Source organism: Poromitra crassiceps, assembly GCF_964638095.1.
Source record: "Poromitra crassiceps genome assembly, chromosome: 5".
Taxonomy (NCBI): Eukaryota; Metazoa; Chordata; class Actinopteri; order Beryciformes; family Melamphaidae; genus Poromitra; species Poromitra crassiceps.
In genome coordinates, this window is record NC_139642.1 from 65974557 (window position 1) to 66046645 (window position 72089).

The 72089-nt window shown below is 44.5% G+C and overlaps 2 protein-coding genes across 2 annotated transcripts in view; both read left to right on the forward strand.

The window, feature by feature from the left end:
- Window positions 1–3832: 3832 nt before the first annotated feature.
- On the forward strand, window positions 3833–52641 carry LOC310776708 (flavin-containing monooxygenase 5-like; the record flags this gene model as incomplete). Its single annotated transcript, XM_083636864.1, has 12 exons — window positions 3833–3863; window positions 4262–4303; window positions 15484–15618; window positions 16905–17093; window positions 17458–17623; window positions 18345–18487; window positions 18626–18822; window positions 18937–19072; window positions 23828–24047; window positions 33817–33889; window positions 35243–35553; window positions 52550–52641. The coding sequence occupies exons 3-12, from the start codon at window positions 15487–15489 to the stop codon at window positions 52639–52641; spliced, it is 1659 nt and encodes a 552-aa protein (XP_083492990.1). The 5' UTR covers window positions 3833–3863; window positions 4262–4303; window positions 15484–15486.
- Window positions 52642–67318: 14677 nt separating this feature from the next.
- Window positions 67319–72089, forward strand: part of usp2a (ubiquitin specific peptidase 2a) — a gene marked incomplete at its 5' end in the record, with an annotated part of 73362 nt that continues 68591 nt past the window's right edge. Inside the window, one exon of the mRNA XM_083637338.1 lies at window positions 67319–68095. Within this exon, the coding sequence (XP_083493464.1) occupies window positions 67319–68095 (777 nt within the window). The remainder of the gene's footprint in view (window positions 68096–72089) is intronic.

Here is a 72089-nt window from a genome sequence, read left to right on the forward strand (position 1 = left end):
TAAATGGTCAATCTATCATTTATCTATCATCTATCATGGGGCGGCTTTAGCTCAGGAGGTAGAGCGGGTCGGCCAATGACGCAAGGGTTGGCGGTTCGATCCCCGCTCCCTCCCAGCTGCTGTCGTTGTGTCCTTGGGCAAGACACTTAACCCTCCTTGCTCCTGATGGTGTGTAGGCACCCTGCGTGGCAGCCTGCCGCCATCGGTGTATGAATGGGTGAATGTAGACTATCTACTGATTGTAAAGCGCTTTGGATAAAAGTGCTATATAAATGCAGACCATTTACCATTTATCATTTACAAAGTATGAGAAGTTTCGTTGTCAGTGACGATCATCTCTATAATTAGTTAATCCAACTTTATAGATCTGTCATCATTCATCAAGGCCCAGTTGTTCAAAAGTAATCCGATCAGATTTCGGATAATGGATTGGATCAAATCTTGAAAATGGGCTGTTCAAAAGAAAAAAAGGATTCTGAAATCGGATTGGATTACGTAATCCAATCTTGGTTTTGATCCGGATCAAACCTTCAGTATGCGTTGTTCAAAACCTTTTAGTAGGATTGGGATAACTTTGATCCAAAAAATCTGGATTAAATTGATCCCAGCAAAAGGGTGGATTCAGGGTGGATTTCAGTCACAAAATGTTTAAATTTGGTTAAATAATTCAATATTTGGATCATGCAGTATACAGTATAGAGGGTATGCATGTGATGTCACAGAGGCAGAAGTCACTGTGGGGTCACGCCCACTGAGTCACAGCAAGACTGACCTTGAATGCAGTAATCAGCCTAGATAACTGACACCTGCTGCTCAGGGAGGAACTTGACACTCATTTTGACACTCATTCCCGATTGAGGGGGCGTGTTCCAGTGGGTGTGCATACCCTCTATATACATTTATTTATAAGATTTTTACTTAATTTGTTCATCCATTAGGCTACAGTGATTAAGTATATAAAGTAGACATAGGCTACGTATTCAGCCTTTCAGTACAGCTAAATAAAATGATTTTGGCCTCATAAAATAATCCCCCAAACAGCTGTCAATATTGAACACAAATAATATATTTAATTCTAACTGTCACTTATCACTGTATATTAATCACACTGACACGATCATCAGTCATTAACCAATCAAAAATAGTGTCTTAATTATTCCATGTCCAGTCAGTCCCCCATTCTGACCAAACGCCGGAGGTTGGTCAGGGTCTCCAACGGGCTCAGGTGCATCATGAATGTTATCACAGAGAGGGACATTGCACCTGGTCGTGATGTTGTGCAGGACAATACAGGCAAGTATTATGTTGCATAAATAAAACTAGAAAAGTGCACTCGGTGGAGTGCAGATCTCTGCCAGGACCGCGTTTCCCCCCAAGCTGACCCATAGACCATGTGTGTGACGAGACATCGCCTGAATGCAATGTGTTAGAGAGTGTTGTCATGCTGAGATGCCATTGTAAATCATATATTGTTATTGTCTGCTTTTATTTGAGTGTTGTGTATTCATAATGTAATCATAATGTGTTTATTGTATGTGTTGTAACTCACGTATTTATGTGTTGTCAAGTTTTTTATTGTGCGTTTGTGTTAGAATAATTGTTTAGTTTTTTTTATTAGGGGATGTGGTTATGCATAGAAGGGTAGGATTGGGGTTTCTCAAGGGCAGTCTGACTGAGTGTATGCATGTGTATATGTTTAAACCAGTCTGTGCGTATTACTAGTGCAGTGCCCGTTCCCCCCAAAGCACAACCCTGTAAGCACTCCACCCCCCACCCCCACCCCCGCACACACACTGCACTCCGTGAGGTCCCTCCTAAGCACACTCCCCAAGTTTGAAGTCGATCCAACAAATGGTTCTCGAGATACACGATTCACGAAGGACTGCACGCCCCCTACCGTCGAGAAGGACATCTTCTCCGCCTCCTACTTCCGCGCCGTTGAGACGCTGCTATGGGGCAGCTTGTCCTTTTGCCCCGACGTGCAGCGGAAGGTTCAGCGATCCTGGACCAAGCCCTACTCCTCTGAGGCCCCCATCTGACGCTTTAAGTGCTGGTCTAGCATCGTGGAAGGGCCGCAATCGGGCTACAAGCATCCTCCCCCACTGGAGAAGGCTGTGGCGGACCATCTGCTTCCAGGCCAGAAGAAGGAAGGGAAGCCCTTGCTCCCCTCCCCAGCCTGCAGGCAGACTGCTTCACTCCTGGAGAAGTCCTATCTGGCGGCAGGCCAGGCGGCCTCCATGGCCAACACCATGGCCATCCTGCTGAAGTATCAGGGCTTCCTGAGGGGGGGAGAGGCAGACTCCATGCTGCTGGGACGCGGCGTCCCGCAGACTTCCTGTTGCTATGTCACGTGACCCCCGCCCCCGCCTCCCGACAGCATTTCATAGCCAAGTTTCCTGTTCCTGCCAAATATACTGGTATGTCCAATTGATATTGGCAGCATAGACTTTTGGTTTGTGTGTTTTCAGTGTTCTAACTTAAGTCCAACAAGGCTTCATTTATATCATTCCCATGGCCAAAGCAAAACATACACTCATAACATGATCTATACAACTCTCATATTTAAAATGAAACAATTGAGAACAGAGGTGCCCAAATTCTTTACTATTAAGTGCCAACAGTAATCTGGATGGATGGCCCGTGGGCCAAAAATAAATATTGACGTTATCTGAAATTACATTAACTTTTTATTTGATAGACAATCAATTTAAAAAAAAATTGGTTTTTTTCTATTTTTTACTTTGGAGCAACGTGTTCTTATTTCTATACCTGCCTCTTGCTGCTCTGGATAGAGCCCTCATACTGTATTGCTTGCTGCTGTGGATAGAGCCCTCATACTGTATTGCTTGCTACACTGACTGATTGCCTTGCCTTGCATACTACCTTTATTTTTCTGTAATTGTCTTGTTTACATGTTTTACATGACTGTAAAATTCTGCAGTTTTTCAGTGGGCCTTTTGGTACCAGTGAGCATGAATTAATAAAATAAAATAAAAATCTACATTCTAAATCTAAAATAGGTCTTCTAGTTATGGTGAAAGTATCATCAAGCTAGCTTTAAAAATGAGCCCACCACACTCTCTGCAAGTCACTAAGTAATATTGGCCATGTTTTTTCCACTTTCAAAACCATGGAGGGCCAAAACAAACTGAGCGTGGTCCAAGTTTGGCCCCCCGGCCCCAAATTGGTCAGCCATGATCTAGAATGCTTTAAATGGAACTAATAACACGACACCTCTGTCTGTCCGTCTGTCTGTCTGTCTGTCTGTCTGTCTGTGTTCCTTTTTCATAAGAGAGCTGCGTGGTGTTGACTACCTGCTGAGTCAGCCTGGAGCCCCTGAACGTGAACCCTGACTCAGAGGGATGTGGATGACGGTGAGGAAGAAGATGACGAGGGCTTGGAGGAAGATACTGTGTCCAGCCGAGCTTCTCTGTCTCCTCCCAGGCTGGGCATGGGGAGGTTCAGGTAAAGACAAAGGAGTTCACTCCAGGGGTGGAGAGTGTGAAGAGGCACTCACAACTACTGCCCCGCTTCCCCAGTGGCCAGATTGCTGCTGTGTGATTGAGACCATCTTCATCCGGCTCTGTGACCTCCACCACAATCCCAAGATGAGAGGGACAGGCATGAAAGTTGTGTGTATGCGGCTTCCTCTCTCTCCTCTTCTGACTCCAGTGCAGCATTATATCAGTACCCATTTTAAATAGGGAAACATTTACTTCATATAGCACAAATTAAATGTAATTTGAATTAATGGTGTTCTCCTCTTCTCTGCCGTGTTCTACCTGGCAGTGATGGGCGAAGCCCCTGCTTCTTGGTCATCAGTGCTGGCCTCGCTCTTCCCTGCAGCAGTTCCCACCTGGACGGTATGAAGTCAAGTCAAGTGAACTTTATTTATAGAGCACATTTACAATGACAAAAGCTGACCAAAGTGCTTCACAGATAAAACACTAAAATATAGAAGAAAACGACAAGTTGCCCCCTCAGTTACAATGGGCATGACGCCTCTGGGTATGTGTCAGACATGTCACTCTCACACACACAGACACAGACACACACACACACACACACACAGACACACACACACACACACACACAGTTGGTAATTAGACAAACCACAGTGGCAGTTGCCCTCATGGATAAGTACTGGTACTGATTCTGTACTCCAACACAACAGACTCCTCCCGGGACTCTTCTCTCCAGCTGTCACTCACGTTTCCACCGTTCTCTTCAAAGATTCAACTTTTCTCCTCTTCTCTTCCAGACTTCTCTGAGTGAGACAACCAACAACAAGACCAAGAGAAAGGTACAGAAAACCATTTGCTCTTGTCAGTCACTTAGAATAACAATCTGAGCCTGTCAGGCAAAAGCAAGATGTTTTAGTTGAGTTAGTTTTAATGTACATTGACACTTTGACACAATTGTCTCAATTAGTTACTTGACACAAAAAGTTTGGAAAATGGGTCCAGGTTGGAAAATACCAAAGTTCCCCTTTCAGTTGACCGTCAGATCCAAGTACAGTATGGCAATGTTTTGTTGTTATTATTGCCTATATCCTCTTTGTTGTAGTGTGTTTTTCATTTCACTCATATTCCTGTCAAAATATCTATTTTTTCTGGTATATGTTTTCTGAGTAGATCTGTATAAGTACTTGTTCTCTCTAATGATCGCTAATCCATAGTGACAGAAATTCAGAACATGAGTTGAGCTATGTAAAAATGACTTATGCTGTGTTTTGGACCCTTTAAACAACAAAACACACTATCTAAGTACCTCTTCCATAAAATATATAGGTTCTCGGCTAAAGGTCTGATAAAGTCATCCACAAAGTGGTCTGATAAAGTAATCCACAAAGGTGGACAGACTAGAGGTAAGAGAGCCAAGAACGAGCAAGACCCGGGGCTCGTGTAAGAACATCCCCGTGCAAAACACAAAGGAATAATTTCATTTCATTTATTTATACAGGAGATCACAAAAAGTGTGTACCAAAGTAGCTCAACAGGCAATAGTATACAAAGTGAAAAAAGGGGAGCTACTTGGAATTTTTAGGCAATATTTAATAAGAAGTAATATATCTGTGTACAAGCAGTTACAAAACAGAATATATCTTCAATCTACTACGGGCAAACAAAACGCAACGCGTTTTAACCACGAAGGTCTTCCTCAGGCAGTGTTAGCTGGGCGTCGGCCGCCGCACCTGTGTATATAAGGCATACGTGGCACAAGTCAGTTGGGATGACGTAGGGTGGGCAGTTTTGACCCATCTCCCACGCGTACAAACGTGCCCTACATTCACACAGGGACATCCTGTTACAGCCCAAGACTGTAGAGGACCCTACCCCACCCAGAGTCACAGCCACCCTCCAGTACTCTCCCCTATAGCCAATAGAATTAAACACTGCCTGTTAAAACATTGGAGAGTGCTACAAGTACATGAAACATTCACCACACCCCCCAGGATAGCCTTCACCAGGAACCAAAACATCAGGGACAGTCTGTTGCCTATAGCCTATATCTTGTTTCTGCATCTATCTGCAGCCATTACTGTCTATTTATTATTGCTTGTATATGATGTTGCTATTTCCGTTGCTTTAATAAGGCCCATCCTATATTGTGATGTCATAGTACTGCCCACCCTACGTCATTTTATCTTTTATCTTTAAGAAAGAACATGAGGTATTTACACGACATACATGGACTATCATATCCCATATCCCCCACAAAGAACATCAAAACACAACAAAACAAAACAAGAAAACTGCATAAGATACACAATAATCCAAGAACAAACAAGACTATTGGACAAACAACCAAACAAAAACAATGCATTCAGCTCCTATCCTGATAAGCCTAATGACACTGGGGTAAAAAGTTCTTAAAGTCAAACTCTGTATGTGATTGCCATATTTTGGGGATGTCTAAGAATCTGCCTTTGCTCTTGTAGTAAATGTTATCCAACGTATGGTAGCTTGAGAGTTCATTCCACCAGTGAACTACAGCTGGGGGATTGGATGCTTTCCAATTTAAAGCTATGCATTTCCTAGCTGCCAACAGGGCAAGATCTATGTATTTACTTTGAATGCATTGTTTTTGTTTGGTTGTTTGTCCAATAGTCTTGTTTGTTCTTGGATTATTGTGTATCTTATGCAGTTTTCTTGTTTTGTTTTGTTGTGTTTTGATGTTCTTTGTGGGGGATATGGGATATGCGATATGATAGTCCATGTATGTCGTGTAAATACCTCATGTTCTTTCTTAAAATATTTTTTTTTTTTTTTTGCTAAAACGACTAGTCGACTACTAAGCACAGTGTCGACTAGTGGTTTTACTAGTCGACTAGTCTGTGAATGCCCTAGTGTGTGTGTGTGTGTGTGTGTGTGTATATCTGTGTGTGTGGGTGTGTGGGTATATATATATATATACATATATATATGTATATATATGTGTGTGTGTATATGTGTGTGTATATGTGTATGTATATGTGTATATACAGTGTGTGTGTGTGTGTGTGTGTGTATATATATATATACATATAATATACACACATACATATATATATATATGTGTGTGTGTGTGTGTGTGTGTGTGTGTGTGTGTGTGTGTGTGTGTGTGTGTGTGTGTGTGTGTGTGTGTGTTGTCCTGAGGTAATCAGGGGAGGCCAAATTGGTTCAATTGGAAATTGGAAGCTCACCTGCTGGGTTGGCAGGCTAGGCCATTTGTCCCTCTCATACAGGCCATGGCGAGGACGCCTCTGCAGGCGAATGATAGTGGACCCAGACTGAGCATTGCTCTTGTTATTTTAACTGAATTAGAAAGGAACTCTCTCAGCGTTCTGTAACTGAGTTATAGGAAGATCATCAGGAGAGACTTATTCATTTGGCACAATTGTGGCATTCAGCAATCCAGACGGGCAGACGAATAGCAGAGTGCAGGGCGATCAGCCACGGTCTCCTATAGGGCTTCCTTTTGTTGGACTTAACTCATTGAGTGCCAGCCACTTTTGGAGAACGGACGCTCCCAGTGCCAGAGTTTCAGAGCGTTTTCAGTGATTTCTCGAGGCCCACAGAATATTGTGTGATATTACTATGTAAACACCGAACACGCACAAAGAACGATGAGACTCTATTGTATCAGCAGCAAAAAAAAGTTTATTGATATCATTTTCCGTTCTTTAGTTATCAGCCGGAGAAGATAGGTCAAAAACAGCAAATACAGCCGTTTCCATCTAGAAGCTGAGATATTGAGCCTTTTGTGAAATAGCATTTCAAGCAAATCACTGACTCTGAAGGTAATATTTTCTGACCTGAAACATCTGAACAGTAATTTCCTTCAATATAACAGCACCCCCACCCCCCTCTACTGCAAACTCCTCCTCCGTGGGTGTGTCTCTGGTGGCTCTGCTCGCTCTGAGTGCTGCTTGTGTCAGGCGAGTCTCTGCTGCCTGGATGGCGGCCGCTCGTCGGGGCAGTCTGGATCGGGCTCGCTCGTTTCTGGGGTTTCGGTTGTGAGCTGGGATGAAGCTGCGTCCGATTCTGGGCTTTCTGGGCTTTCTGCTGCGCGTTTCAAAGTGTGCTGCACCCAGAGTCTATTTTCGGAGCCCCCCACCGTTGTGCGCCGGCTCCCAGCGCGACAGCGAAAATCCTAACCATTCTCATGAGAATGGTTTCATCACGGCTTTTTCTGCTGTTTTTACTCAACTTTCTCTAATCTGGAGAGCACTGTCGCCACCTAATGGGTCGGTAAAATAGGTTATACACATTCAACATGCCCCAAAATTTTACAGGAGATATATTAGGCTTTGATCCACGTCCCACCGTCAAAAAACGCAATTGACGACAATTGTCGTCATTGGCACTCTACGTTACTAAAGCAATTGACGACGATTGTCGTCATTGGCACTCAATGAGTTAATCTAGCGTTGATCCTGGTGGTTGTGCGTATTGTAATCTTATCAGTGTTGTACTTCGCTAAATCGTGTCACACAAGACTATCATACAGGAGGGTTGGTGTTGTGTGTTGGAGTGTCACTAATGTTTCGTCAATGTGTGTTCCTCTTTAATCCATCACCGACTCGCAGTTGGTCCGGGCTAGTGTCCTCTAGAGAGAGAGTGGCATCAGCGGAGGACCAAAATGCGAGACTCATTTGCCAATGAACAGCCAGGAATGGGTCTCGCGCTACTTTTGCATGCTAAAATAAAGCTGATAATGTACAATTTGATTCAAGGGATGAAAAACCCTTTCAAAGTACAACACAAACTGTCTATTTTGCTGCAACTCGACAGTGCTGCTTAATCCAGGACCTTACTTCCTGGAACTCTTGAGAGTAAAAAAAATGGTCCATTGGATTGAATGGAGATGTCGGGACTCTTCTATCTATATGGCTCTGGTCCAGTGTCATGCCGAGTTTTGCACCCCCGCCGAGAATTGCATCCCCACCTTCCGGGAGCATATTGTAATGATTCATATGGAAACTTAACTGTTTAAAAATGATATAATTGTCTGGGTAGACGTGATCTCCAAGCCAGGGGGTCTGTCCTGACTCATGGAGACCGACTTTGATGCATTAGATCTGCGTGGAGGTGACTTAATAATAATAATAATAATAAATCAAATTTATATAGCGCCTTTCTAGAAACCCAAGGTCACTTTACAAGTCAGGAATGGGGGGTAGGGGAAAGGGGCAGTAGGGAGGGGGGGGAGGACCCGTAGGTAGAGGGAAAATAAATAAATAAACCTATCTAACTAATGGGGAGAAGCCTGGCTGAAAAGATGCGTCTTGAGAGCTGTTTTGAAAATGGCCAGTGTTGGAGCATTGCGGATCTCGGGGGGAAGAGAGTTCCAGAGGGTTGGAGACGCCACACTAAAGGCTCTGTCGCCGAAGGTCCGCAACCTGGTGCGGGGGATGGAGAGGAGACCCACATCAGCAGATCTTAGGGCCCGGGATGGAGTGTACTGGTGGAGGAGGTCAGACAAATATTGGGGGGCGAGGGCATGGAGGGACTTGTATGTGAGGAGGAGGAGTTTGAAGGAGATGCGGAACTTGACTGGGAGCCAGTGGAGGCGGACGAGGGTGGGGGTGATGTGCTGCCAGGGCTTGGTGTGGGTGAGAACCCTAGCAGCCGAGTTCTGCACATACTGAAGCCTGTCCAGGGCTTTGCTGGGTGCCCCGAACAGGACTCCATTGCAATAGTCTAACCGGGAGGTGATGAATGAATGGATGAGGGTCTCAGCCACAGAGTCTGAGAGTGACGGCCGAAGACGGGAAATGTTTTTGAGGTGGAAGAAGGCAGCCTTGGTAACAGATTTGATGTGTGACTGGAATGAGAGAGTGGATCAAAAATGACACCCAGGTTACGGACTTCGGGAGACGGAGAGATGGAGCAGCCGTCCACGTGGAGGAGGAGATCTCCAATCTTCCGGAGCAGTGCCTTGGGGGCCACAACCATGAGCTCAGTCTTGTTAGTGTTCAGTTTGAGTAGTTTTGTTGACATCCAGGTTTTAATGGTGTGGAGGCAGTTGACTAGAGACTGTGGGGGGAGCTGGGGGGATGGTGAGGTGCTGAGATAGATTTGGGTGTCGTCAGCGTAGCAGTGGAAATTGAGACCATAGTGACGTATGATCTGACCGAGGGGGAGCATGTAGATGATGAAAAGTAGGGGACCAAGTACAGAGCCTTGAGGGACACCATGGTTGACTGGGGCCGGGGCGGAGGATGAGCCGCTGATGCTGACAAACTGAGACCTGGTTGTGAGATATGACTGGAACCATGACAGAGCTGTACCGGTGATGCCAAGGTTGTCAGAGAGGCATTTTAGGAGTTCTGCATGTGGGACTGTATCAAAGGCCGCGGAGAGGTCGAGGAGGATGAGAATACTGATGTGTCCGGAGTCTGCAGCGAGGAGGAGGTCATTAGTGATTTTAATGAGGGCGGTCTCTGTGCTGTGGTGTGCTCGGTAGGCTGACTGGAAAGGTTCATAGAGCTCATGGTTGGACAGATGGTGATGTAGCTGGGCGGCAACTGCTCTTTCCAAGGTTTTACTCAGGAAAGGAAGGTTGGAGATCGGCCGGTAGTTGCTCAGCTCCTCAGAGTCCAGACCAGGCTTTTTGAGGATGGGAGTGATGGAGGCTGTTTTAAAGCAGGAGGGAACTGTTCCAGATGACAGAGAGGAGTTGATGATGTCTGTTATGATGGGGCAGAGGGTGGGAAGGCAGGCCTTGACCAGCACCGTAGGCATAGGGTCAAGAGAGCAGGTGGAAGCTTTGGCTCCAGTGACCAACTTCGCAACCAGTGAGACATCCACTGGGGAGAAGACTTCCATGCTTGGGGCTCTCTTCTGGCTCATGGAAGCCGACTTTGGTGCTTAAAATCCGGGTACAGAGGACCTCGAGACCTGGGGATCTCTCCTGGCTTCATGGAGGGGGGTGCAAATCTCGGCAGTTTGTACCTGCCGAGATTTGCATCCCTGTTTTTAAGTTAAAACAGTCCCAAAATATGGTGGGGGTGCAATTCTCGGCGGGGGTGCAAAGCTCAGCATGACACCGGGCCAGCGCGTGCTGCCCCTGGGTGGGTTGTCGGGTGTCCGTTTCCACCTCTGTCGCAGCTCCTGGTGTGGGCTGCTGGTGGATGGGAGCTCTAATTCTTCCACGTCAGGTTGTATTATAGTGATAAAACATATGTGTGCACAGGGGCGGACTGGGATCATAATTCAGGCCGGGCATTAGATACCAAGCAGGCCAGGCCAATACGGGCCGACGCGCGTGCCGGCGTCCGAAGGGCGGCGGCGAAAAATTTGGGGCGTTTGAAGCTCAATTTGGGCCGTTTGAAGCCCAATTTGGGCCGTTTGAAGCCAGATTTGGGTCGTTTAAAGCCAGATTTGGGCTGTTTGCCAATTTTACAATGAGATGCACCCACTTTAAACCTGAATAAAGTAATAAAACCACTAGTAAACCAGTAGGCGGCGCCTGGCCTGCTGTTCAGTGAGTGGCCTGGCCTGGCCTGCAAAAAAAAAAAAAAAAAAAAAAAATTTTTGCCAGGCCACCGGGCATTTGCCCGACGTGCCCGATTATGCAGTCCGCCACTGCGTGTGCACTATAACTAGAGTGTATAAGTGTGCACATGGTTTGGCTTGTTCATAGTGGTTTGTACCACTATGAACTACGGGTCATTTTTACAGTGATCTTGCATGCTGGCTTGCTCTCTCTCATCAGGTGCCCTCTGCTGGTGTGCTGCGGCAGGGCGTGGGAGCGCACTCAGGCACTCTGAGGCCATTTACACCTGGCGTTAACATGCGTTTTCTGTGATCAGATTGCAATCAGATTGTGTTTTATCACTTGAAAGTACAGGTGTAAACACCCCCAAAACACATTGAAGAAGGATTGCAATCTGATCGGCCAAACCACCTCCGGAGGTGCTCAGGGATGCATTGTGTACACATTGAACACAAGTGTAAATGCAATGTGTCCTCTCAATCTGGATACAGCAACTTTATGCGGATTGAGAGGACACCCATTTCTGCAATCTGATTGCAATCAGATTGCAGAAAATGCATGTTAACGCCAGGTGTAAATGGAATCGGGCTGAAGTGATAAAATACAATCTGATGGCAGAAAACGCATGTTAACGCCAGGTGTAAATGGCCTCTCTGAGGGTTGCAGGGCGGAGACGGTACGAGGTGGTCGGCCAAACACGATGGCCGTGTGCTATGGTGCTTTTAATTAATTAAAGGTCCCAATTCGTGCAGCTGTAACCTCTTAAAAACGTGTGTCTCTGGTCCATAAAACATGATTCTGGATTAATTTGTCGAAAATATAGCAATTGTCCAAATAGTCAGTGACTAGAAGTCACGACTGGTGAGCACTCTCCAAAGTTTCAAAAAGTTACGGTGCACGGCGCAAAAAATAATAAGAGAGGGGCAAAAAACCAGCACTCAAAATAAATCCTTTTGGGTTGTTTTATTTACCTTCAAGCAAGTTGACAATGACAATGAACGTTTCGGCGTGGAGCCTTCCTCAGCATCGAAAATATAGCAACCCCGTTCGTTCTGACGGAGTTCTCACTTCCTCATCTCGTCGCTTCCCAGGAATGGTCTGTTTCTATAATATATTCAGAACTAACAGTTCCCAATCAGATTAGCGTCCGTGGACCAGCACGCTAGGTTGTGTCCACAACTAACGTTAGCAACGAGCTATCGCTAACTTAACGGTTGCTACGCTAAACAGGACATCTCAAAATGCCTAGACTTACCGAATGCACCTCCGCAGTTGCTGGATCACGTACAGTTGGCGTCGCTCCAGCTAGAAGTGTTAATTTTGTGGCTAAACCTTGATTGTACTGCCCCAGATTGTTGAAACATTCTGGGCTGAAATGGTTAGCACAGACCAACAGGTCATGATGAATCTCGCGCTGAAACAGCTTGCTATGGCAAAGAATAGACAAAATGGCGCAGGTAGGTTGTGTGAGAGAGACCGCGCGCAGTATGCTTAAGGAGCCGCGTGATGTAACGTGAAACCGTCTGGGAGAACAGAGTGTAAGGGGGCGTGGCTTGAAGGAGACAGCAGGAGAGAGCTGGATAGGGACAAATCCAACTCTGGCAGTTCTGAGGTTCTGAACACTCATTACAGGGAGGGATGACAACAGCATAAATGCATTTAGAAGTAAATGGAAATTAAACGGAATGGAACCTTTAACCTTTTCTAAAAAACACAGATTATTTTGTACATGAGTCGTGATGCCTCTTCTGCTGATTACTTGGACCAAGTTGATTCATTCATTTTTGTCATTGGGTTTAGCTCCTTCCGCTCATTAAACAGAAGCTGGCGTTGTCACAGAACATCTTGAGTGTATTCAAAGTGTGGTTACTGGTGACAAGGTGGCGTACCAGTAGAAAACCTTAAAGTCGAACTGAACCCGTTCGTCACGTGCGTCGCAGTCCGTTTCAGACTGAAAACATAATTTGTCTGAGATGACAAGTTGAGAGGCGGGTCATAGTATCATGTCGATGATTTGATTTGACAATTCTGTCGACTGGCTTTGGCATTGGTGGGATTCAGCGTGTTGTCGTGCTACGTGAGTGGGATTCGCGGAGTACCAGGCAGCCAGCTGCTTCGTGCGGACCGAGCGGACAATCTGATGCATGGGTGCTGCCCACCCGCCTGAAATCTCCGAGGGCAGACCCCTGACAACCACGCTCTCAAGCGCGCGCCTTTTACGCTATTTCTGTAAATACGATATCCCTGGATTGCACGTTTTAACGAGCCAGTTACATTTCTTTGCATTCTTTGAGATTATAGTTTTTGTTTTTTGTTCATGTTTCTAACAATTGGCCAAGTTAGTAGTTAGTTTATGGGATAGGAAATAAATTCTGCCAGATGACAGGCACTAGACGCCATTTTCTACTTCATTTGAAAGAGAAAATTATCCTGAAATGAAGATTTGATTGACAGATGCATGTTGTGATGTGATTGGTTGAAATGGGGTAGAAATTTGATAGTACTAGGTGAGGTCAGCAAACTGTACATTACTGTTATCAATGAAATCTTGAAAAATGAACTTTTGATGTGAAAAAGTGTGAAAAACTAAAGAAATTACATTTTTGTGATTTTTTCGCATACATTATTAAATAGGTGCACTGCATGCCCAGGTATTTGAACTAAAAGAAAAGAAAAGTCATTTTTGGGTTCAGTTCGACTTTAAGGTGTATTTTAAAGTGTGGTCACAAGGTGGCGTTGTCAACTGGAAACCCTTGAAGTGCATTTAAAGTGAGGTCACTACTTGGCACTATACTGTAGTCATGATAAGACTTGTATAACTAAAACATAATGGTGATCTATCAGAGCTAGTCAGCCTACTTGTATTATGTTGTGTTGCATTAGCTGTGATAATGATGTGATGATGATAATGTTGATAATGTTGATAATCGCTCTTATGAATAACGTCCTCGCGGTGGTTAAACAAGTGTGATCATTAGTCACGCCTGTGCATAAATCATTGTGTGCAGTCAGTTGTGTTGTTATGAATGTTATGTTGTTATTGTTGTTATTGTTAATATGAACGTAATAACATCCTCGCGGTGGTTAAATAAGTGTGATGGGTCACGCCTGTGCATTGTGTGCGGTCAGTGCATAGCATTGCTGTTATGAACATAACGTCCTCCGTGGTCGTTAAAACAAGTGTGACAGTTGGTCATTATACTTGACTCATATTAGCACAGACAGACAGAATGTCGTCTATGTAACGTTTCCATAACGTGGTTTTTGAAAGGAATGTGTTGTTGGCTGAGTTGTGAATGTGTGAATCTTTTTTTCCCAGAACCCCCATCACTAAACAGCCGTCATATGCATGTTTAGTGATGGGGTTCTGGGAAGAAAGATTCATTCACAACTCAGCCAACAACACATAAACATATTTGTTGGTGTTGAGGGCACCGCACTCCTGGTCTCCACTCTCTCCACAGACTCCAGTTTTGTGAAAACAGATTACCCCCCTAACCTTTATTCATATGGGGAGTCTTGTATACTGGGACAAGGACAGTAGTCCAAGCAAATAGCCTAATCAAGCTATAACCAAAGCTCGACTTAACTGTGCATGTAAACGTACTGACAGAGAGCAATGCTCTCTTGTTCACACTGGGCCCAGTTGGGAGCTTTTAATTTTGCGTGTTACTCTTGCGGTATATGCTTGGTTACACCTTGGTTATATGATCTGTTTATCTTGGTGCTGTTATGAGGTATCTTATGTCTGTCTTTACCTTATTTACCTTGTATACTGTCTGTTTGTAATTGTTCTCATTGTATTGTATCTTACTTAAGTACTTATTTACTTAGGCCTACTTACTCACATTCACACACACGTTCACACCTGGAAGCTGACCAGTACAACCACAGTCTGATCTGCTGGTCACTGAGCAGCTCCACTGGTGCGGTTGGGGTTGAGGGCCTTGCTCAAGGGCACCTCAGTGGTGTAATTACTGAGGGAGGGGCAAGCTCTGCTTTTTCACTTTCCCCACACAGATTTATCCTGCCGGTCCTGGGGATTTAACCGACGACCTTCCGGTCACAAGCTCGCTTCTCTAACATTTAGGCCACCACTGCCCTTTGAATTGAGACTTCATTGCTTTTTGACCATCCAGACCAGGTCCAGATTAAAAACCACTAACAGACCAGGTCCAGATTAAAAACCACTAACTACTTACACTTTTCAAATCTTGACTAAATTACCATGGAGACTCCAGGCAGAGACTCATCAAAACACGCTCAGATTTATGAAACCTTTATTATATTTCTTCTTACCCCAGTTCCACCCCAAGTATGTTAGCTCTTATCCCTCCTCTATATGTATAAATTATATACATAGACCAAAACTTGTCATTAGAATAACTTCTTTCTTTCTTTCTTTCTTTCTCTCTTTCTTTCTTTCTCTCTTTCTTTCTTTCTTTCTTTCTTTCTTTCTTTCTTTCTTTCTTTCTTTCTTTCTTTCTCTGCTTCACCTAGAGCATGGTTCACAGGGTTGCAGTGATCGGTGCAGGGCCTTCTGGTCTGACCAGCATTAAAGCCTGTTTGGATGAAGGTCTGGAGCCCACCTGTTTTGAGAGCAGCCATGACATTGGGGGTTTATGGAGATTTAAGGTGAGGGACACAGCTGTGAAGGGAATATAATGCATTCAATGTGAGAAGGTGGGTCTGAAATGTGTAGTCTTGTATGTTCAAGCCAGGCCTGGTTCTGCAGGGCTGCAAGAGCATGTGTTGCACCCTCAGTTTAATATTTTGAACCCTGTTGAAATTTGAGTAAGTAGAAATCTTGGACGCTACGCGCTCGATTTCTAGGGTGGAGACTTTAGTGAGTGCCCGTGACATCACAGTTGGGCAATTGTGTACAATCAGCCCTTCAATCACACTTGCTCGAGTGACATCACTGATGACATCATCAATTATTTCTGATGACATCAGTGATGTTAGCTTCATACAGTGTTTTAGGTAAGATACTGTATGACACTAATGACAGCTAGCTTCTTAGAGCTAGCTGTCATTCTGAGGAGGAGTGGGGCTAGAATGTCGCATAATTTCCTATAAAATTCAGGACAGAATCTGTCCGGCCCAGCTGCTTTGCCTGATGGGAATGATTTAATGGCAGAAGTGATTTCTTCCAATGTGAAATCAGAATCCAAGTCGTCTCTGGCAGCGTCACTAAGTTTGGCTGTTTCAAGAGGCTCAAAAAAGTCTTCAAATCGGATTGAGAGGCATCGCACTTAGATGAGTAGATTTCACTAAACTTTAATATCTCCTTGGGGTTAGCCAGAAGTTTTCAATTTATTGATTGAACGTTTTGAGTTGAACTCTGTTTTGCAGCCTAGTGGAGGCTGTTCGATCAGCCCAGGGTTATTACACGGTTCATATACTGTAGACAATTATTTCAAATTCAATGGCTTTACAATGACTTTTTCTATTTTTCTTCTCTTTGCACAAAAGCAAGAACCCATTCCCTAATCCTTACTGCATTTCATATCACAGGTTCACATGTTTAGTTGTCATTCCCAGAATACAGAGAGAGAGAGAGAGAGAGAGAGAGAGAGCTGCATGTGCGTATTTGCTTTATAGGACAGTCGACATTGTGAAAAATATTGTGGCAAGTATCGCGATATCCGATAGTATCGGAAATCGGCCCAAGGCACTCTCCACTGCACTAAATGTGGGTGAATATTCCCATAATTTAAAGGCATGAATCTGGCAGGTCATGTAAATAGATCATTCAACGAAATTAGGTGAATAGGTTATTTATGCTAAATTATAAGAACTCAAAAGGCGGTAGAGATGTGATTTATTTGGAAAACTGTAATTTTAGGAAAAGCAGAAAAGAAAAGAAAAAGACACTTTATCTGTGTCTCTTGTCTCTTTCTCACATTGTCTTTCTGTAGGAGGAGCCAGAGCCTGGAAGGGCCAACGTCTATCACTCTGTGGTCATCAACAGTTCCAAAGAGATGATGGCATTCAGCGACTTCCCCCCTCCAGCTGAGCTCCCCAACAACATGCACCACTCTGAGGTGCTGCTCTACCTGCGCCTCTATGCCCAGGCCTTCAAACTGCTGCAGCACATACACTTCCAGGTGAGGTGCTGCTCTTGCTGTTGCTGGGCTCAAAGGTGACCTTCCAGACATCAGCCCACTTTCTGATGTTGTCCAGGTCTTTGTAGGCTGACTGCCACCTCAGGCCCATTTGATGTGTTATGGGTGAGAAGATGGTGGAATCGTCTGCGTACAGAAACATGTTCTCACATTGTTCCACAACCTCCTCTATAAAGATGGAGAATAATAATGGGCCGAGAATGGATCCCTGAGGTACTAATGCTAGATATACAACTGTGTGTGTGTGTGTGTGTGTGTCTGTCTGTCTGTCTGTCTGTCTGTCTGTCTGTCTGTCTGTCTGTCTGTCTGTCTGTCTGTCTGTCTGTCTGTCTGTCTGTGTTTGTAGACAACTGTGGTCAGTGTGAGGCAGAGCCCAGACTTCTCCTTGACGGGCCAGTGGGAGGTAGAGACAGAGGACAGAGAGAGCCAGAGGGAGACTGGTGTTTTTGATGCAGTGATGGTTTGTTCCGGACACTTCACCCAGCCTCATCTGCCACTCAAAGACTTCCCAGGTACCAGGAATACATGTTGAAGAGTTAATTTGCAAAAACTCCAATCTCCATTTGGATTTTTTTTATCATTTTATTTTATATATTGATGTATTTATACTGTAATTTATTTATTTTTGGGAATTTTTTATTATCAATCATAACTAAAACATATTCATCTGATAATTTTCACATAAGTCACCTCAATAATGTTTTCTATGTGCACTCCAGGGAGTATCAAACAGATGTTGTTGTTTTAAGAAAGGCGTTTACCTGTTTTTGCAAATGAACTCTGAATATGTTATTTAATGTGTGGGGGGTAGATGCTTTGGCTGCTGCTACACAACTCTGAAGCTGAAGATCTGGACACCAACAGTCTCATGTCTGACAATACATTATTGTTATCCACAGAAATGCTGTTTCTCTAATGTTTCGGTAAATCAAGTCCATTCTCATAATCGGTCCAAATTCTCAGCCTCATCTGGAATGGCATTTCTGACATGCCATCTGCGTTTTAACCAACAGGGGATGCCGCAGATACCAAGACTGGGCGTGGCCTAACACTGATGACCATAACTCCACCCCCGTTGGTTCAATGATCACAAAATGTCACAATATATTGAGCTATATATTTGGACCCTGTCCTCAGAACGGACACTTTTTTTGCGACATCAGTTCCATTCAGAAAAGGCTTGAACCCCTGTTATGGCCGCTTGCCGCTATATTGTTTTTGATTCTGTTTCAGGTATTGAGAGCTTTGAAGGCAGGTATTTCCATAGCTGGGAATATCGCAACGCTGAGGGTCTGCAGGGGAAAAGAGTCGTGGTGATTGGGATTGGGAATTCTGGAGGTGATATTGCTGCGGATATCAGTAGAGTTGCAGATAAGGTACAGAAATTAATTAATTAAACTTTTCTGAGCTGTTGCCTTTATTTCAAATCAAAGGACTGCTCTCTTGAATTTCTGCCTTTAGACGATTCTGAGGGTAATGGGTCTTCACCCTCTCTGTGCTGATGTGACCTGCAGGTGTACCTCAGTACCAGGAGTGGGGCGTGGCTCATTAGCCGTGTAGGACAGGGTGGGCTCCCAAGTGACCTGTTTGGGACTTCCCGATTGGATATGATCCTACAGAGGCTCCGCCCCTCATGGAATGCCAGGAGGAAGGAGAAGAACATCAACCAAGCACTTGACCACAGACTGTACGGCCTGAAACCAAAACATGGGTAAAACATATATATAAAGGAAGATGTTTTCCCCCTGACATATCAGTCCTGCATCTTTTACTTTGTTAAAAGTAAAAGATGGTGTTGCTGACATCCATACTGTCCTCTTTGCAGTTTTTTTGCACAGATCCCAGTAGTGAATGATGAGTTGCCCAGTCGGATCATCTCAGGTCGTGTTCAGGTGAAGCCAAACGTGAAGGAGCTTTGTGGTTCCAGTGTCATCTTTGTTGATGGGAGCATCATAGACAAGGTGTGTATTAGCATTGTAACCATTCTTAGACATTGGGTGAACAGCTAAATCTGATAAGCAGGTGGCTGAGCAGAGCCAGGCATACAGGAGCTGCATGGGCCCGGCCAACCAGGAGGTCCAACCAAGCCACGACGAGGTAAGCTGGGAGCTAAGCCCACTGACAATCCCTTTTTCCCCAGACATTAAACCATGTCAAAGTGATGTGGGATAAAAAGGGGGATTTTAGGTGGACATTTAAGAAGCATCGTTGCAAAAGGAGATCAGATTCACACATTACTGACAGAGTCAAATTTAGACTTCATTTGTCTGAGCGAAACTTGGCTTCATTGGAATATTCCAACAAGCATGGTAAATATCCCTGTCTATGTTTGCTACAAGGGACAGATCATGTCAGGGGAGGGGGGGAGGGGTTTCTGATCTATATCAAAGAAACCCTTAAGGGGCTGTGTCGACAGGAAGCATTTTGTTTAGGTCAGAGTGCTTCAGAAATCCTGTCCAATGCCCTTCCGATAAGCAGCGTGCCTCTCCAAAAGTTGAACTTTTCTCTGCTTGAGGCTAACATTAGAGTCGGGGCTGTGTTGTTGGTTCATGGAGGGTCCGTTTATTAGCTTGTTGTATTAGCTAACATTAGCTTGTAGCTTGTTATGTTAGCTGCTGTTTACCATGAAACTTACGGCAGAAGACCTGATACCTCTGTGTTGTTACCAAAATAAACGTCTGGTTGGAGCAAAAACTGATGCACAAAATGACTTACAAATATATTGACTTGTGATATTGTGGCTTTGGTTGGCTAACGCTAGCCACATTAGATAACGCTAGCCAGATTAGATAACGCTAATGCTATTAGTTTCTAGATAACATAGCTAATCGATTTGCCAGCTAAAAGCCCTGCTTATTCATCCAATACCGTCTTGTGTGGATAATGTAACACTCGCAAATATGCCTAACATTACTACCGATAGGCCTATGCTTCTGGAACATTGTTTGGTTGCAGTAACAGATCAAGCCCCTATTCGGTTGCCACTGGTTGCCTCCCAGCTAAGGTCCCTCAGGCCACTCCGCTATAAGAGGATTAATTCTCTCTTTCCCAAGTATCAATCACTACAATCACCAAATTGCTCGGTGGTCTGGATCCCAACAAAGCCTCTGGCTCGGATGCCATCCCAGCCAAGTTCCTGAGAGATGCCGTAGAGGTCATTGCCCCTTATGTCACACACATTATAAATCATATGTCACACACATTATAAATCATGTCACATCATATGTCACACACATTATAAATCATATGTCACACACATTATGCCTGGCCTAGCCAGTGACTCATAGGAATAGACTATGTGACAACCAGGAAAGACTAGTGACTACTGGAGAGTCAGTTGACAGCCGGAACAGGGACGGCACCCGGGTAGCAGTATGGGTTAGCTCCCCAGCCTGCGTCTTCCGTGAGGAAGAAGCCCAACAACCCACGAGAGGCCTTTTAGGAGGGCCATTCAAGCCGCAAGTGGAGACTGCAGTGCCACCAAGTACTGGTACTGCATGGTATCCACCAAGATACCATCACCTCGGAATGAGATGTTTGGAGCGGGGAAGTCTGGTGCAGCGCACAGGTCGTAGGCCTGGTGAGACGAGGGAGGAACCCGGCCGGGTGGCAACCCACAGAGCCCGGTCCCTCTACGTACCAGAACCCTCCCCCTCCCCCGGTCCCAGCAGAGTAGTTCCGGAGCAGCGGATTGAGTGGCCCTGACCACATGACCACCTTCGACCCTCCCTATAGGGCTGACCGTGGGTAGCTACTGGGACATAAGTTGGGGCTTGGCCAGCCCCGGCTGGGTCACCTGGGCGAGGGTGTATGATGTTGCGAGACCCGAAACATCCTATGACCCCAGGGTACATCACTGAGGATACGTCCCAGTTATGCATCCATGCGATGTTTTTTTCCTTTATAAATCATATGTCACACACATTATAAATCATATGTCACACACATTATAAATCATATGTCACACACATTATAAATCATATGTCACACACATTATAAATCATATGTCACACACATTATAAATCATATGTGTCACACACATTATCAATCATATGTCACACACATTATAAATCATATGTCACACACATTATAAATCATATGTCACACACTATGATTATATGTGACTATATACTATAGATCTATGTAAAATGTGTTATGTCTATTGTTTTTGATTATATGAAATAGAGGGTATTGTACATAGTGTTTGGATGACCAAAAATAAAAATCTGCAAAAATCAAATCAAATCACATTATAAATCATATGTCACACACATTATAAATCATACTGTATGTCACACACATTATAAATCATATGTCACACACATTATCAATCATATGTCACACACATTATCAATCTTTCAATCTCACAATCAAACGTCCCACAGGAATTTAAAAAGGCTAGAGAGTTACGGCTTTATATAAAAAAGGCGGTAAGAAGGATCAGAGTAATTATAGGCCCGTTTCTATTTTGAGTGTTTTAAGTACAATTTTAGAGAGAGCTGTCCACTGGTCTTAGGAAGCGGTCTTTAAGCACTTTTCAAGAGTTGTGCATCAGACATAGTCATAGATATCTATCTAAGGCTGGCTACTGCAAGACTATGAAGAAGGCATTTGATGTCACGATGACAACATCCTTCTACTTAAGTTGTCTAAAGTTAATTTCTCCATGTAAGCTTTTAGTTGGTTGACTTCATACAGTACAATCGAGAGAGCAATGTGAAAGATCGATTTTAACTCATTGAGTGCCAGCCACTTTTGGAAAACGGATGCTCCCAGTGCCAGCCCTGTCAGAGCGTTTTCAGTGATAACTCAAGACCCACAGAATATTGTGTGATATTACTATGTAAACACCGAACACGCCCAAAGAACGATGAGACTCTCTTGTATCATCAGCAAAAAAGTTTATTGATATCATTTTCCGTTCTTTAGTTATCAGCCGGAGAAGATAGGTTGATTTCACCAAAAACAGACGTTTCAAACTAGAAGCTGAGATAATGAGCCTTTTGTGAAATGAAGCATTTCAAGCACATCACTGACTCTGAAGCTAATATTTTCTGATGTAGTGACACCTCAAAAATAATTTCCTTCAATAAAAGAGCGAAAACAAAGGAATTTTGATGGTAAAATAATATTTTTTAGCTGCAACCAGCAGCGCTGGCCTTCTTGCTGGTCTTGATTTACTGCTGGTGGGCATCAGATATTCTAGCTTGTGTTTGCCAATCTGTCCGTCCATCGAGCCTGCTGTCTGGGTCGGTGTTGTATGGTGCCCTGCGTGCCCCACCCCCCTCAACTGCACACTCCTCCTCCGTGGGAGTGTCTCTGGTGGCTCTCTGCTCTGAATTTTCCACTGCACGTTTCAAAGTGCGCTCGCTGCACCCAGCCTATTTTCACAGCACTCCGCCGTTTTTGTCGCCGGCTCCCAGCACTTCCAGCTGAGAATAATTTATCTTTTCAGAAAGACGCTCGTGTCGGGTGCTCCTTTTCTGGCAACTAATCATGTGGAGGGGCTATCGCAACAGACAGAAAGGCTCAATTGTGGGAGCAGATTGCCTGCTGTTCACAGGCACAGCTAACGTTACAGCATGCATCGGTTTCCGTGTGCCCACTGCCCACGGCTTCTTCTCTGTTTTTTTCCTCACCTTTCTCTAATCTGGAGAGCACTGTCGCCACCTAATGGGTCCATAAAATAGTTTATACACCTTCAAAATCCCCCATACTTTTACAGGAGATGCATCAGGCTTTGATCCACGTCCCACCGTCAAAAAACGCAATTGACGTCTTTAGACGTCATTGGCACTCTACGTTACTATTTGAATTGACGTCTTTAGACGTCATTGGCACTCAATGAGTTAAAAAGCCTGCCCCTTGACAAAATGGGCATTCCTCAATGCTCACTTCTGGGCCCGTTGATCTTAAGCCTTTACATCAATGACCTTCCTGAAAGTTGTCCAGGGGCTGGTTGTCAGCTTTACACAGACGACACATTCATACACATCAGCTGAGATGACAAGGCAACTGAGATATTATCTTCATATATGAATGGGGTATGTCAGTGGCTTTACCAAAATAAGCTCGCTTTGAACATGAAAAAGATTCAAGATTCAAGATTCAAGATTCAAGATTTTTATTGTCACTCCATGGTACAAGTATCACGTGTGAAATTCTTGTGCTGTGGACTCCGTTTACAACATAGTGCAAATAGTACAAATATAACAAATATAACAGGGCATATGGGTGCAAAAACAACAAGAGACACAACAAGCATAAGGCACTATAGTGATAAGACAAGTCAGAGACAGTGGCATATTCACTGCACATAGGTGCACGTGTCGGGTGCATACTTTAGACGTGCTTAAACATTTTAAATTCTGCGTATTTGACATACAGGTGCAAATAACATATTCCTTATTAAACATACAATTAAACTCGGCATTTTAAATTCGGCGTATTTGACATACAGGTGCAAATAGCATATTCCTTATTAAACATACAATTAAACGTTAGACATACGTAATGGTAGCAGCTACAGTACGGTACAGTGCGGCTACTACACTATTTGTGTATGTTAAGGAGTCTCGTGGCCTGCGGGAAGAGCAGTCTCCATGTGATGTTACATCAAACAACAACAACACTATAATCAGAAAAGCCCAGAGTGACAATACAGGGAGAAGACATTGAGATGGTAAATGTTTGTTCCTGTTATCTCTCTGCTCCAGGTGGATGTCATGGTGTTTGCCACAGGGTATAACTACAGCTTCTCCTTCCTGCCGTCAGCTCTGCAGGCGAAGTGTGGTCACAGGCTGCGTCTCTACCAGCACGTGTTCCCTCCAGGTCTGTCCCAGCCCACCCTGGCAGTGGTGGGCTTCATCCATGGCTTTGGTGCTATCAACCCCCTGGCTGAGCTGCAGGCCCGCTGGGCCACGAGAGTGTTTAAGGGTAAAATACACTACAGAAACTTTCAGTTTTATAGATAAGTATGATGTCGTTTCTTTGAGAACACACTTTGCCTTGATAGCCCAGAGAGAAGGACCATAGGCATTAAATACACAGGATCTAGTGTAGAGGTAGACTGATTAATCGGGCTGATTATTGACATTTTGCAGACATTTTGAGATATCGGCATTGGCCGATGCCTGGCCGATTAAAAAATATCTGCATGTCTGCTTTTAACTGGTATTGGGACTAAAAACAAAGAGATGCTACTGTATGCACTATAACATTATTTATTTTTTATTATGCAAGTATGTACAAATTTTCGTTCTCTCAAGGAGATGCTGTTATCTGCTGATAAATGTTGAGTGCACTAAAGCAATTTATTTTTCATTCACAACTTGTTTTTATACAAAGTTTAGTTCTTGATTAGGCTACCTGCGGACATTGTTGATATTTGTTTTAATAAGTGCAATTTTGTGTATTGTTTGTTATTAAATTGATGTAATTAATTTTTATCGGATGCAAAAAACAACAACATGATATCGGCATTATACAGTATATCGGCCATCAGCTGTCCGGCTCTCAAAATATCGGCATCGGCATCGGCCGTTGAAAAACCCATATACCATAGACTGAAGAATTCTTTTGTACACCAGTCTATTGGTCTGCTCAATCAGAACAGGTAAACCTCTTGAACTGCTTGCCTTCTGTAATTCTGTGGATTAGTTCTGGATGTCTTGTGTCTGTTTGTACTTTCATGTGTAACTCTTGAATGGAGAATGCCATTGGATGCAAAACAAATTTCAGCCTGCTGACAATAAAGTTGTATCGTATCGTATCGTATATCGGTCGACCCCTAATCTACATCTAGTGTTTGTTCTGTTTGGGTGAGCGTCAGTAACCTGCCCGCCCCCATCTGGCGGCAGGCGCGCGGGAAGCTATCTCCCACGAGGGGGTCTGAAGCGCGCCGCGCCGAGCACTTTGCGCGTGCACGTGTGAGGTGCGTGCGCGTGCACGTGCACGTGCGAGGTGCGAGCACACGCAAAGTGCGCTGCGCGGCACGCCCTTGTGCGAGCATGCTGCGTGAAGTTGGCACTTGTAGCCTAATGCACATTGTCTTAAAACTTGAATGGAACCAGGGGTGCCGATTTCTGTCTGTGCCAGTGCGTGCCCATGCTTGCGCATGCCCGTCGCCCAACCCATCCCCCGATAAAGCGATAAAGCTGTAGTGACGCAAACGCACCATAGGAGATTTAACAGCGACCTACACACACACACTTCACACACCACTTCAGTTCGACAGAATAGGAACAAGCGACCGAAGCATGCTGTAAACCACACTCATCTCAGCAACATAGAACATGAACAGCGTCAGCATCAGCGACCGACCCACACAGACACATTGATTGAGACATCAAAAGTTTTAACCAACATTATAACATACACCACTACACCTCACCTGGAACTGGAAGTCGTAGGCTACTCATCACGGTTGCACTGGTGGTGGTGGAAAACGCACTAGGTTTTGTGATCAAAAATCTCCTCATTTTGTTTTGGCTACTTGTGTTGAGATGTGTCAGTCTGTCACTCTCTCTCTGATACCGCTCAATGCGCAAGTGTGTTTACTCACTACGTCAGCAGGGTCACATAGAGTGCACTGACTCATGCAGCCAATCAGATTGGGCTATGTTTTGATTAGAGCTGTCACGATTCCTCGAGTACCTCGAATAACACGCTTACTGGTGTGGCACAGCGCTCTTCCGGTGTAAACACGTGAGGACACATGATCGCAGACAGACCAGAGAGCAGCTATAGCGAGCGGACCCCGCAAAATGGAACGAGGCGGCGGAGAAAGCAGACAGGAGGAGCCGGGAAGGGAAGAACCAGGGCCGAAAAAGCGACCGAAACTGTCTAAAGTGTGGGATCATTTCACGCTGAAAAAGGACACAAACTCAGTGGTGTGCAAGACGATACTTGCATATCACAACAGTACCTCGTCAATGCTTCAGCACCTGAACCGTAAACATCCAGTCTACGCATCCACCAGCGCATCTACGTCGAGCGGAGCAAGGTAACGTAACGTTAACTATACACAACGCTAATGTAAATGTATGCTAATGATTGCTACTTGATATTAAGACTAGTAGTAGTTGTGCTGCTGGCTTGCCACGTTGCCAATATGACTATTAGTAACTGCATTCACGCTGCATTTTTGTGATGTGGCTTGCCGTTTTCTGTGAGAAATACAAAGCTCAACCTAACATTAACGTTAGCGGCTAATTTAACAGCGTTGTGTGTGTGTGTGTGTGTGTGTGTGTGTGTGTGTGTGTGTGTGTGTGTGATCACACTAGCCTGTTGGTGTGTGAGAGAGAGTGAGTGTGTGTGAGAGAGAAAGAGTGTGTGTGTGGAGAATGTACATTTACACACCCTAGACCGGTCGACTCTTCTCATGATGATTGCAAACAACTATTTAATTGGTGCATTTTAGGCTCCAATTATTACACCACCTGACCTGTTATCTTGCTATTCTGATATTTGTGTCAATAATAGGCAAACAGGTCTAGGGTGTGTAAATGCGCATTCTCCAGTTTTGTTATGAACTTACCTAATAAATATCAATATTAATTATTATTTCACCTTTTTTTCAGCGGATCACCGCGTACTATGGACAGCTTTGTAAGGACGGGTGAAAAAGATGAATGGTGCCACTGCCAGTTCTATGCAATTTAAAAATAAAAATGTTGTTTTTTCTAAGAAAGAAACTAATGTAGTTGTTTATTTGAAGAGATTTATCTTATTTTTTGGTGTATATTTACGATAAGCCTTTGAAAACACAAAAAAGGGTTCTTATCCGATTACTCGATTAATCGATGGATTATTCGGTAGAATACTCGATTACTAAAAGAATCGATAGTTGCAGCACTAGTTTTGATCAACTCGTTTTGTAACCCGGGGCCGCCAGCGGGCCTGGGGTGGGTGGAGTTTGCTATCAAATCAATGTAAAGAGACTCGACCGCGCCCAGCCACAGCCTAGAGCCCAGAGCAGAGCACCCACGGGGAAATGAGGGGAGAGAGAGAGAGAGAGAGAGAGAGAGAGAGAGAGAGAGAGAGAGAGAGAGAGAGAGAGAGAGAGAGAGAGAGAGAGAGAGAGAGAGAGAGAGAGAGGCCTGTGACAGTCACTGAAGTTTCGCCAAATGAGGGTGGGGCTGCTGGGGGGGGCTGCGTCAGGAAGGTGCAGGGGCTGAGGCCGCCACCAGGGGGGGCTGCAGCCCCGGCAGCTCCCCACTTCCAGTGCGGTTGTCTGGCGGAGTCAGGTTAGAGCGGCAGCACCTACATAGTGAGCGGCAGCACCTACATAGTGAGCGGCAGCACCTACATAGTGAGCGGCAGCACCTACAGTACATAGAACATTAGCTTGGACAAAGAAGGGAATGTCATATCATTGAATTAGGCCGATGACACATTGAGAAGAGTACATGACCTGTGAAGGCGTCCCAGAACCACCCTGCTACACACCTGCTCTCACACCTGCTACACACCTGCTCTCACACCTGCTACACACCTGCTCTCAACACGAATACAATTCAGAATAGCTTTTTTAGACCTTTTTAATGCCAGTTAAAGCCCCATTCTGTAGTTATTCTATTTGTGGAAACGGTGCCGGGCCTAAATGCTACAGTTCCCTGTTTGTACATACAGCTGATTTGAAGGAGGCAGGAACAACGCCAGAGGAGAGAGAGCTGTTGATCATGTTAAGTGGAGAGGGTTGAATAAACAGGTTGTAGATTTACTGTAGATGAAAGTAGTAATTTAGAAAGTGCATCTGGAGAGTCTCAAAATGCGAGAGTATGGTAGTCTTTTCTAAGGCTCTTAGAACAGGGCTAGGAGAGGGGTTAACACCCTTTGTGAGTAGAGAGTTGCTAATATCATCTCTAATACAGATAATTTTGCGGTTAAAGAAGTCAAGGAAATCATTAGTTGTAAATCGTCGCTGTCGGGGTGAAAACTCGGATCTCCAAAACTTTTCAGGAAGTAAAAAATAAACCAGTGTGCTCTTAACACATTCACTGCCAGCCGTTTTTCAATACTGTAGTTAGCTTCTGCCAGAGGGTTTTTTTGAGGATTCTGGCTCATTTTACAAGAGCCGAGGATTCTTTTCTGCTTGGACTTTGTGAACACAAAGTTCACAAAAGTACTAATATAATGTGTGCTTTCTCTGTCTAAAAGAGTTAGTTTGTAGAGTTAGTAGTTATGTAGATATTAGCCGTTGAGTACAGCATGGTTTCAGAGATTTTCAGAGAGTTTTGAGATAAATGGATTTTTAGAACCACCTCACGTGCCTGTGATTATGGGTGCCCTTGGGCAAGTCTGTATACTGTATTGTGTTGTGTGTGTGTGTGTGTGTGTGTGTGTGTGTGTGTGTGTGTGTGTGTGTGTGTGTGTGTGTGTGTGTGTGTGTGTGTGTCTCCAAACTCCTCCCTCCGTAGGTCTGTCTCTGGTGGCTTTGCAGTGTTTTGTCACAGGCGAGTTTCTGTTGCCTCACAGATCCCAAAAAAAGAGAGGGGAATCGCAGGAGCGGGGAAGAGGAGAGGAGAGGCGAGGGGGGGGGGTTAGACACGGGAGAGAAATTGCTTCGCGATCCCCTTCTTCCAATCTTGAGGCGTACGGGTCCTGCTGCTGCTGCTGCTGCTCGTCTGTGCTGCTGCTGCTGGCGGCGCGGCTGCTCTCGGGCGAGTCTGGATTACTGTAAAACGGGCTTGTTCGTTTCTTGGGGTGTGGTTGAGAGCTTTGATGAAGCTTTTGCGATTCTGGTCTTATTTATGCTCAAAGGTACTCGAGTGTGTGTGTGTGCGCGCGCGCGCGCGCGCGCGCGTGTGTGTGTGTGTGTGTGTGTGTGTGTGTGTGTGTGTGAAATCGAAAGCGTTTTCGCCAAGCCATTTCCTTGAGAATGGCTTTCTCCCGCGGCTGTTTTTGCTCGGCTTTCTCTCTGTCTGGAGACCACTGTCGCCACTTAGTTGGTCGGTAAAATAGATTATACACATTCAATACCTCCAATATTGGTATAGGAGACGTAAAAGCGTTTGATCGATGTCCCACCGTCAAAAAAAAAACATTTTTTTTTTAAGCCGAGATATCTCGTCATTGGCAGTGAACCGTCGGATTCTGTAAGCCGAGATATCTCGTCAATGGCAGTGAACGTGTTAAAATAGACCTTATTCACTAACCCTGGACGGCACCATATTGTTGACATACCGTCCTGCGCGCACACAGCGCTGCAGCTGACAACTAGTAACAGCCTTATTGTCGTTTCTGTTCCATTACAAAACAGCGATGCTAATGACACCAATAAAAAAACCAGAGTTGTTATTTGTATGCTGCCGACGGCAGCCGTTAATGCCTGTAATAAATAAACAAAAGAACGAGGTGAACAGACTTTGCTGTGAGGAGCTGTCAGAAAGTTTCACCTGTCTCAACTAACTATCCACACACCTCTCCTGTGCTGCTAACGTATCCTCAGTGTCGCTCCCTTCATGTCTGTGGACGGTAGAGATAGAAACAAACCACGGGGACATTATTGCTGTCATTACTACAGCCATGCCGGAACGATACAGGTAACGCTAACAGCGGCTAGCTTCCTATATAAACGCTGCTCCACATAGGCTGTCACTTTGAGAGCTGCTGCGTTATGTCAACAATATGGCGGCGGTGGGCGTGCCAGTACGTGAGTGACGTCAATCGAATAAGGTCTATACTGAACACCACGTAGTCAAAGTTGGCACGTCTTCATTATAGTCAGTTTCTCTGTGGATGTGTCATTACATTATTAATATATTACCTGAATAAGCTCAAATGATGTTACAGGATTATCAGTCCACAGGATCACAGTCATATATATCAGTTCACAGGATTATCAGTCTGACTTTGAGTTTCTCTGGGAGGAGCAGCCCCGCGTGGCCAGATCCCTTCTGGAGCGCAGAGAGAGAGAGGCTCCATCTTGGGCGTGAGCAGCCTTTCACTAACATGAACATTAGTCTCGTCAGAAACCAATTCGATCTGCATAGTTGAAATGAGCTTGCATCCTATGGATAATTCAAAAACATTTTATTAATCTATTTACGTCGGACGAAGCCAGGAATAAACAAAACAATGTCAGAATTACACAGAGCGTCTACCCATGTCTCTTTTCTTGTATATTCTAACAACCTAAAGCCCAGTTCACACCAATGATTCGCAATGCAACAAAACTGTTCTAGAGCAAAGTTGCAGTGGTCTGAAAAGACCCGTCTCATCTAGATTCCAGCCATTATAAAGGTAGCCAGAGTTGCAAGAGCATTGCAAGCAGTTGCAAGTTTCAACTCGTCGCATTGCGAATGATTGGTTTGAACTGGACATAAGGTGCCCGGTATAACAACCTCTGTATGAATGAATGAATGAATTAATATTTTAGTGTCTGGCTGCACACAGCCCTTACGGGATTATTCAGACACATTTTAAAGACAACAATTGTTTCCAGTGGCAACACACTGACACAAAATAATAAACATTATAAATACAATATATGACTCCAATCAGACCTACACAAACTTTTTTTTCTTTCTTTCTACTATTCAAGATAGAGTGAAGGAGGGCAAGAAAAAGAAGAAAAAAGGATGTTAGCGGCTAGACAAGATGATGCAATTTACAATTTATTTATTTATTTATTTATTTCGGTCATGGGCAATTAAAACATTTCATAAAATAAAACAAAAAAGTACAAACAAAGCAGCACAAGGCTGATAGACCGAAAAGGTGTAGGCTGAAGCTATAGCTTATAGCGCCTACCCTTCTTACTTAAACAAGCTATACAACAGAAAAATGATTAACGAATAATCAATTATAAACAAAAACAGAGACAATAATTCTCAAATTCAAATAATTACAAAATTGACAATTACACTGCATATACATTGTATTACCCGAATATGCACATATACACATATATATATACATATATATACATAGGATATCTCAATAATTATTATCATTATAATCATTATTATAACCCAATACAATACAACCCACGTGAAGAATGCTTAGAAATTGAAACCATGTTGGTATGATCTATCTACAGTGCCACTATGCATAAGTTAGATGTTTCCTTCTGTTCCAGGCTTTATGGATATAATTAGATATTGCAAATGTATGGTTATTAAATAACAATTTAACAATATCGCTATCCAGGGACAGACCTACATGTGACGGTACTTTGTCAAAGAGTGTTTTTCTTAGGTCGTCATAGAATGTGCAGTACAGTAGAAAGTGGGTTTCATCCTCAACTACGCCAAGATCACAGTAGCCACATAGTCTTTCATCTACAGTACTTCAGTTCCACTGTACCGTCCTGTTTCAATATGTAGTGGTAATATCCCAGAACGAAACTGTGCACACAGAGATCGCTGGCTCTTAGATAGATCGTACACAACATATTTTTCACAATCATACACGGATTTAAACTGACAATATGTACGTAATTTCGGTTTATCATTGATTTCTTCCAACCATTTAGTTTTATATTTTATCATTGCAAGTTCCTTGAACACCCCCACATCCACCCTCCGCCTGTGGATGTAGAAATGCTCAAGCCCATGCTCCTGGAGAAGATCTAACATTTCTGATGCCCAATGACCTCCTATTGAGAGATCCCACATAAAGATCCTGCTCGCCATTCTGTCATCTGGCAGATCAAGCATTCTATTCCACAGGTTTACCATATTGCTCTTCCACCGGATTTCACACGGTATCCATCCCATGTCACCATTAGCAGCAGTTAAACAAGCAAATTTGTGGACTCCAAGGAAATATCTGATTGCCCTATTGTGCACGCTTACATTTTTGTTAAAGTATCTGAACCCCCACACTCCAGAGGAGTAATCCAGAATAGGACAGACGCATGACTGGTATAACTGGGTATACTGTATGTGGCATAGCCCATATTTCTTAGGATTTTCCCAATGATGCCTCCTAAAGCTCTACTCGCCGAGTCTGCCAACACTGATGTTCCATGTAAGAATGACGTGTTCATCAAAGAAAAATCCAAGATATTTATACTTATTTGTGAATCCAAGTTTGTTATCGCCAAAGTAAAATTGATGTTCACTTATTTTCCTACCAGGTTTGCGAAATTCCATAACCTCTGTCTTTTTCGGATTACAGTTTTTCCTGGTTGTTTAAACAGATTTTTGGGAACATCAGACACAATGTGCACAATCTCTAACTCATTTAGCAACTGCTAAACCAATTCTGCTAAACTCCAAGCACATTTTCCTGCTTTAGACTCATCTTCCCATTCCATACCACACATCTTTCAGCTCACTAAACACAATTCTCCATATCTTGCACACTCTTCCTGATTTTCCACTCCTGATGTTCACTCAGAACACACTGCCAATCACATTCCTAAACTCCAAAGGCTGTTGTGCAATTTGCAATCATCAATACAACAATATATGTCGATATTTCACATCCAACAGGTGAAACACTGAACATGCAAAGTCCTGATTCCACTGCTAAGGCATTCCTACAGTGTTTTCCATTCATATATAGTGTTTTCCATTTTGCACATCAGTGTTCAATGGTGTCTGTTTCCCCAAAATTCTAAGCACAAAACACTCGTGTTTTGTGTTTTAGCAATTGGGGAAGGATGTATTTGTATTGCATTCCATTCAGTTTGCTGTTGGGTCTGAGATACAGTATAATATTTTCTTTTTTACTACATTTCTGTTGCTTTATATTTGGGTATTTTACGAAAGGAGAAAATGCTAGCCTACAACATGAACATGCAAAGGTATAATTCTCCTGATCATTCATAAAGTGTTTTCCATTCATACTATAGTGTTTTCCATTTTGCACATCAGTGTTCAATGAGTGCTTGGAATGTCTACTCGTATGATGTATGTGTTTGAGTTTTGAGAGCAAAGTGTGCTTGTGCAAAGGAAGTATAGGATTTAGCATTTTGTGCTTGAGTTTTGAGGGCAAAGTGTGCTTGTGCAAAGGAAGTATAGGATTTAGCATTTTGTGCTTGAGTTTTGAGGGCAAAGTGTGCTTGTGCAAAGGAAGTGTAGGATTTAGCATTTTGTGCTTGAGTCCTGAGATTTGTGTTTAGGATTTTGAGGGAGTGAGGTAGTGAATCAGGGAATATGTTTAAACAACCAGGAAAAACTGTAATAGAAAGACGCCATTTCCTACACCATCCATCAGCACAAGTTAACATTTTTTGCAGGTCGTTTTCATTTTCTGCCATCAATATTATATCGTCTGCATAAAGCAGGATGTTCACTTTTACTTCCCCACATGTTATCCCCACTCCCAGCTGTTTTATTTCCTTTGTTAAATCATTTATAAAAATAGCGAAGAGAGTTGGGGAAAGAGAATCTCCTTGTTTCACCCCTGAGGGTGTGGGGAACCACTCCGTATAGTATTCATTTAACTTGACACGGGCCACAGGTGCTTTATAGATGGACTGGATGGCAGAATAAAAATGTCCATTAATTCCGGTTTTAAGGAGCCTAAATAAAAGAAGATCTCTATCAACAAAACCAAAAGCCTTTTGAAAATCATTAAAACATGCAAAGGTTGATCTATTTTCCTGGATTCTATTTCTGATTACAGTACATACTGTGTGTATATGATCTATACAGGCTCTTGCTTTACGAAAACCATTGTATTGCCTCTGTGTAGCTATGCCTCTGTCTATTTTATTGTCATTTATTTTATTTTATTTCATGTTCACTAGGTTTAACTACACTTCCGTCAGAGGAGGCCATGTTACAGGACATGGAGAAAGCCACAGCAGCCATGCATCAGAGGTAGGCCATGATTATTTAACTCTAAGTTGTTCATGTCACATGATCTGTATTATCCTCTGGGCCCAGTAGTTCAACACTTTTAATCCCTATCTGATCGGATCAGATTTGGATTTTGGGTAGTTCAAAACCAAAAAACAGGATTAGGATCACTTTGATATCCAATCAGATATGAAATCAAATCCAAGCTTTAATCTGGATCAAATCTTCAAAACGGGTAGTTCAAAGCGACAACACAGGATTAGGATCAGTACCAGAACATTACCAGAGCAAAATGTACTATACAATTTATTTAAAAATATGTTTCAATATAAATAAGATGGCAAAGTTTGTTAACTGAAATAATACACAATTTTTAGCCTTCATGGCAAATACATTTTATATTTCATTTTTTGGTCACGTTTGTGGTGGCCTATTTTGTTTTCAACCAAATGTTGATGACATAAACGTTTATGCTCATAAAATTATCACAACAAAGATTGTCAATCACAAATGTAATTTAGATTAAAGAAAAAATATCTTCAACAAAAAAAAGTCCATCATCTGTCAAAAATGCAAGCGCACCAGACAACCAGAGCAGAGGGATGATGCCTACGAGACACTGCTGAGCCGTGAAACGGAGAGGGCAGAGATGCAGATCCGTCTGGCCAAAGAACAAATACAGCAAACTGAAACCTCACTTAGAATTCAGCTCCTCAAAGCATGCCTGGATGATCCAGCTGCCTTTGAATTAATGTTTTTTTTTGTTACCCTAGTGGGAGTATTTTTTTTTATTACAATTCCATTATGATTTTATGTCCTTTATGTATTTAAAAATATAATTAGACATTATAGATATCTCTGCAATGTGGTCTCTTGTCTTCCTTGTATTATTTTTCATATCCACTAGATGGAGATCGGTAGGATTAAAGCACTGATATTCAGGATCTAGTAATCTTGAAAAGTCTGAAACTGGATCAGGGTGATCCTATCCTGAATTGCTTTGAAATACTGGGACAAAATCTGGCCGAGTTGTCTGATCCTGGATCACAGAAAATGGGATTTCAAAATCTGATCGGATCTGATTGAGATTAAAAGTTTTGAACTACTGGGCCCTGGAGATGAATGGAAATCCTCTGCACTGCACCGAAATGCAGTTTCCACTCAACAAATAACGGCCATTGAAAAAAGTTCATTTTAACCTGTGTGAGCTGAACTTTGAACGAGCTCTTGTGAAGTGTGAACTTGCAATTCATTTACCATGTAAAACGATGTGGATAAAAGCACTATAAGTGCAGTCCAGTTACCATTTGACTCCCTTTTGTTATTATTTCGTAAACAAGAATTTGTTTTGAATTGACTTGCCTGTTTCTCCAGGTTTGCCTGTTCTGAACGCAACCCGCTCCAAGTGGACTACATTCCTTACCAGGACTCCCTGGCAAAACGGGTGGGGGTTCAACCCAACATCCTGCAGCTCTTACTGACGGATCCCAGGCTCGGACTGCAGGTGTTTCTCGGTCCCTGCACCCCATACCAGTACCGTCTGACTGGGCCGGGCCAATGGCCCGGAGCCCGTCATGCCATCCTCACTCAATGGGAACGGGTGGTTCGGCCTTTCAGCACCAGAGTGGTACCAGAACCAGAGACTAGGCCGTCTGCTAGATTCGGCCTGATGCTGGCTGTCTCAGGTGTTGTGCTGCTGTGCTGCTCTCTCTACAATCAACACAGCATCTCCTCTTTCTTCTCTCCTACCCCAATCTGATGAGATGATAATGGAGGGAGCAGCTGAGCAACACAAACGCCTGCGACCCTGTGTCCTCCTCATATGGGGACACAGATAACACTTTTTACATAATACACACTAACCGTGAGGAGTAAGCTTCGGATGATTTTCGTAAATATAACGATATTCGGGAAGTATCACAATTTTGAAAATTTACTTTGAGGTTGTCGCAGACTGTTTTAAAGCCAGAGTGAAGCATCTAATATCATATGAAACTAGAAGACCGAAGACATCGGTTGGTACTAACCTTGTCCTCTTTTTCTCAGCCTAATGTTGACAGGTGTGTGTGTGTTCTTTTTTAACCAGTAGTCTAGTTATTTAGACTTTCTGATGCTATTGTATGGCTAAATCAGCCAATTTTATTTTATGGGGAAAAACTGTTGGAATGCGCAGTGGAAGTGGTCCCTCAGAAAATTTGGTTTGCTAAACTACTTATACCATACTACATACAAACACATGTTTCTTAGGTCTTGGTTTCACATTCATGTGACTCATTGTTTCCATTTTGACCAAAACATTTACCACAGATAGCATTTTCTTGTGATATTTTTATTGCGTTGTATTTTAATACATGAACACAGGACAACACAACAAAGTACACACACACACCCACAGTACACACTCACATACATAAACACTTAAATCCTCCCTCTACCACAGATAGCAATTAAATGTTTACTCTCCTGTGTGGAGGATTATCATGTGTCTATTCAAGTTTCCTTTACGACCAAAACCTTTACCACAGACTGAGCAATTAAATTGTTTCTCTCCTGTGTGGACTAGCATGTGTCTCTTCAAGGATGTTTTTTGACCAAAACATTTACCACAGACTGAGCAATTAAATTGTTTCTCTCCTGTGTGGATTATCATGTGTGTCTTCAAGTATCCTTTTTGAGCAAAACCTTTACCACAGATTGAGCAATTAAATTGTTTCTCTCCTGTGTGGATTATCATGTGTCTGTTCAATTCTCTGTTACGACCAAAACCTTTACCACAGATTAAGCAATTAAATTGTGCCTCACCTGTGTGGATTATCATGTGTGTTTGCAAGCTTGTTTTATAACCAAAACCTTTACCACAGATTGAACAATTAAATTGTTTCTCTCCTGTGTGGATTATCATGTGTGTTTTCAAGTTTGTTTTTTGACCAAAACATTTACCACAGACTGAGCAATTGAATTGTTTCTCACCGGTGTGGATTATCATGTGTGTTTTCAAGCTTGTTTTATAACCAAATCCTTTACCACAAACTGAGCAGCTGAAGTGTTTCTTCCAAAGAACTTCATTGTTTTTCTGTGAGTCTAAACCTGACTGAGGTTCAATAGCTTCCATCCATTCAGCATCGCTGTCTTCAGTCTCTGGTTGAGAAGAGTCTGCAGTCATGTCATCATTAGTTGGTTGTAAATGAGTAGCTGGATCTAAGTTCCTGGGTGGTTCTGATACTCCACAGTCCTCTCCATCAGCTGCTGTTTTCATATGTTCAGTTGAGCTGCTGGCTAGAGGCTCTGCCTCTCTGTTCTCCTCAGTTTGGCTTTGATGAAGCTGTGCGCACCGAGGTTTATCTTCCTCATCTTCACTCTTCACATGGACAGGAGTGAATGGGAACTTGGTGACATCAACCTCCTCCAGCCCTTGAAGCTGCTGTCCCTCTTGATTGATCCAGACTAGTCCCTCCTGTTCCTCTTTCATGTGTGGGGGCTCTGGGTCCTCCTGGTACAGAGTGGGGCTCCACTCCTGCTGCTCAGGATCCTCTTCTTCAATGACCAACAGCTGCTGGAGGTCTGGAGGTAAGGCTTCTCTGTGTAACCACACAGCGTCCAGCAGTTTTCCTTGTCGGTCGATCTCCTCTTTTGAACGAGCAGCTTCCTCCTCGTACTCTGCTATCGTTCTTTCAAACAGCCCAAATATCTCTTCAACAGCCGCAGTTAGGCGCTGCTTCACCACCGCCCTCAGCTTCTGGACTTTAGACATTTTCCTCATTTTCACACAGTGACTGGAACTTTTCCTCCTCAACTATTTACTGACTTTATCTTTCAAAGCTCCAATAGCTTCACAGCTAACGTTAGCTTCACTGCTAAAACGTTATGCTTCAAAGCTCAAATAGCTTAACAGCTAACGTTAGCTTCACAGCTAAACCATTCACCCGAGTCCCATAAAAGATGAGCTTCTTCTTCTTCCTCTCAGAGTTCAACAGAGCCTCGGTTCCTCTTCATAATTCGTGATAATATCATTCGCACATAGTCGTCTGTTTGTAAATTGAACTTCCAGGAAATAATACGCTACTGCTACTTCTTTCAAGAACCGGGGCCAGTACAGAGCACGCCCCTACAGAGCACGCCCCCTAAGTACAGAGCACGCCCATAGGTGAATCCCTCTATCTAAAGAGCACCTCAAATAAACAGTCCAAAGCGCTCCTTCCCAAACAAGAAAATGTTACATAATTTATATATATATTGTAACGAAGTGAGTATTCGTCCAAGGAACTGGAGACTTGAAGTTGGTACAGGCTTTTTATTCTTGTCTTCACAATATAGCTCCTAGCAACTAGCTTCGCTGCTAGCTCTGCAACCACCCGGTCACCTCGCCCACATGGCCTGACTGGCCTCCGCCCCGGCCGCTGGTCACATATATCCCCTTCCCCCTAGGAACACACCCACACATATCAGTTCCTAGCCAAGCACGGAAACACCCCAATACACGTAATTACCCGATACGCTACATTTCCCCCACACAACTTTAATGTCGCTTCCACGCGACATGCACAACCCACACACATCCCCCTGTACCAAAACACACCCAACACAATATTTTTCCCATCACCACATCAAATTCTAATTCCCCAACAAACAGTCTTTTCTTTTCAGCACCCCCGTCATAATGTCCAGTTTTCATTAGGTACTCCGTAATGTCTAGTTTTCCATTAGGTACCCCCATAATGTCTAGTTTCCCATTAGGCACTCCATAATGTCTAGTTTTTCATTATTTCCTTTCTTTTTCACACATTTAAATTCAACCCACATTTCCCATTCAACAATAACCCCCACATCTCAATTAAACACAAGCCCCCACATTTTCCTTAACTTTTCTTTTAAACCCCATTTCCATCCCCCCCTTTTCCCAGCTTCTGTCCCACCTGAAGCACTCTTTTCGGTCCCCCCTTTTGTTTGTTCCAGTAGCCAAATGCACGAACGAGCACCGGATCGACATCCTCGTCCTCCGGTCTCCACTCGCGCCCGTCGACTCTCCAGATGACCCTGGCGTCGTCCTCCCGGCCTCGCACTCGCTCGTTTTTCCGTCCCCCTCCTCCAGGGTTGAGGACAGCAGAGCGAACACCACCGGCGTCGATCTTCCCCTCGGCTCTCCGCTCGTTTTTCCGTCCCCCTCCTCCAGGGTTGAGGACAGCAGAGCGAACACCACCGGCGTCGATCTTCCCCTCGGCTCTCCGCAGTGCAACGTTAGGGGGTGTATAGCGGTTAGGCTGGGCCGGTTCCCCCGGTGGTAACCCCCTTCGCTCACTCGGAGACACGAGCGTCGCTCTCCCGACTGTAACAACGCTGCAGACGATGTCCCTCTCTTCCCTCTGGCTGTTCCCCTGCAGCACCGTCCTCCTATCCGTCACAACGCTCTCTTCTCCCCGGCTGCTCACACTCTCCCCAGCCCGTGTCTCACCTCCGGCCTCCCCACTCTCAGTGCAGTCCCTGGCCAAGTGCTCCAGCGACTGGCAAGTCCAGCAGAGTCTCACCTGTCCGCCGCCTGCACGTCTCTCTTCTCCCGCTGTCCCCCGATCTCCGACAGCCTTTTGACACTCTCTAGCCAGGTGTCCAATCTCGCCGCATGCCCAGCAGGCTCCCTGCTGTCCATGTCGTTGTCCCGCATACCCGGTCCGTCTCCCGGGACCGCCTCGGCACCACCTCGCCACGTGGCCCGGCTCTCTGCAGGTCCAACACAGTCTCTTCCGTGGCTCCTCCGGCCGCTCTCCCTGCTGCATTACCTCCGCGCTCATCAAGTCCACCCGCTGCATGACTTCTCGCAGCGCCCGCAAAACCCCTACTGCCCAGGCAGGAGTCTCTTCCACCAGCCGTCCGACCTCTCTCAACACACGGGCCTCCATGCCCGCCAGCATCGAGCTGATCCCCGCCGTCAGCTCTCCTTTCCTCCCGTTCACCGATGGCCATTCTCCGCGCACCATCGCACGTGGTCTTAGCAGCTAGCAGTTAGCAGTTAGCACCCCTGGTAGCTAACTTACTAGCGCTAGATCTAGAGCCCAAAAACCGCACCACCCAGTCTCTTTTGCCGTTCCTTCTCACCCTCTCCCCTCTCGGCCGAATCAGAGGCGTTACCGCTTTACTGTCTGACACCAATGTAACGAAGTGAGTATTCGTCCAAGGAACTGGAGACTTGAAGTTGGTACAGGCTTTTTATTCTTGTCTTCACAATATAGCTCCTAGCAACTAGCTTCGCTGCTAGCTCTGCAACCACCCGGTCAGCTCGCCCACATGGCCTGACTGGCCTCCGCCCCGGCCGCTGGTCACATATATCCCCTTCCCCCTAGGAACACACCCACACATATCAGTTCCTAGCCAAGCACGGAAACACCCCAATACACGTAATTACCCGATACGCTACAATATATATAAACTATAAAAACGGAGCATTTAGATTTAGGACACAGGGACCTGTATAGACGGTTTTCACCAGCTGCAACCCCACAGCACTTCCTTTTTCTCAGCTTCTTCTGTGTTTTATGGCGGTTGGCATCCTTAACTGTTGCATTACCAGTACCACCACCTGAATTGTATCAGCTTCACAGCCTGACATAGCCTAGGCTACTTCTATTTCTATTTTTTATTTTTGCTATGTAAACATTTAAATGTAAAGATAGGCCTATGCGTGCAATAACGTACTGATAGTCAGCTTACTCTGTAACATGTAGCTTTTATTAGCCTCTCAGGCTAGCTCCGGGACGCAATCTTTTTTTTCCCATGATGGCGAAGGCATGACCCGCCCCTCTCTGCCTCTAATTGGCTGACTGCACTCGGCTGCTCTCGCCTGCTTCCCAGGCGAGCCAGAAGTCATCTCAAACAAGCCATTATAGTCTATACTTTCATTCAATGTCACGATGCTGCGGGGGGAAGGAGGCTACTTCATAGCTTAACTACGAAAATAGTGTCGGCTGTTTATCTCCCTTTCTGCTGCAGCATGTTGAAGAAATAAACGTTCAGTTTGAACAACACCCATTCTGGTCATTATAGAGCAAGATGATCGCTTCCACTACCAGGGCCGCCCAGAGAGATGGCAGTGCCCCTGGAAGGGTCCAGCCACTATGCCCCCCACTATGCCCCCCCCCCTCCCCCGTACGCGCTTTACTCATATCAACGCTGCAGCTTTCGGAGCTGACTGAAAAAAGTTTGTTAACAGACTCCTCTCCTCTCCTCTCCTCTCCCCTCTCCTCCTCTCTCTTCTCCCCCTCTCCTCTCCTCTCCTCCTCTCCTCCCCTCTCCCCCTCTCTCCTCTCCTCTCCCCTCCCATCCTCCCCCTCTCCTCCTCTTCTCTCCCCCTCTCCTCTCCTCCTCCTCTCCCCCTCCCCTCCCCTCTCCTCCTCTCTCCTCCCCTCCCCTCTCCCCCTCTCTCCCCTCCCTTCCTCTTCTCTCCCCCTCTCCTCTTCTCTCCCCCTCTCCTCTCCTCCCATCTCTCCTCTCCTCTCCTCCCCTCGCCTCTCCTGCTCTCCTCCCCCTCTCCCCTCCTCTTCTCCTCTCCTCTGGTTCCCCCCCCCCCCGTCTGGGGTCGCCTTTTATACACGGTGCAAACAGCGCAGGACAACGTGATTGGCTGGCTCAGATTTGAACAGATCTGAGCCAGCCAATCGCGTTATCCTGTGATGACGTAATGTCCTGTGCCCCATGACCGGATGGACCATATATGGACTTCCTCCCCACGACTTCCTCGTGCTATCATAGCTGCTGACTGTTACTGCACTATCCGTCAGATCCCTTTGCAATACATAAAGGTACATGGACGTTACTGCATGTCTGTGTTTGTCTAGTTAACGCGTTAACGTTAGCTAACGGCTAACATTCGCTAGTTAGCTAACCAACCAGCAGCTAACATTAGCTAGCTAGCTAGCTTACAGGAAGCAATATTTTTTTCGGATGATGGCGAAGGCATAACCCACCCCTGGCCCTCCGCCTCTGATTAGTGGCAGCGTTATAAACCATAGATATGACTATATTAAAAACATAAACACACTGGCGTCTTTCATGCAGGCTAGCAAGCGTAACTGCTGTATGTCTGTCTGACCCACTGAGTTTGACGGTCTGACCACAGACTGTAGAAAGAGATGTAATGCAGGATAGCCAAGCGAATGTGTTTGGCTACCTTGTTAATGTGTCTGTCGGAGACACGGCCTAACGTTAACATTTAATATGAGCCGAATATCAGCCTGCGCTCAGCTATGTATACAGGAAGTAAACCGGATATTCAGGTGGGTTGTGACGGTTGTTATTGTTGTCAAGTTAAAACTGTCTATATATTGTCATGATTACATGTCTGTTATAAGAATGTATTGTATCTCATTGTATCTCATTTAAATCTAATTTCTAATGTTAAAAGCTGCTTATAGGTCATTCCAAGTCTATCTAATGATTTAAAAAACGAGTCAAACAGTTTTGGTTACAAGTAATATATGTATTGCACTGTGATATTGACACCATTACATGAAATATCTGTAGGCCTACAGTTAAAAAACATTTATTTTCTTTTATTTCATTTATTTTGTTATTTTCTTTTATATACAGTGAAATGAGTATACCACTATACGATCACTATGTAAAAGTACCTCACAGAGAATGGCTTCCATCTGTGGTAGATGGAGCAGAGAGACCAACCCACTATGCCATGCTGATTGTGGTTGCTTTGTGTCCCACCTTTTCAGACAATAAACCACAAATGCTCCATCCTTCCGACTCCTGTGAAATACTTCAGCAGAGGCAGATACCATAGGTCACATTGGCACCACACTGTGGTGATACAGGTGTACTAGTAGGCTACAAATCATCTCGCTGCTGCAGAGTGTGGAACTCTCTCTATTCTAATCTAAATTCATTGACTGTGTAGCTACTCATTTAAAGTGCAGGTATAAACCTGGAACAGCATATACACATCCGTTAGTTCTAAATGAAAAGAGCGTGAATATCCTACTGCCCGCTGAGCAGGTCAGAAACTGAACGGTAGCAACAATCAGAAGCTATAGGTCTAACACTCCTAGCTGGAAACAGCCTGTTCAGAAATTACATTCAGAAATAGATCTGGAAACACAACAGAGTGTTATGCCTAGATTCAAGATTCAAGATTTATTTGCCATGTCAACAAGTTGATTGGGATTTGTCTTAGTGAGCTCATATACAAATACAAGCACATAAAACCATGCATTCACTGTACACAATAGAAAACAACAATGGAAAGATGATTTGACAATACTGCATCGTACAACACTGTAGACAGCTTATGGGTATGTGCTGTCCCGGAACCTGGGTGTTTTGGTCTCAACACTTGTGAATCTTGAATGAGGGCAGGAGGTTAAAGAGGTAGTTTGCTGGGTGGAATGGGTCGCTTAACATTTCCAGGCTCTTCTTTTTAAGCCTTTAGCCTTGTATATTTCTGCTATAGGGCTGGGAGATTGCATCTGATGATTCTGGATACACTGTAGACAGTGTGCACAACTCTATCCAACTGTCTCCTGTCCTCAGCTGACAAGTTTCCAAACCAAACCGTTATAGCATATGTAGGGATGCTCTCCACTGCTGCTCTATAGAACTGCACCATGCCATTCACAGAAATACCATACTTCCTCAATTACCTCAATTCTGTTGGGGCTTATAGGGGGTGTTGTGGGTAGTACCCGGCTCATTTCCACCACATTTTACTGCCCTGTACAGCTCGTCACCACTCGGCTCTAATCGTATCAGCCCTATGGACGTTTTGCTTCCACCGCGGATCATCTGCCCCCACCCACCCCCGCCCACATCCTCAGTCAGATATCTTGAGGTGAGAGGTCAAGGGACCCCCTATGAAAATGGCCATGCCAGCTTTTCGCTTGCCAAAATGTAGTCTAACTTTGGAGCATTGTAGGACGACTCAGCGTGACGTCACTTGCCACCCAGAAATGCGGAAGCCTGTAGCAGGTAATAGTATGAGTTGTGCCAAACAAACGTTTAGTAGTACGTTTACATGTTTAGTAATGTAATGTATATTATATAGCGCTTCACTGTTCATTGGTGCTTTTGACCGTGCTCAAAGACACTTTACAAACATAGGATAAAGCAACTTTAATAAAGACAGAAAATATTAAAATCGATGAGAGAGAGAGAAAAAAAGATTATAGGTCAAAAGCAACAGTGAGAAGGTGGGGTTTGAAGGCTATTTTGGAAAGATGACATAATGAGTATGAAAGACAATGAGTTTTGGCTGGTCAGATGTGACTGGGGAGGGCATTCCAGAGGGAGGGGGCGGCTGCAGCAAGGCCCTGTCAGAGGCCCCCTGTCACAGCTTTAGCAAAGAGACTTTTTTTCGTGCAGACATCCGTCAAAACGGCCCACCGGTTGAGAACCACTGGTAGACGTGTCCAGGCAGGTCCATTTAGATATAGGCTATACTGTTTGCAGTTGCACCTTCTTGAATGGCACATTTGGTGACAGGTTTATAGCCTACCTTCCATGTAGAAGATGAAGTAGATGTATGTAGCCTATATACCGGTAGTAAGATATGATTTACCACCTGGAAGCTGAGGTATACGGAAGGTCGTATTCACATGCAGTCAGGTCATGAATGCAGCATTTTTTTCAATGAAAGAAACAAACGTGTGATGTTTACGTTCATCACCATGGTGACGGTGTGGGAGGCGGTTCGCTCTTGACGTCCACAGAGAGGAATACACCAATCAGAAATTAGCTTTTTTGCTCGACTGACGTCACTCTTAAAGCGAAAAGAACCGTTACTTGGTTGCCTACAAACTCTACAACAGCGGGGGGAAGAAGGGATAGGTGAAAACACGTATTCTTGTTTTAAGCTCGTAGACTATCTTTCCCAAAATAATTGATCATACTTGGACATCAACTCCAGTGAAGTAACGGTCTATACAGCAGCACTTTTGGGGGCGTTTTGCTGCCCGTTCGGATCGGGATGATCTCCAACTGTGGGGTGAGTGACTGTTCTCTCCATGGAGACAACCGCCAGCCAAACTCTTATCAAAGCGGGCAAATTAACGATGCCTTGCTTATAGGTAAACGCTACATATCACAGAACACTGATTAACACGTTTAACGAATTACAAATAGCAACTGGAATATTCGGCGTACAAATGACGTGCCAAACAGCACTTTATTTCTGTGAAATCTCAACTTTATGAATCGGTTTTCAGTGCTCGCTACCGCCCCCACGGTGTATTCTGGTGGAAGGAGATTCGGACGAGCCAGTTCTACAAGTTTAAATTTCATTGAAATAGCTGCTGCTTAGTCTGCCAGCTGTATGCCGAATTGGAGAATGGGCCATAAGTATTCGTAAAAGGAATCATGGCATGTTCTACGAGGTGTGTATCATCGTTTTCCCGGCAAGCAGGGTGCATTTAACTCCCATATTTTAACAGAGTTTGGGGTGATGCTTCGACCATACTGAACGTACACCGCTGTGCCCTGCCTGACGTGCTGCTGCAGAGACTCTTGTTCAATTGAGTTGTCTGCCTGGGAACTAAAGTGATTAACGTTACCTACGTGTGGAGGAGGACCCCCATATTTGACGAAGAGTCTATCAAATGTATGTGTCACCCGTCACCCCATCTCCTCAGCGTGTTGTAACCTTACGCTATCTCTCTCCTCTCCTCTCCTCTCTCTCTCTCTCTCTCTCTCTCTCTCTCTCTCTCTCTCTCTCTCTCTCTCTCTCGACAGAGATAGGGAGAGAGAGAGAGAGGTGAGAGAGAGAGAGACACTGAACTGTATTTGTAAGCAGTGTTGGGGGTAGCTCATTACACAAGTAACCTATTACATGTAGCGTAATATATTGCTTTTAGCAGTAACTCAGTAATATAACTTATTACTTATAGGATGTCAGTAATATTATACGAGTTACTTTGTCAAGTATAGCTATATAAGTTATAAGCTATAGATGACGATAACAAAGGAATAATAACATTTAGAATTTTGGATGGTTTACACTGACTTCAATGCGGTTTAAATTATTTTTCGGGATGGTTCCGGGGTGGCCATGTAAATTCTGCTGCTGCTGTTGTTATAATGTAATGTAATATTGTAAAGTAACTTATTACTTTTAAATGAAAGTAACTAGTAGGCTAATATAGTATATTACATTTCGAAAGTAACTCGCCCAACACTGTAAGTGAACCGATGATGATTTACTGTTATAGGATATGTGGGATAGACAAAATAATGCAAATAACCCAATATTTTATTTTTTAATATACAAACAGGACAGACGAACAGGCTCAGACACAGGAAAACAAAAACAAAACAATAAATACTATTCGACATTCAATATTACAACATGGCGCTACTAGCCACATAAGGTGTTTATGTGTGGACCACCATTTGATCAGATTTTGTCACAGGGTCCCCCATCTGATAAGATCTGAGCTTTTGTGATGACTGGCCCTGGCTTGTAGGAGGAGCCTGGTGTGACTGGCCCTGGCTTGTAGGAGGAGCCTGGTGTTGGGGTGGTTAGGCTGATTGGCTGCACCTGTGCCCACTGCAGGAGAGGGCAGAGTCAGTTGAAGCAGGGGGACGGTTGAGGCATGGAGCCTTTATGTGTGTTACACAAGAGCTAAGAACTTGAAATTTGGGCAACTAATTTCACCTTTTCATAACAACTGTAGGCGGGTGAATTTTTATATTACTCGCCCTTTTTGGAGTAAAATAGATGATAGAAAAGGGGGTGATTGACAGATCGCTTGTCCAGTGATCACGCAGCTTGCCGATCACGGACCAATAGTAGGCGGAGCTGCGGCTCTGGGAAACTCCCATCTCACGTGAGGTGTGGAAGGACTCAACCCATTCCCTCCCACTCTGCTGACGGCCAACGTTTGAATTCTGCCAGGGAGAAGACATTTAATGGGATAGCTATTAGCTACGTCCATATTATTTATGTCTATGATCATGACGTAGGCCTATGACTCAATGGAACGCTAATAGTGATGTCATGTCATATGAATTCGATTCTGACGAGCTAGCATGTTAATTAGCTAGCTATGTTAACTAAGCCCACTGCCTGAGCCCACTGAGTGAGCAAAAGTTTGCCCGTTGACCAGTTCCAGTCAAACTCTTTCCAACCCGGGCATCAGCTTTGAAATCCGTTGGCCCGTTGTTGTGCTGTAAGCAATAATGACTAGCAGCTAAGCTAACGTGATGTTACATCAGTTCCCATCTATAGAGAAGCTAAGCTAACGTGATGTTACTTCGGTTCCCAGCTATAGAGCAGCTAAGGTAACGTGATGTTACTTCGGTTCCCAGCTATAGAGCAGGTAAGCTAACGTGATGTTACTTCAGTTCCCAGCTATAGAGCAGCTAAGCTAACGGGATGTTACTTCAGTTCCCAGCTATAGAGCAGCTAAGCTAACGTGATGTTACATCAGTTCCCAGCTATAGAGTAGCTAAGCTAACGTGATGTTACTTCAGTTCCCAGCTATAGAGCAGCTAAGCTAACGTGATGTTACATCAGTTCCCAGCTATAGAGCAGCTAAGCTAACGTGATGTTACTTCAGTTCCCAGCTATAGAGCAGCTAAGCTAACGTGATGTTACATCAGTTCCCAGCTATAGAGTAGCTAAGCTAACGTGATGTTACTTCAGTTCCCAGCTATAGAGCAGCTAAGCTAACGTGATGTTACTTCAGTTCCCAGCTATAGAGCAGCTAAGCTAACGTGATGTTACATCAGTTCCCAGCTATAGAGTAGCTAAGCTAACGTGATGTTACTTCAGTTCCCAGCTATAGAGCAGCTAAGCTAACGTGATGTCACATCAGTTCCCAGCTATAGAGCAGCTAAGCTAACGGGATGTTACATCAGTTCCCAGATATAGAGCAGCTAAGCTAACGTGATGTTACTTCAGTTCCCAGCTATAGAGTAGCTAAGCTAACGTGATGTTACATCAGTTCCCAGCTATAGAGTAGCTAAGCTAACGTGATGTTACATCAGTTCCCAGCTATAGAGCAGACATTGAGTATTGAAGACATGAGACAAAGCTCTTGTGCTTTTTTGACAACAGCGTGGCCGCCATGATGTTGCAATGGAACAACCTATAGAGGGTATGCACACCCACTGGAACACGCCCCCTCAATCGGGAACGAGTGTCAAAATGAGTGTCAAATTCCACCCTGAGCAGCAGGTGTCAGTTATCTAGGCTGATTACTGCATTCAAGCTCAGTCTTGCTGTGACTCAGTGGGCGTGACCCCACAGTGACTTCTGCCTCTGTGACATCACATGCATACCCTCTATTAGCCTGCGCTTCTTATCAGTGTAAGATCTTTGGTGCAGAATCAGATGACGTGCAAATATACAGCAGCAGTTTTTAGAACTTTGAAATAGAACACCCGTTATCCAGGTAGAAAAACTGACTGGAGTGATGAGTACACCAGGCCCAGGTGCACCCAATCAGCCTAACGACCCCAACACCAGGCTCCTGCAAGACAGGGCCAGGAGAGAGGGAGGGTCATCACACTTTTAGATCTTTTGTTACAGAAAGTGTATCATGAAACCCATGACCAAAATAGCCATACATTCTGTCCTTATGTTAGGCTATTTATGGTTGGAATTCCAGTGAAAATAAATTATTGCCCTTTTTGCTGGGGACCCCCTGGAAACCCCCTCAAGGACCTCTGGGGGTCCCCAGACCCTACTTTGAGAACCAATGTCATATAGTATCTATGCCATTTGCTATACTGCTGTGGAAGATCTCAGAGATGCCTGATGGTGAATCCTGATCATCAGTGGAGCTTGTTTCTCCGTCATGTCTGTGAGGTCAACCTGCTCCTCTAGTCTGCTGGACCTGCTGCTTCGCCTGCCTGGCCTATAAAAAGCCTTCATGCTGGAATGCCACTGAGTGTTGAGTGACCTGTAGAGGTCAGAGGCATCTGCTATATTTACCGGCTGTGTAACGTGATCTGTGGCATTCTGGATGGCTGTGCTCATACTATCCCTGCCCGGCTCCTCTGGCAGTCTGGGGCCGCACTCTCCCCAAGTAGCACCCCATCGCTTTCTGTCCACTGGCCTGAAGCACCCAGCACAACCAGGGTGAGCAGCCTCTTCCACACCAACCTAACCACTGCTATTCTTCCTTTTCTTCTTTTAGGTACGTGCTTGTTAGTTGCTGTGTGTGCGTGAGTGTGTGTGTGTGTGTGTGTGTGTGTGTGTGTGTGTGTGTGTGTGCGCGCGCATGTGTGTGTGTGCGTGTGTGTGGGCTGTTTGCACAGCTGTAAGCTACACCTTCCTAGGGAGACGATGCTGGAGGATAGATGATAACATTTCACAAAGTTCTGAATTTTTTCGCTACGTTGGGCGCGATGGCAAGGTGCAAACTTTGTGTTGGACGGAGTCAATTTATCAAATGTCTCTTGACCTAAGCCTTATAATGGATCTATACTTTACTACTGTACTATACTATACTATACTATACTATACTATTCTCCATACTATACTATACTCCATACTGTACTATACTCCATACTATACTATACTAGCTCTTGACCTAAGCCTTATAATGGAGCAACTTCTCCAGATAAAAGCTCCTACAAGCTGAAGGATGCATCATCAGTCTTTAATGGTCGGATGTGAAATGTGGAGAATGTGTTGACCGCTCGCCTGTACGCTCACATGGGTTTATTTATGCTGAGGTTGTCTGCTGTAAAGTGAAGCAGTTAGCTGGTCTGTCTTTCTATATGATGTATTTCTATATGATGTCTTTCTATATGATATGATATTTTCTCTTCAGCAACACATGCTGTTATTTAGGGCCCTTCTGTATTTGATAATGTGATCGAGCAATAATGTGGATTTCAGCGTGTCAGATTACAGTTATCTCAAACTAATTCTCAGTGCAAGTCAAGGGGAATAGGATGCTGCCCTAGTACTGAGATACTGTATAGGCAAGTGCTGGGTTCTCTGTTGGATGATGTGTATGTGGTGTTCCTCACATGTAACATGACATCATGTACTGTATGTTGGATGATGTGTATGTGATGTTCCTCACATGTAACATGACATCATGTACTGTATGTTGGATGATGTGTATGTGGTGTTCCTCACATGTAACATGACATCATGTACTGTATGTTGGATGATGTGTATGTGGTGTTCCTCACATGTAACGTGACATCATGTACTGTATGTTGGATGATGTGTATGTGGTGTTCCTCACATGTAACATGACATCAAGTACTGTATGTTGGATGATGTGTATGTGATGTTCCTCACATGTAACATGACATCAAGTACTGTATGTTGGATGATGTGTATGTGGTGTTCCTCACATGTAACGTGACATCATGTACTGTATGTTGGATGATGTGTATGTGATGTTCCTCACATGTAACATGACATCAAGTACTGTATGTTGGATGATGTGTATGTGGTGTTCCTCACATGTAACATGACATCATGTACTGTATGTTGGATGATGTGTATGTGGTGTTCCTCACATGTAACATGACATCAAGTACTGTATGTTGGATGATGTGTATGTGATGTTCCTCACATGTAACATGACATCATGTACTGTATGTTGGATGATGTGTATGTGGTGTTCCTCACATGTAACATGACATCATGTACTGTATGTTGGATGATGTGTATGTGATGTTCCTCACATGTAACATGACATCATGTACTGTATGTTGGATGATGTGTATGTGATGTTCCTCACATGTAACATGACATCATGTACTGTATGTTGGATGATGTGTATGTGGTGTTCCTCACATGTAACATGACATCATGTACTGTATGTTGGATGATGTGTATGTGATGTTCCTCACATGTAACATGACATCATGTACTGTATGTTGGATGATGTGTATGTGATGTTCCTCACATGTAACATGACATCATGTACTGTATGTTGGATGATGTGTATGTGGTGTTCCTCACATGTAACATGACATCATGTACTGTATGTTGGATGATGTGTATGTGATGTTCCTCACATGTAACATGACATCATGTACTGTATGTTGGATGATGTGTATTTTTATTTTTATTTCATTTTTTTTTTTTTTTTTTTTACCTTTATTTATACAGGGAAGAGCCCTTGAGAGCAAGCTCTCATTTTCAAGGGAGCCCTGTTACAGTGAGAACATTTACAATAGTTACAATATTACAGACAACTTACAAATACAAATATTACACTATATAGAAAACATTCAAGATTCCAGATAGAAATAATCAAAATAAAAAACAAGGTAAGAGCAGATCAAATAAAACAAGAGCATTCATTTTGCAGAGTACCGTCAAGAAGTACTCTGAAGGATTCCAGGGGAATCAGCTGATTCAATTTCAGAATGTTTTGCAACAAATTCCATTTATCAGCAGCATAATAAGAAAAGGCACTTTTTCCTAGTTCAGTCCTTGCTCGTGGAACAGACAACCTGATATGTGAATGCGATCGGGTTTGATAGTTTGTGTTCACTTGACTAATGAGTGAGGACATGTACAGGGGGAGTTTCCCAATCAGGGCTTTATAAATGAATAAAAGACAGTGTTGCTCCCTTCGAGCTGTCAGAGAGGGCCAGCCTAACTTTTCATATAAAATACATCTGTGAGTAAGAAATCTATCACCCGTTATAAAGCGCAAGGCGCTATGATACACCGCATCAAGCGGCTTCAGGATGGATGGAGCAGCATGCATATAAATAATATCCCCATAATCAAAAACAGACAATATTAGTGACTGAACAATGAACTTTCTAACACAGGGTGCAAGACAGGACTTATTTCTATAAAGAAAACCAATTTTTCTCCTCAGTTTCTTTGTGAGATGTTCCACATGGATCTGGAAGGACAGTTTGGTGTCCAGCCAAATGCCGAGATATTTATATGAACCAACGGTTTCGATTTGTGCGCCTTGCTGAGTGCAAATACAGAGACCATTGTCTATATTATGGGACCGTGAAAATAACATTGATTTTGTTTTGTCTGAGTTCAAGACAAGTTTGAGGTCAAAAAGTGCCTGTTGAAAGGAGTCAAAAGCAGTTTGCAGACTTTCAACCGCCTGGGCAGGGGTGTTTCCGAAACAATATATGATTGTATCGTCTGCATAATAATGGACATTATAAAGTGCAGAGGAGGGTAGAATGTAATTTATATATAAAGTAAACAATACTGGGCCTGAGATGGATCCCTGTGGAACACCTTTATTGATTGTGAGAGAGCTAGATTTATGACCACTTGCCACTATGTGGTGTTCCGTATGTGGTGTTCCTCACATGTAACATGACATCATGTACTGTATGTTGGATGATGTGTATGTGATGTTCCTCACATGTAACATGACATCAAGTACTGTATGTTGGATGATGTGTATGTGGTGTTCCTCACATGTAACATGACATCATGTACTGTATGTTGGATGATGTGTATGTGGTGTTCCTCACATGTAACATGACATCAAGTACTGTATGTTGGATGATGTGTATGTGGTGTTCCTCACATGTAACATGACATCATGTACTGTATGTTGGATGATGTGTATGTGGTGTTCCTCACATGTAACATGACATCATGTACTGTATGTTGGATGATGTGTATGTGGTGTTCCTCACATGTAACATGACATCATGTACTGTATGTTGGATGATGTGTATGTGGCGTTCCTCACATGTAACGTAACGTGACGTCATGTGTTTCCTCAGGAGTGACCGGAGACCAAGCCTCTATGTGTCCACTGCGGGGTAGCTACTGTAGGATGAGCTGCCCCAATGCCATCGCTGTCTGCGGGGACTGACACACACGTTACACACTCAACAGGTAGGAACTTCACACACACACACACACACACACACACACACACACACACACACACACACACACACACACACACACACACACTAGGGCTGTCAATCTCCCTCTATAATCAAATTCGAATTTCAGTGCTTTATACATTTTAATATTCGAATTATATTCGAATATTTTAATTAATTTTTAATTGAATTAAAAAAAAAAAAAAAATTGTTTTTGTCTGAGTGAATTGTTGTCTTCTCTTATGTTATGTTCTGATTCTAAATATAGCTGAATCTTTGGGTTTGACCAAGTAAAACTTTTTCTAAGCATTTTACCAAATGTAGATGGAAAAGTGAATGGTGGATGAATATTCAAAATAATATTAGGCTTATCACAAATAGTCCAGCAATGATGTTTATTTAAGAAAACATGTTCCTTGTACAATGTACATACATTCATTGCATTAGAAAATAGGTCAGATAACCAGAGCTTAGTTAATATTCATCAGTGATGTATTGGTGCTGTCTGAAATGCTAAAATAAAATAATTGATAATAAAAAAAGACACAGCCTTTGTTTGAGCTCCTTATCAATAAACAAATAAGTAAACTTTGCCAAAACAACAATGAGCCATGAACAAAAAAAAATCAGTCACGTATTGCACTTAAGAGCTACAGGTTTACATTCAGTATAGCAGCTTCAACAGTCAACTTCAGTTAACAATGAATGAACATACATTTTAAGAGCTACAGGTAGGTTTACATCAGTATAGCAGCTTCAACAGTCAACTTCAGTTAACACACTTTTCTTCAAGTATGTTGTCAGAACTTGTCACTGTTCTAGTGTTCTAAAAAAATAATAATAATAATAATCGAATTTCGTTCATAATTATTAAATTCGAATAATATTCGAATATCAAAATTTGTTTCAACAGCCCTAACACACACACACACACACGCTACACACTCAACAGGTAGGAACTTCACACACACACACACACACACACACACACACACACACACACACACACACACACACACGCTACACACTCAACAGGTAGGAACTTCACACACACACACACACACACACACACACACACACACACACACACATGCGCTACACACTCAACAGGTAGGAACTTCACACACACACACACACACACACACACATGCCCTGTTCCTGCGCAGCTGACAGTTACTATGTTGATTGATTGATTTGCAGATTTTTTATTTTTGGTCATCCAAACACTATGTACAATACCTCTATTTCATATAATCAAACAATAGACATAACACATTTTACATATGTTGTATACCATGTTTACATGGACAGCAATAATCCGACTGTTTACCTTATTGCAAATAAGACAATATTTTGATGGTGTTTACATGAGTTGCTTATAGTCCGTTCATATTCCCGTTGACATGCTCCAGATGTTCCAGAGTCGTTGACATTTTCCAGAGTAGTTGGCATGTTCCAGAGTCGTTGACATGCTCCAGAGTCGTTGACATGTTCCAGAGTCGTTGACATGCTCCAGAGTCGTTGACATGTTCCAGAGTCGTTGACATGTTCCAGAGTCGTTGACATGCTCCAGAGTCGTTGACATGTTCCAGAGTCGTTGACATGTTCCAGAGTCGTTGACATGCTCCAGAGTCGTTGACATGTTCCAGAGTCGTTGACATGTTCCAGAGTCGTTGTTCCAGAGTCGTTGTTCCAGAGTCGTTGACATGCTCCAGAGTCGTTTCAGCATTGTTATCACAATGTACGCATCCACAATAGTCACATCGCAGGACGTGCAATGAACTCAAACACGTCAGGCTGCAACCTTTCTGTTGCTTGATACAAATGGGAAACTCGCACAGTTCTCATTTACCACGGCTAATGTACAAGACAAGTCTGTCTGAGAAAACATAATTTACTCACATTTAAAGATTTGTGAAGAGTAGTGTATGTTACCTTTCCAGCTTTTGCCGCTCTGAACCGTAGTTGGGAAGCTTCTGGTGTTGTGCTAGTGTATTTTAGCTTAGCTTTAGCTCATAGCTGCTAACAGGCTTTTTAATACGAGTCTGGACCAACTCTGCAGTGGAGAACGGCCACTTTGTTTCAGTACAGCAGCGAACATCAGGTGGTGGGCGTGGCCACACTGAACCATCAGTATGTTGCATTGTTTTTGAGATGACCTGAGGAAGCGCAGGAGGACGTGGGCTCAGAACTGGAACATAGCTGTTAGCTACGAGCTACGTTAGTTGTGTGGCAATGAAACGCCACTGAATAACCAGTTTGATCAACCAGTTCGAGTCACGTTCTTTCCATAAAGCCCACCACCAGCTTTGATATCTGTTAGTTGTTGATATTTATAACAATATTGTGAACGTTTTTATCGATGCGGGGAGACTGTCATGGCGGGCGGCGACTTCCACCATTTCCGCTCTAAGAACAGACCGTCTAACCAATGCGTCCATCCAGAAAAAGGTTGAGTGTCTTGAAACTCCAATGAGTGGGATTTTGCTCCAAAACAACCCACAGGCTGGAAAGTGACCATAACCCTGTGAATGAATCATCCTGTCATAGGTCATGATCAGCACAACCCTATCAACCCCTACATATATTATGACAGCACAACCATAGGTTGAGGCCACGTCTCGTCATAGACGCTTGTTTAGCTGGCTCAGCCTGGCTGGGGGCGGGGTCAGGGTGGGGTAAAAACCCCTGTTCTATCCGTTCAGCAAAGTTAGAATTTAGCTGATAGCCCAGCCCAGGCAGACACGATTGGGGATTTAACCACCGCAGTAAACGCACATCTGAGCAGACGTCTTGTGTTCTGCTCTAGAACCCCCAAACCTGTAGTTTAGAGCCGCAGCACCGTCTTTTGGGCAGTTTTACCCCACTCGCGCGCCAGCCGTTTAACATTTTGTGGGGAGTTCCCAGACATGCGGACTGTCTCTATAACTTGTCCCTTTAATCATGTAATTGCAGTGTACTGTAAGGGCTGCTGATCATGGCACTGAAAACATATCCAACATTTGCTGCATTTGTAATCTTTAGTCGTGATCGTCCTTTTTTTTATGTCTTTAAAATGAACTCATGACATGTCATGACTCACGAGTGACATAGTGACGTCATCAGTGACACCCAGGCCAGCTGTTACTGGTGCTTCACTGTCCATGAATGGACAAGGCGATGGCGTAGTTGTGTTGAAAAGCCAAATGTTGAAATGCCACCTCGATGCATCTGAGCATCAGTCAGATTGATAGGTGTTTTAAAATAATAATGTGTCTAATTGAGGAAACGTTTGGCTCAATTAATAAAGAATTAAGCCTCCTAATCACAAAGGTTGGAGCATCAGTCACTGGAGCCTCCAGCTTCACTGGAGCCTCCAGCTTCACTGGAGCCTCCAGCTTCAGTCACTGGAGCCTCCAGCTTCACTGGAGCCTCCAGCTTCACTGGAGCCTCCAGCTTCAGTCACTGGAGCCTCCAGCTTCACTGGAGCCTCCAGCTTCACTGTAGCCTCCAGCTTCAGTCACTGTAGCCTCCTGCTTCACTGTAGCCTCCAGCTTCAGTCACTGGAGCCTCCAGCTTCACTGGAGCCTCCAGCTTCACTGTAGCCTCCAGCTTCAGTCACTGTAGCCTCCAGCTTCAGTCACTGTAGCCTCCAGCTTCACTGGAGCCTCCAGCTTCACTGTAGCTTCCAGCTTCAGTCACTGGAGCCTCCAGCTTCACTGTAGCCTCCAGCTTCAGTCATTGGAGCCTCCAGCTTCAGTCACTGGAGCCTCCAGCTTCACTGGAGCCTCCAGCTTCACTGTAGCCTCCAGCTTCAGTCACTGTAGCCTCCAGCTTCAGTCACTGTAGCCTCCAGCTTCACTGGAGCCTCCAGCTTCACTGTAGCTTCCAGCTTCAGTCACTGGAGCCTCCAGCTTCACTGTAGCCTCCAGCTTCAGTCACTGGAGCCTCCAGCTTCAGTCACTGGAGCCTCCAGCTTCACTGGAGCCTCCAGCTTCACTGTAGCCTCCAGCTTCAGTCACTGGAGCCTCCAGCTTCACTGGAGCCTGTATGAAGCCTGTGTTGGAAAGCAGCTCTGAGGGGCTGAAAGGAAAGGCCCTCACAGACAGCAACAGTCTGTTATCTGCTCACATGTCAGGGTATATATAGCTGCCTGAAGACCAGGCCAAGCTGCCCAGCTCCACTCGCAGGCCTCCTATAAGCCTCCATGTTGATTTATTACATTATTCCCTATCAGCAGATCACTCGAGCTCTTTGCCCGGTGCCAACTGTCCCTTTATACTGATACAGCTGTTTGGTAGATTGAAGTGCGGGTGACACTAGAAGGCCAATAAGACGTCAGATGAAGTAGGTAAATATAATAATAATAATGACTAGTGTTTTCTTGCATGATTAAAACAAATCTAAATACTACACTGTTTTGTACAACATGTCATTTTGAAAGCTGAGAAAGTTAAATTCCAAAAGTGGTTCGGCCCCTCTAGTGTTAAACTGACATGTGGTCTCACAACACAATAGTGAGGTAATGAAAGAGCCTACTTTACAAACAAGTTATTTAAAGAGGTATACAGTATTCAGATATTTAAAGAGGTATACAGTATTCAGATCTTTAAAGAGGTATACAGTATTCAGATCTTTAAAGAGGTATACAGTATTCAGATATTTAAAGAGGTATACAGTATTCAGATCTTTAAAGAGGTATACAGTATTCAGATCTTTAAAGAGGTATACAGTATTCAGATCTTTAAAGAGGTATACAGTATTCAGATCTTTAAAGAGGTATACAGTATTCAGATCTTTAAAGAGGTATACAGTATTCAGATCTTTAAAGAGGTATACAGTATTCAGATCTTTAAAGAGGTATACAGTATTCAGATCTTTAAAGAGGTATACAGTATTCAGACCTTTAAAGAGGTATACAGTATTCAGATCTTTAAAGAGGTATACAGTATTCAGATCTTTAAAGAGGTATACAGTATTCAGATCTTTAAAGAGGTATACAGTATTCAGACTTTTATCCACCTCTATCAGTGAACAAGGAATTGTGTCGTCATTGACAGACAGGTCTTACAGCTTAGCAAAACGCATAAGTATGGCCACCACATGTTCAGTGTTTTATTTTTCACAATATGAGTGAACTTAGAGCAGAGATCCAACATCATATCTAGTGAAGAGCTCTTATATCATGATGCTAAATACTGTCATAATAATAATAATACTGCAATATTCTTTCTTTCCTGGCTTGAGTAAACGTGTTGTGAGCTGGTTTTACATGTATTATGCTCATCGTGTGCTGTGGGACAGTCACATCTTTGAGACCCTTTACACTCGACTAAACCTGTCTTCTGTGTGTGTATGTGTGTGTGTGTGTGTGTGTGTGTGTGTGTGTGTGTGTGTGTGTGTGTGTGTGTTGGCTTACGCCTCGTTGCAGTCGGCATGGAAACAAGCGTACCGCCTTGAGCAGCTTTGGACTTGACCATTAGAATCACATGACTGGCCTAGAAACTGCTTTGACTCAGCTATGTACCAATCAACCAGTGAACCAATCATTTACAACAGCACAGCACTTCCACATGTGAACACACACACACACACACACGCATACACACACACACTTGCACGCACGCACACACACATATACGCACACGTGCATACACGCACGCACGCACACACATACACACACACACACACGTGTATACACGCACGCACGCACACACATACACACACACACGCACGCACGCACACACATACACACACACACACACACACACACACACACACACACACACACACACACACACACACACACACACACACACACACACACTCACTCACTCCAAAGCACCAGAGAGTCAGAGTCAGAGTCATCAGAATCACTTTTATTGCCACAATATGCAAGATTACATAGGGGGAATTTGTCTGCAAGTGCAGTCCAATATATACAATATACAATATATACAATATACAAATACAATTTACAATATATACATGAATAGTAGTTCAGGAGTGTTAAATAGGCATTAAACGCAGTGCGTGCGTGCGTGCGTGCGTACCTGTAAGTGAAACCCCGTCTCTCCAACTCCACGCCCATTTCCAGCAGTCAGCTTTTGAAATGTGCCTCCCAATCAGTTCTGTAGCAAGCTTCTGTCAGCCAATCAATCGTGCCAGTGCTGCACTACACTATCCTGCCTCTAGTTAATGCAGATCTGATCATGCCACTAGTTAATGCAGATCTGATCCTGCCACTAGTTAATGCAGATCTGATCCTGCCACTCGTTAATGCAGATCTGATTGAGGCTCGGTGGACCTAGCAGCTACACAATTAGAGGTGATGTAATGTTGTAGCTTTATTTTGTTTGTATTTTGACTTTATTTTCTATTCTCTTCTATTCTATTCTATTCTATTCTATTCTATTCTATTCTATTCTATTCTATTCTATTCTATTCTCTTCTATTCCATCATATTCTGTCCTATTCCAGTAGCACAGAGCAGGGGCGGATTGCACCATCGGGAGCGGCGGGCCGTTTCCCGGTGGCCTCGCCTGGCCTGCAAAAAAAAAAAAAAATGCAGGCCAGGCCACTCACTGAACAGCAGGCCAGGCAGGCCAGTATGTATAAGTGTTCCTAGTTGCGCAGATAGCAGGCAGGCAGGCTGCAGGCAGCCAGGCAGGCAGGAATGAGTTAACTTTTCAGTCAGAAGCTGCTGAGACCCCAGCGCGGGTGGGCAGGGCTTGCTGTTCAATGGTGCCAAAATGGAGAAGAAAAGAGGTGCAGAGAGGTGGAAAGAGAGGAGCCTATGTTGTGTCTTGGCCTAAACTACAATATCAGTGGTGGACAAAATTGTCTATTGCCTCTAGAATATTAGAGTGAAATTAAATTAATAACACTAATTTGTGTTTATTTATTTATTTATTTATTTATTTATTTATTTATTTATTTATTTATATTAGGCTATATAAAAAATCCCTTTGGTCAAATGTAAACAGTAGTGGCTAAACTGAAAGTATGGGTTTGATTGCTTTTGGGGTTTTCTTCACAAAAGTGGAGAAGGAGGCAGAAGCAGCACTAGCACTGCAGCAGGTGCTCCTGCAGAGCTGGAGGTGCTGTTGAACTTATCAGAATCAGGAACCTTCAGGTAGGCTAATTTCAGAGCATAAAGTGAAACATGTAGGCTATGCTTATTGCTTTCACATTAATGTGCTATGGGATTATCAGTAGGACTGCACAATACAGTTTAAAGTGGAGATGAAGCAGTTTGATTTTATTATTTTTGTATTTGCATTTAACCTCAGACGAGACAAGACAGGACACTGCACTCTTCCTTAAATGAAGTTTGCTGTGAAGCTTTTGTACAGATGCATGTTTTTGTTTTTACGTCTTCATATTATACTTGCAGTTATCTAGGCAATGTTGAATTCTATTAGTCAACAAATAGGTAACATGTAATATCACGTTAGCTTATATTCACCAAATCTTGCTTCAAACAGCCCAAATTTTTCATTTTTTTTTACAACAGAATCTAGGTTTTGAAAAGTGGTGGGGGGGGGGGGGCATGTCCCCCCTGTCCCCAGTGGAAAAGGTCGAGTCACATTTTCGAGGAGCTGCATGCAGGCTCCGCCGGGAGGCTTGTGCACCCCTCGGCGCATTCGGCGCGGGGTTTGATTTTTCTATCAGCGCGTCGGGTTTTGCTGCCTGTGCCTGTGAGATCTCCGTGGTAGGCTATCAGTGGATATCTGCTGTGATTGAGTCCTCACCGTCGTAAAGTCGCCTTTGAAGCATGACGTTCGATTATAACAAACTAGTTGTGTGGCTTAGCCTTCCCAAATGTTGAGGGTCGTTTTTTATAATTTAATACATAGAATTGGGAACGTTACATTCAATTTCATTCAGACTGCCTGGCGCCTGGAGCTGCGCACTGAGTATGTTCTGTTTTGGCCCGCGCAGAGTGCGCGCGCGCCCTCCTCGGAGCCCCGCCTCCAGCGCGTGCGCGAAGAGTATGCCAGAAGCTTAAGTCATTTATGCCTCGGCAGCAAGCAAACAATGCAGTTTGTTGCCACAGTAGCTATGGTAACTACCGGTTAGCACAGGGAAGGCTGAAAATGCAGAGTTGTGTGCGTGTGCGTGTGGTGTTGTTTCTGTGGAGACCTCTCCCCTCTGAAGTGAAATCCACAGTTTGCTATCATCTTATCGATCCTGTGTCTGTCCATGTTGTTGTTGTTGTGTGTGTGTGTGTGTGTGTGTGTGTGTGTGTGTGTGTGTGTGTGTGCGTGCGTGGCGTGCGTGTGTGTGTCCATGTTGTGTGTGTGTGTGTGTGTGTGTGCATGCGTGTGTGTGTCCATGTTGTGTGTGTGTGTGCGTGCGTGGCATGCGTGTGTGTGTCCATGTTGTGTGTGCGTGTGTGTGTGTGCGTGCATGCATGTGTGTGTCCATGTTGGTGTGTGTGTGTGTGTGTGTGTGTGTGTGTGTCCATGTTGTTGTGTGTGCGTGTGCTGCACTCCCACGGGTCTGACTTGCTGTTAGCACTTCCCTCTTAGCGCTTGGCCCTGCAGGCTAGCCCGAGCTTGTTTGGCTAAGCTCTTCAATAGGGAGAGCGTTGCACGAGTTGGAACATGGTCAAGGTGGTGTCGTCACGGCTCAAGGGCCATATCTTACGCCCAGTGCAAGTGCTCCATCTCTGCCTAGTTTGGGGGCGGCTGTAGCTCAGGAGGTAGAGCGGGTCGTCCACTAATCGCTTTGGATGAAAGAGGTCGGTGGTTCGATTCCCGCCTCCTCCAGTCTGCATGTCGAAGTGTCCTTGGGCAAGATACTGAACCCCAAATTGCTCCCGATGGTGTGTAAGCACCCTGCGTGGTAACCTGCTGCCATCGGTGTGTGAATGGGTGAATGTACCTACTGACTGTAAAGCGCTTTGGATAAAAGCGCTATATAAATGCAGGCCATTTACCATTTAAATGCAGGCCATTTTAGTTTCTAGCACTCAAAATCGTCTTCTTTTTTCTCGTTTAATTACAACTGGGTCGCTGAAGCACGTCCTTTGATGGAGCCGACTCATCCTTTGATGGAGCCGACTCATCCTTTGATGGAGTCTACTCACCCAGTGGTAATTTAAAGTCCTTTGATGGAGCCTACTCACCCAGTGGTAATTTAAAGTTTGTAAAAAAGTGAGATTTTGAGTGCTAGAAACTAGCAAAGATTTTGCCCTTGCACTGGGCGTGAGATATGGCCCTACATCTTTTAGGGTAGCACTAGGGGTCCACAAACCGTGTCACGGTCCCCAGGATCTATAAGGATCTATAAGGGATCTATAAGGAAGGGTTTTTGTAGTTGATGATAAGTATTGAATTGTAGAACTACTGATCATAGTGAGAGTGAAACCTAGGATTAGTCATTCTTATACATTCTCAAATTTGGGATGAGTTCTAGTGAATTGGGATGATTTCTACTAGTGAATTAGCGTGTAATTAACCCCTGTGCCATATTTGTGCAGTGAAGTCACTCAGATTTGTTAGAGAAAACAGAAAATATGACGCCTGCTGGAGAAAATGTGTAATGAAATAAGTGTTACCTTGAGTCTGATTTCCCCCCAAAACACAAACAAGCACGGGTATCATTTCACTTGAAGTCCACGGTGATGCATTACAACCACAACAGGAAGTCCACAGTGATGCATTATAACAAGAAGTCCACAGTGATGCATTACAACAGGAAGTCCACGGTGATGCATTACAACCACAACAGGAAGTCCACAGTGATGCATTATAACAAGAAGTCCACAGTGATGTCCACGGTGATGCATTACAACCACAACAGGAAGTCCACAGTGATGCATTATAACAGGAAGTCCACAGTGATGCATTACAACCACAACAGGAAGTCCACAGTGATGCATTATAACAGGAAGTCCACAGTGATGCATTATAACAAGAAGTCCACAGTGATGCATTACAACAGGAAGTCCACAGTGATGCATTACAACAGGAAGTCCACAGTGATGCATTATAACAGGAAGTCCACAGTGATGCATTACAACCACAACAGGAAGTCCACAGTGATGCATTATAACAGGAAGTCCACAGTGATGCATTATAACAGGAAGTCCACAGTGATGCATTATAACAGGAAGTCCACAGTGATGCATTACAACAGGAAGTCCACAGTGATGCATTATAACAGGAAGTCCACAGTGATGCATTACAACAGGAAGTCCACAGTGATGCATTATAACAGGAAGTCCACGGTGATGCATTACAACAGGAAGTCCACAGTGATGCATTACAACAGGAAGTCCACAGTGATGCATTATAACAAGAAGTCCACAGTGATGCATTATAACAGGAAGTCCACAGTGATGCATTATAACAGGAAGTCCACAGTGATGCATTATAACAAGAAGTCCACAGTGATGCATTATAACAGGAAGTCCACAGTGATGCATTACAACAGGAAGTCCACAGTGATGCATTACAACAGGAAGTCCACAGTGATGCATTATAACAGGAAGTCCACAGTGATGCATTATAACAGGAAGTCCACAGTGATGCATTATAACAGGAAGTCCACAGTGATGCATTATAACAGGAAGTCCACAGTGATGCATTACAACAGGAAGTCCACAGTGATGCATTATAACAGGAAGTCCACAGTGATGCATTACAACAGGAAGTCCACAGTGATGCATTACAACAAGAAGTCCACAGTGATGCATTACAACAGGAAGTCCACAGTGATGCATTACAACAGGAAGTCCACAGTGATGCATTACAAGAGGAAGTCCACAGTGATGCATTATAACAGGTTGTACATCCATTTAGACGCTCATATTTTCTTCTCATGTACTCATGAGACAAACAAGCACAGGAAATTACTTTCAGTATCAAGCTCTTAACTATATATTTAAGCAATATAGCATGAGAGCAAGTGTGTTGTGGCGAATACGGCCGAGTGGGATAACAGCTTATCAGCGGGATATATTCCACAACACCACGCAGCTCGAGTGCTATATTGCTTTTATAAAACGGTTTCCAAGTATAATAATATAATAATAATAATACTATAAGTCCGACTGGCATGGTATTCTGATAGAGTCAGTTGAAACACTACTGTAAGGCGGGACCGCAAGAACGTGCGGGTGATTTGATTGGATCGTTCTGGAGACTGAAGTTGACATTGGCCAATCCTGGCGCTTGCTGAGAAGCTGAGAGCTTTCTGGAAAGCCGACAGGCAGCTCGAGCGCAGCGCTGCATTCTCAGCGCTTGCTGAGAAGCTGAGTGCTTTCTGCAAAGCCCGACACCAACTAACGTTACGGGGTTAAATGCGGGGTTAAATGCGGGGTTAACAGCCTTTTTTTGGCAAAGAAGACATTAGCCCGCATTTATTCTTGTACAAAACATAATTTTCTGCGAAGTATTAGTAAAGTTATAAGCGAAGATCGATTCACAAGGATCTGACAGCTGTCTCCGCCATTTGTTTTTTTTAGGTAACCAAAGGCTTTTAGTAAGAGAGTTGCCATGGCAACCAATAACCCACTCCAATAACCCATGGCCATGGGTTATTGGAGTGGGTTATTGGATTTATACAATGGCTGTGAACCAATCAGATTGCTTGATTTGAGAGAGCCGTTTTATAAAACTATATATATAACTACATTTGCCTCATAAAGTATTCAACAACCTAGATTTCATGCATATTGTGTTAATGCAAAAACAATCTAGGTTGTTGATTACTTTGCAGAACAGATATGATGCCTTATAGTAAGTACAGTTACTTTACCATCTGCATAATAGTGGAACCAAAGTTTAATGAAAACAATAAAGAACGAAAACAAAATGACATCACTGCTACCAACATATCGAACCAAGGCAATGAGGCATTAGTAGCCTTGCCTTAGAAGACTCTGAGATAGGGCCAGTTTTGTTGATGTTAGCCTAGCCTGATGTTAGCCTAGCCTTACGCTTTGTTCACACCATACGCCAAGTCGCCAACCATACACCAAAGCCACGCTAAAGCTGAGTGTACGCTAAACCGGTCACACCAGAAACACTCTTTTCCTCAGCGCCTGACTCGGAGCTGCTCCTCCGGCCCCTCCTCCCCCTCACAACTTGCATTGACTTCATGCCTAGCACATCGGCTGCTGTGTGCTGCACGCTTGGAAAATAGAACAGAAGGTGAAACTATCGATTCAGCGTAGCTTTAGCGTGGCATGTCGTGGGGCTGGTGTGAACGGTCTATAACAAGGATGCCAAAATGAAACTGCATGGGTTCAGTGTGGGATTTGCGTATGGTGTGAACGTGCACTTAGCTGAAGACTCTGAGCTAGAGCCAGGTTAGTTGATGTTGTTAGCCTAGCCTTAGCTGAAGACTCTGAGCTAGGGCCAGGTTTGTTGATGTTGTTAGCCTAGCCTTAGCTGATGACTCTGAGCTAGCTAGGGCCAGGTTTGTAGATGTTGTTAGCCTAGCCTTAGCTGAAGACTCTGAGCTTAGGCCAGGTTTGTTGATGTTGTTAGCCTAGCCTTAGCTGAAGACTCTGAGCTAGGGCCAGGTTTGTTGATGTTGTTAGCCTAGCCTTAGCTGAAGACTGAGCTAGGGCCAGGTTTGTTGATGTTGTTAGCCTAGCCTTAGCTGAAGACTTTGAGCTAGGGCCAGGTTTGTTGATGTTGTTAGCCTAGCCTTAGCTGAAGACTCTGAGCTAGGGCCAGGTTTGTTGATGTTGTTAGCCTAGCCTTAGCTGAAGACTCTGAGCTAGGGCCAGGTTTGTTGATGTTGTTAGCCTAGCTGGCTTAGCCACAGACTGGCTTGCCTCTGTGTGTTTTGGCCTGTCTCCAGCACGCTGCCTGTCTGCCTACTCCAGATCCATAAGCTGAATTATTGATAAACCTGTGGTCAGAGAAGGAGAGAGAGAGTGGTAAAGAGAGAGAGAGAGAGAGAGAGAGAGAGAGAAAGGGCGAGAGACCCAGAAGGAGAGGGGTTACTTGTAAGGAGAAGTGGATGCACGAGGGGGGAGAAAGGAAGGGGTAGAGAGTGGATAGCGAACAGATAGAGAGAGAGAGAAGTGGAGAAAGGAGGGGTAGAGAGTGGATAGCGAACAGATAGAGAGAGAGAAGGGGAGAAAGAGAGAGATTAAAGAAATAGGAGCCTCCCCCACTGAACTCAACACGGATCAACAACACCAGATACTTTTATTTATTCAGATGCTGCGTTGCCTGCTGAACAGGAGCCTGCTGCTACAGGAACGCACTGTGCTGCCCGCCTGGCCTGGCCTGCCACAACCAACAACTTAGCTGGAGTCGTTCTAGCCATGGGACACACACTCTATACAGAGAGACAGATGGGCGGTGGTGTTCCTACCCTGCAAAAACAACAACAGGGATTTGCAATGTGAGATGTCACAAATAGGGATGTAACGATATGAAATTTCACAGTCCGGTACGGAACAGTATCTGCCAAAATATCACGGTATACAGTATTTGTATTTCACGGTATCGATTTTTCTTTGCCATTTAATTACAACGTACGATGGCCCATCGAAAAACAAACACGTGTTTTGCTTTGAAGAAAATATCGCTGAAGGTTAATAACATGACACTGAGCATCACTCTGTGGGTGAAGGTTAATAACATGACACTGAGCATCACTCTGTGGGTGAAGGTTAATAACATGACACTCCCCTTCCTGTCCTCTCCTCCCCCACTATTCCCCCACTATTCTAAAGCATGGCACCCATTCTATCCCCTCCCACTATTCCGCCACTATTCTAAAGCATGGCATCCATTCTACCCTAAAGCGTGGCACCCATAAGCTCTATATGTGAATATGTGTTTATTTGGCAAAGGGATTCACTACTAAAGGCTTGCAGCAAATTAAGTTAAGCATAGTTTGGTTGCAAAGAAATCGACATATGTCCGTTTGTAAAATGTGTGTCTATATTTCTCTATCATATTGTTCGATATGTTATTATTACTACTGTGATTTGTTACTGTGGTGTCAGCTAGCCCTCCTTTCCCTGTTCTCTCCATATAGTCTCTCATACTCCCCCTGCTCTCCCTCCCCACCGCCTCCCGTTCCCGAACCCCCCCCCACCCCACTATTCTAAAGCATGGCATCCATTCTATTTTAAAGCATGGCACCCATTTTCTTTCTTTCCCCCTTCCCCTGCTCCTCTCTCAACCTCTCCTTCTCCGTTCTCTCCTCCCCCACATTTCCCATTCTCTCCCCACCTCCTCCCTCTCCCTGCTCTCTTCTCCTCCACATCCTCCCGCTCTCCCTCCCCCCCCCTCTCCTGCTCTCATGACACTGAGCATCACTCTGTGGGTGAAGGTTAATAACATGACACATAACTGGTGCTGTAAGCGTAATATATCTCACTTTAGATTTGATGCTCCCATGATATTATGATATTAATATATTATGATATTAATATAATATTAAGCCAAAAAGCAGCACGTTTATAAGTTGCTGACGCACAGTCTTGATTAATGTAGTCTTTTTGTAAAGCACATTTAGGCTCAGAGATGCAGATGATGTCCTAACTGCTGCCTACATTGTTGCTGTAGTGAAAGTATTGATTTGATTGTTGCTGATGAACTAACACTGGGCTCTGGTCTGTGCAGTCGATGCAGTCTTCCAGAGGCTCTTCCAGAGGCTCTCCCTCCCTGTGGCTGAGCACCCAGCAGCAGCAGCAGCACCATGTCCCGCGTCTCCTCCACCGCCAAGCGCTACGCTGGCTCCTCCTACACCAGCCACTACAGCTCCTACGGCTCCTCTCTGACCCCGGGCCTTAGCTCCTACAGTGAGCGGGACAAGCTGTCCTCCTACAGGTCCCCCACCTCCTCCTCCACCTCAGGCTACTCCTCCTCCAGCTACCTGAGCAGCTCGGCCGCCCGCGCCCGCAACTACAGCACCTCCTCGGAGCCCGACCGCGACCGGGGCCGCACCGTCCCGCGCACCGACATCCTCGGGAGCGGCGGCATCGGCGCCGGCCGCCGGAGCGAGAGCCTCAGCCGGACCCCCACCAAGGGCTACGGGTCGGGGCTGAGCGGGGGGTCCACCTACTCCGGCTACAGCTCCTACACTCCCTCCTTATCCGCGGTGCAGCACAGCTACCTCTCCTCGCCGGCGGCCTCCAGCATCTCGCTCAGCCGACGCAAATCGGTGTCCCAGAGCGACCTGAGCAGGGACCTGTCCTCCCTGGGCCTCGCCGAGCCTTCGTCCTCCTCCCCCTCTTCTTCCAGCAGTGCCCTGAGGAGCTACCGCAGTCGGGCCAGCGAGGTGGCCGACTCATACAGCAGCAGCTCCCGCCCCAGCTACTCAGGCCTATCGCGGAGCTCCACTCAGGAGGCCCTCTCGCGGAGCTCCACTCAGGAGGCCTTCAGCAGCAGCAGCAGCAGCAGCAGAGGTTTCAGCTCTTCTTCGTGGGACACAAGCAGCAATGGGCACACCGGCTCCCCCAGCAGGGACTCCACGGTAAGAGGAACTCCACCACACTACACACCACGCTCAGTCACCAGGGGCTGAACAAGGTGGACAGAGGAATCACAGCAGCGTGATTCTTCCCCAGCTTTCACATCAGAGAGTGATACCACTTATATGTCATTTCTGTCTGATCACTGCATGATGCCCAACATTTGGTTTGTAGCTACTGAGATTACCGGTTTCCACCAGGTGGGGGCACTATTGTTCAAATTAATTGCAATGCACTTGACAGGAGTCCTACTTTACAATAGCATACCAAGCATGTCACATTGTCACTCTCTCACACATACACTACACACAACTACACACAACTACTCACACACAACTACACACAACTACTCACACACACTGTGGGAGCAATGTGACGCATTTTGACAGCTCTATGTTATCACAATGAGAACCGGTGCTCTTGGGCCAAAACAAGAGGTGCAGTATTCCAGTATACCTGAGCAGACCCTGCTTATGTGACAAACGAGCTCTTAGCACGGATACCTGACCTCTTCTAGTGCAGCAATTAGCTGCTTACACCTCTCAGAGGGAGGAGCCAGGCTATGAGGAGCCAGGTCCATCTCTAAGCTCAGTATGAATGGGAGGGGAGGGGGTGTGCGTTAGGAGGGAGGAGGAAGGGGGGGGGGGGGTGTGCATTAGGAGGGAGGAGGAGGAGGGAGGGGAGGGGGTGTGCGTTAGGAGGGAGGAGGAGGAGGGAGGGGAGGGGGTGTGTGTTAGGAGGGAGGAGGAGGAGGGAGGGGATGGGGTGTGCGTTAGGAGGGAGGAGGAGGAGGGAGGGGAGGGGGTGTGCGTTAGGAGGGAGGAGGGAGGGGGTGTGCGTTAGGAGGGAGGAGAAGGAGGGAGGGGAGGGGGTGTGCGTTAGGAGGGAGGAGGAGGAGGGAGGGAGGGGAGGGGGTGTGTGTTAGGAGGGAGGAGGGGAGGGGGTGTGTGTTAGGAGGGAGGAGGAGGAGGGAGGGGAGGGGGTGTGCGTTAGGAGGGAGGAGGAGGAGGGAGGGGAGGGGGTGTGCGTTAGGAGGGAGGAGGGAGGGGGTGTGCGTTAGGAGGGAGGAGGAGGAGGGAGGGGAGGGTGTGTGTGTTAGGAGGGAGGAGGAGGAGGGAGGGAAGGGGGTGTGCGTTAGGAGGGAGGAGGAGGAGGGAGGGGAGGGGGTGTGTGTTAGGAGCAGAGGGCATGAGAAGTCAAAGCCAATAGGAGGCACGAAGGAGAGGAATTCATCATCAGGGAGAATTTGTGGGAACTCTTCAGTTGAAGCTTTGTGATGCAGATTATAAAGCCATTAGAAGCACAGCTTAGCTGTCCTTACTTCATCATCAGACAAACATCTGAAAATTACACTGCAGCATCACTACCCCATGCAGGCTCCTCCTAATGTTCTGCACATTGTGTGTATATAGATATATGTACAGTATATATATACCCTAACCCTATATCATGATCTGATTATAAACAGTGTCATGCACTCATAATGTGCTTATAATACTCTTCAAAAGCCACTTCAACTGTTGCCAAATGTACAGATATTTATTTCTGGAGAAAAAGATTGATCACCACTTCTCCTTGGGCAGCTCATTTCTGTGGAGCTCGAAGCAGAAGTATTTTCAAACTCAAATACACACCTATTCTCATACTAATACTATTCTTATTGATAATGAGCAATCTGGTGGGGCTGGGTGTTTTCTGCCATGATGCTATAAGTGCATGTGAACAAAAGACAAGATATTGCAAGAGCAACAGAGAATGAGAGTGTATGATGGAGTCCAGGTATGAGACGCCAGTGATGCATCCAGTTCAGTCGGCTGTAACAAAACACATTCAGCTGGCGTGCAATGCATTATGACTTTTTGACATTTGACTGAAATGTGTATTTATGTCATATTAATTATATGTGTATAATGTATTGTCAGTGGCTGCAGCAAGCTAATGATATTAGCCGGGGAGTTTACATGCAGCAAATTGTATCTATGTCTTAAATGCTGACCACTTCTGTTTGGCCCTGCAGTGGAAATCTGGCAAATGTCAAAAGCTAAATGGACCAGGTTTGGTTCTCATTTAGCCTGTCAAGTAATCAACACCTCTCCATCAGCCAGGGAGTGAGAGGTGAACAGTCTTAATTGGATGTCACCGGTTGGAGTATTTGTTGTGTTAATTAACCCCAGGCCTCTGTCACTCCAGTCAGGTTTAATCACCCTCTCTGCCCCCAGGGCTGAGTCTGGGCCTATACAACTGCTACCCGACTGTGCAGAAATCAGCTTTAGTGAGTAGGGCTGGTTCAATATAACAATATTATATTGAGATTGCGATATGAGACTAGATATGAGACTAGATATCATCTTTCCATATCGTAATATCGTGATATGGCATAAGGTGGTGGCCACACTGATCCGTGGTGTCTATCCGTCTGCGTTCATTTCTCTGTTCACTTCCATTCATTTTCAACACAGCTGTCCGTCTGTCTGTCTGTCTGTCTGTCTGTCTGTCTGTCTGTCCGTGCAGCACTGAAGCATACGTATCCAGCACATTTGCATACGTTTTGATGGACAGAAAAGTTCAAGAGGGCTGAACTTTTTCTGGATGGACATATGGGATGGACAGATAGATGGATAGTCACCGTCCGTTTAGCCAATCAGAGTCGAGGAGGCGTTCTCAGAGCGGAAATGGCTGAGCAGGTTGTCCACATCAATATAACGTCATGTTATTTTACTGTTATAAATATCAACAACGAGCCAACAGATATCAAAGCTGGTGGGCTTCATGGAAACAGCATTACTCAAACTGGCCAACTGGTACATCAATCTGGTCATTCAGTGGCGTTTTATTGCCACTAACGTTAAGGTTTCTGCTCGTTGTTTCGCGAGATGCCATTACTGTTTGGCCTGGTTACATCATCAACTACGCCGCACTCCCTGATTGGCCCGGTTACATTGTAATTTCAGGAAATTGCTGACGGGCGGCTGGAAGTCCAGACCGATACGTAGAGCCAAACAGGAAGTGAGGTCACATGATCAGACCGATACGTAGAGCCAAACAGGAAGTGAGGTCACATGATCAGACCGATACGTAGAGCCAAACAGGAAGTGAGGTCACATGATCAGACCGATACGTAGAGCCAAACAGGACGTGAGGTCACATGATCAGACCGATACGTAGAGCCAAACAGGACGTGAGGTCACATGATCAGGACCGATACTTATCATGCGTTCCTTTATCGCAAAAGAACTGGGATGTGGAGGCTAAATGACGTCACATCCATTTTGTTAGCATTCCATTTGCAGAAAAGTTGAGCTGGGAAGTTCACTGTTCACTGGTCAGATCCACTCGCTAGCCAGGCTAGCCATTGTTAGCAATAACAGTTGATAACATGGCAGTTTGTGGCATTTTGCGCATACAAACACTGCAGCCTCATGTCCACACAGATAGAAGTAGGCCGTGCTGTGTGTACAGCTGATTTAACGAGACACAAACAAGACAGAAGTGCTCAATAGCATTTATACGATTATAACTACTGTTGTTGCGCGGAGCAGCCATCTTGGATTTTTGAGGTCGGGGCTGCTGAGGCGCCTACAAGTTTGGAATGAGAAATACCAGCTCTGGTGACGTCACCGTCCCAGCTCATGACCTTTGAACCGTAAGATTACCAGTTCCCAGTTATAAAGGAAAGCACGAGTAGAGCGAAACAGAAAGTGAGGTCACATGATCAGGACCGATACGTAGAGCCAAACAGGAAGTGAGGTCACATGATCAGGACCGATACGTAAAGCCAAACAGCAAGTGAGGTCACATGATCAGACCGATACGTAGAGCCAAACAGGAAGTGAGGTCACATGATCAGGACCGATACGTAGAGCCAAACAGGAAGTGAGGTCACATGATCAGGACCGATACGTAGAGCCAAACAGGAAGTGAGGTCACATGATCAGGATGGTTTTGACCCCTTTACACAGAGCACTCCCAAACCTATATATTTTGCGAAAGCACCAC